At 40.7% G+C, this 72,089-nt stretch overlaps 1 protein-coding gene across 1 annotated transcript; it reads right to left on the bottom strand.

The window, feature by feature from the left end:
- Positions 1–15,415: 15,415 nt before the first annotated feature.
- Positions 15,416–43,742, bottom strand: tprg1 (tumor protein p63 regulated 1). The gene is made up of 6 exons (XM_035416355.1): positions 43,630–43,742; positions 42,433–42,681; positions 41,104–41,195; positions 36,304–36,480; positions 19,877–20,030; positions 15,416–16,648 (listed from the first exon to the last, which is right to left on the bottom strand). The coding sequence occupies exons 2-6, from the start codon at positions 42,673–42,675 to the stop codon at positions 16,454–16,456; spliced, it is 861 nt and encodes a 286-aa protein (XP_035272246.1). The 5' UTR covers positions 42,676–42,681; positions 43,630–43,742; the 3' UTR covers positions 15,416–16,453.
- Between the last annotated feature and the right edge of the window lie 28,347 nt (positions 43,743–72,089).

The raw sequence follows: 72,089 nt of genomic DNA, 5'->3' as shown, positions 1-72,089 counted from the left end.
TCAGTATTGGGCATTGTGACTTGATAGTCAGCCTCATACCAACAATGTACAGTGCTGTAAGATAGTAGCATTGCAATGAAGACTTCATATATCATACTTCATACCATCATCTTGAAATGAAACAGTTCCGTCAACTTGCTGGTTGGCGTCATTTCACATACACCAGGCAAATGTTATTGCCATAAACAGATAGCTAATTTAAAAAATGGTCACCACCCCACTTTGTTCTTTGTTTATGTACATCTCTGTTCAATACAATGCATTGCAATACTGTATATCAATGCATATTCTTAGTAATGATTTCATGAAGTCTACCCTCATAAATTATGCTTTATAATACACTGTATGTTTTACATATCATGTCATAATGCTGTTATGCCATGAACTACACAGTATATTTGTCAATATATATTTTGCTCTTTATAATACATTCATTACAGCATACAAAACAATGTGTATGTATTGTGTTACCACTTAGATCCTTAGATGCAAAATTATTCAATATATATGTGGGTTTTTTTCATAAATATTCCTTTTATGTAAGGCTTTGGTCTAGGATAAATAATCATGTTGTTATTTCATACATATTTCAGTCCTCCACCACCATTACAGGCATTTACACCACACCAAGGGTGTCGATCGAGCCTCTGTTTCAATCCACAGCGGAAACAAATAACTGTGGCCAGCATCCCGCTTAATCATTCAATTAGCAAATATCACTCAAAATTCACAAACATTCGATAAATGTTTTACCATGCTTACCACATGCGTCTTAAAAAATGCCATGGGGTTTATGATCCACTTTTTCAATAAGAGCATTTTTGCCGACTAATACCACTGAACTGCGCTGACAGTCACTGTCTCTCTCCTTTCAGGTTTTTGACAGCTGTGCTGCAGACTGTTTTATTTTATTTTATGTGTGCCTTTAAGAGGAGGCCTATTGTAATTGTTGTTTAAAGTTACAAGATGTGAAGAATAACTGAAATCTTTTGGTATACAATGTTCCAGTGGGATCCCTTGCCTTGCTTTCACTGGGGCTTTTACATCAAAGCTTTGACCTGATGTATACATTTTTTCTAGAAAATATAAAGGTTCAAGTTCAATTCAATTCAAGAATAGGCTAATAATATAATTTTCTTTTTACAATATTGGGGTAATCTTTAACTGTTCTGGCCAAATATTTCTCTATGCAGATAATGTTGTCTTGAAAAATAAATTGTAATTGCTGGACCATGCTGATGCAATGGTTTTTTTAAATCATAAAATCAGGAAGGAGTGTCAAAAACAAAACGCAAAATACTTTTGAAATTTTAGACCTTAATATTTTAAGAGGTTCTTGGAAACATAAAACCACACCTGATGTTAACAATACCAGAGATAAAAGTAGATAGGCTAATTATATAATTGAGTCAATGCCAACAAGAAAAAAAAAAAAAAAATCTCCTGACAGTATGTGACAGAACTAATTTTTGAAGCCAATTTATTTAGCAGACGCTTTTATTCAAAGCGACGTACAAAAGTGCATATCATGGTCATTAGACAACTACAAAACACAGGTTCAATAAGGTACAATACTAATTTCTTACAGCTATCCACAAAAAGCAATATTTATTTTGCTCATAAGGTTGTCCTATATTTATTAGTATGGTTATTAGTCTGCTCCTATGTCATCTGAAACATTGGTGGCGCCTTTAATTATTTTTTTAAAGGAGTCAAAAAAGTCTGTTCACAAATTTGTGGTCCTTAATGTGTCTTCTGTAATATAATTTTTAGTTGTCACCCAAGGTTTTGCTCGTCTTAGAAAGGGTCAAGCCAAAACATCAGGGGATGCCTAAGAATGTAATTAAAAGAAGCTATACATAGTATTACATATCTGTATATAGTATTTTGACTCCATTACAATTATTGTCCTCCTGACCAGCACCAGAAGATGTATATAACCTACTGAAGTATTTAGTTCAATACTGTACTATTTTTAAATGGCTCTAATCAATCATCAATGTTCCTCTGACTGAATATGCTATGTAAAATTGTATGGCGGCTAAGGGACAATCATTCCCGTCAAATTTCACAGTGAAATGTATTGCAGAAATAGAACAGTGAGTTCAACAGTGTACAATGTTTCCTGACACCATTACCATTATAATGCCTATGACGTGACGGGGAGACATCTGGCAGTAAAATCTACAACCCAATGCAATAATTGACTTCAAGATTGCCACCAATCAGAGTAGTGAAATAATTATGAACTCGTGCTGGATGCACACGGTTTGAAAGAGCTCTCTCTGATCTGGACTCTTAAAACCGAAGATTGATTACAGACAGCATGCTACGAAGACACATGCGGTTGTAAACCAAATATCTGCAACCCATTTTAATTTACCAGTGCAACAGGTAAATCGTCTTCAGTTTGTTTTCCACCCGATTCATCAGTTACATCAAAAGGAAAGGCCTGGACTTGGTAAACACTTGCGCTGGAAGAATAGGGGGAGCAGGAAGATTACCTGTGCTGTGCTGTGAGACCGGTTTGCTGGGCCCTGAGGGAGTGTGGAGATCCTCCCAGACTCTGTTCAGTGCTGTGAACTTCAAACCCGGCTCTCCTCTGCGCAAGCTCAGCTGGGCTGTCACCTTTGACCCCTTCTGTAACACCTCCAAAAAAGCCAGTGAAACATCCCACCCTGATGGGCGACCGATGGCTGACAGGGCTCCTGTGCATCATGTGCGATCTCTCTCACTCTCTCTCTCTCTCTGTCTCTCTCTCTTTCTTTCTTTTTCTCTCTCTCTGTCTCTCTCTCACACACACCCACACAAATAAACTGTATAGGTCAAAATTTAAAGTACTTCAATTATTTTCAAACTTTTTGAAAATAAGTGTTATTGTCTCCTATATTACATGATACTATGTAATATTATATACATATTTTTTTTATATTTCATTGAATTTGGAAATATATTCAGAAATAATTCTAAATTGTAAATGCAATGGAATTTTGTTATTTCTAGCCCCAATCAATTACAAAAAAAATATTTTTATTTAAACTATAAGGGAATTCAAATTAACAAAAGATTGATGACATTTATCTATTTTACTTTTCCAAATTAGTCAGCAGGATTTTAAAGGAAAACATAACCCTCATAAATCATAAAATAAATTGTTTGCTGTATTTTCCATTATTTAAGTTCAGGCTTTATCCACAGGACTCCCCATCACTGTCCATCACTTAGCCAAATGGGACTCTGCGCAATGTAACCTCTTTACCTCTTGTTTAGTAAAGTAGAGAGGAATGCATACATGGAAACTGTCTGGGACCGTCGTTCCACCTGACCCCCAGTGTCATCACACTGTCTCCCCGGTGTCATCAGGAGTCAATCAACAGTCTGTCACTTTCAAAAGAAAACAACTCATCAATCACTGCGACTCTGCTGTTCAACCGGGCGTGGTGAAATCAGACTCATCAAGGCGATCTGGGTAGGATCTCCCCCCAGCACCGACGCCGCGGGACAACCCAGAGCTGCAATGACCTCCTATTCAATCCCACGCCAAAGTGCCTCCCTGCAAACTCGCCAAGCCTTTCCCCCGGCCTGTCCGCGAGCCCCCCGCCAGCTCGGCGCGCGGAGTGAGCGGCGCGTGCGCCTCTGTAAACGGCGGTCCTGCCAGGCCGCGCGCGGCACTCGACGCTGCAGCTTCGGAATGCAAACAGCCCCGGGGCTGGAAAAGCCGCCTTGCGGAGAGGCTGCGGCCCGGCGTAGCGGTGGGCAGGCTAGCCGCTCCGGCTGACCCCCCTGCGCTCGGCCCAGGCAAGGGTGCTCCCGTGGAAGGGGGGGCCCTCCCCTGTACCGTCAACAGCCCTTTCACCGACCGCCCTCCAACAGCCAGAGGTGTAAAATCCAGGTTCATAAACGTCCTCTCCAGTATTTTTTAAATTATACAATCCTCCTGGATTTGCTAATTAGCACAGTTCTTCAGCCTGGAGGAAGAACTAATTAGTGAAATCAGTTCATGGGTGGAAGAAACACACAGCAGGACTTTCTGACACCTGGACTTCTGCCAACGGCACACAGGAGGGAAACAAGAGGGGAAGACTTTGAATATGTGTTACATAACCGTACAGCCTGCCTCCTCTTGCTAAATCCCAGCTACATCCATTCGACTGCTATAATTCAAAATAAACGAATGTCAAAATCAGTACAGTGGTGGGACGCAGTGAAGTACCGCGAAGGACCTCAATTAACACCACGCGTTTGCGCTCCAGATGTGAGGTCATTGGACGGGAGGCAGCGCCCCAGTTATGCGTGACGGCGCCTCACCCCGCATTAAGGGAGCTTACGAGCTCCCGTAAATCAGCGCGTCCAGAATTGCTTTTCTGGACGCGGATCGGGCCGGGCCGGGCCGAAATTCTAGTTCGCGCCTCATGCGAGCCCCGCGCTGTGAAAATATTTACTGTGCATTTTAAAGTGCGGCCAGCTCACGTCCACCGAAGGCTAACACCGCGGACATCTGGTGAAACCGTAGCCCCAGCTGTCAGCGGCCTGACGTCTCCTTGCTCTCCGATTTATCTCCCGCTCACGGACATCTGCTCACGACGTGCCAGCCATATCAAGGACATATTTGCGTGTTGCAAAGGGTTGCCGGGGACACGGCGGGCGACGCGGTGACAGATAGCGGCGAGCTCGAGCCAGAGGAGAACAGGGGGACGGGGGACAGCAAATTATATTTACATTGCAGGCATTTAGCAGATGCTCTTATCCAGAGCGACTTACACAACTCTTTTTTTCACATTGCATTTATACAGCTGTATATATACTGAAGCAATGTAGGTTAAGTACCTTGCTCAAGGGTACTGTGACCTTTAGGATATAAGACCAGCTCCTTACCCATTATACTACACTGCTGCCCCATTAGGGGTGACAGGGAGTGGCTGACTCACTTACTATCAAGCTAACAGAGATCAGGGTAGGAGTAAGAGAAGTTCAACCCGTATTGAACAAAGCTGAATTCATTTAACAAAAAAATGTAATAAATAAAAACACAAGGGCTAAATACATACTGTGCATACATACGTTTGTACACACAGACACCTCATACATACATACAGATGGGTGACAAATTAAAGGAACAACCAACATAAAGTGTCTTAGTAAGCTGTTGGGCTACCACGAGCCACCAGAACAGCTTCAATGCGCCTTGGCATAGATTCCCCCTCACCGGACCCCTATATCTGTGTTAGGGCCTGTACCGTTCTCTCGGGCTACGCCAAACATGCACTCGCCCACTTGTCGAAAATGTCACGAAGGATGACTCATCTGACCATATCACTTTTTTCAACATCTCTGTTGACCAGCAACGGTGGTTTTTGCACCACTGAAATGTGCATTGTCTTTGTAGTGAGGAGTGTATGTACTGCAAACTTATTATAAATATCCCTCTCTATGTGGTTGTTGATGGACTTTTAGTCTGATCACGTCCTTACATATCACATTAATGCACAAGCATCACAGTCATCAAATGTGCATTTTCGACCACAATTTCCGACCCTATTTACCGATGTCTTTCTCATAGATCTAAATGCAGATGTCACTTTAGTCACTGTTCCTATTGAAACACTAGGCAGTTGAGAAGTTTTTGTGACTGAAGCTCCTGCCATCCATGCCCCAATAATGAAGCCTCTTTCAAAGTCACTTCATCTTCAATTTTCCTCTTACCCTCTTAATCCAAAATCGAGGTGAACTGGGCCTGCTCAGAATTGTTCAACATGCCACAGAGAATGATAGGATGTTTAATGCTTAACTGAATCATGCCATACAACTATATGGAAGCATCTGCCTTCGTTATGTTTCTCCGCTCATTTGTTCAGGTTTTCCCTTTAATTTGTCACCTGTCTGTACATACAGTACACACATACATGCTGCACATGTATAAGACAATTGCCAACTGTAAAATAACACGCCATTTTTCATCCACACTTCTATTCATTGTGGCTGTGGGGTGGGGCCTCAGAACAGAATCGCCTTATAGGCCAATAGACAGTGCTCACGTGTAAACAACCCTGAGATGTATCTGTTAAATGTGAATTTAAATGATTCCTGTCTTGTATCGTCTACAGCAGTATTTAGCTTAATCAAATTTTATTTTTGCGCCATTAGATTTTTGACCGGCGCCATATTCCTTTTTCCATTTTAAATCTTGGTTTTTAAGTATCCTCAGTTTACTTTTAATAAGAATAAATAAGTAAATAAATTAGCTGCTGAAACCGCTGATCATTTTGAGCAGTTCATTCTGCTCCTGCTGAACCTTTGGAGCAGTCAAACATGAGGAAAGGCAGGCATGTACAGACTCTAAGCAGCAGCCACCTATTATATGCACCTAATGTGAAGTTAGAAATGTATGTAAAGGGATAATGGGTTGTTGTATGCACATTTATATTTATGATGAAAAGAGTGATGCATTCTAGGAATGATAATATATTACATTAGCATTACTCTCTTCATTTTTTATTTCCAGCTTTGAACTATAATATGAATATGCACCACTAAAAACAGTGTTTCACAAGGATTAAAGGGTTAAAGATTTATTCTTGTGTTCTTTTTTGTTGTTGTTGGTTTGTTTGTTCTGATATAAGCTGATTTCTAAACATAAGCTGATTTCAATGGAGTATAAAAACAAGGTCCTCACTGTCACCAAGCCTCCCACAGCACTGTTGATTGTGACTCTGGATCTTGGTAAGTATCGCCCCCTGTTGGTAGACAATAATTAATATTATGTTTAAAAAAAGAACAACTATATTTTCTGCAAAGCACAAATGAAAATAAGATAATAAAATATAAATAAATATTTAGAGAAAATGCAGATCTTGAATGCAAAACTTAAAAGCGTGTCTGCTTGTACATATGTGTGTGTGTGTGTGTGTGAGTATATATATATATATATATATATATATACACACACACACACGTATGTTCAAATATCTAGTAACCACTCTGGAATGTTTCAGCATCAGTGCCTGCTTGTTTTTATTGGAAGCTGAATAAAGAGGACGTGGAATTACTAGCCCCCGTTCCAGCCAAACATCCTAAGATTTCTTTTGCGGGAGCGCCTTTTGGCATGGATCGCTGTGGAAAAAAACGAGAGTTTGGAATGTTGCAGGGAGACAGCATCCACATGCAGCTTGGGGGCAGAGAGCTTCTCTCACTTTCTGTCCTCTCTCTCCCTCCCTCCCTCCCTCCCTTTATCTCTCTCAAACTTTTTCAGTTGCCTCTCGACAGTCTTCATTTCTGCACTGCCTACCTGAAAACTAGCAACCTCAGGGTGACCGACTAATTGTTCCTCATAGATCTAGGCAGAGACGTACTGCACACCTGATTCAGGCTCACTAGTTAAATGCAAAGTCATAAAATTAATCTACACTGCAAGCAACTGCTCCAAATGGCCAACCACTTATTTCATCTCTTTATGAGGGTGCTTGAGAAAACCCAGTCAAACCATTTCAAAGTTGACTGATTACACAACCTGCTATTGCACATGCAATCACTTCTGTTGCAAATCCTCAGTTGTGCCCGATGCTGTGTGCGTTTTAAGCACAACCTGTTGCTCAAATTGCTTTTTTTTTGCTGAGCGTTTTTTCCCTTCAGGCCCCCGAGAGCAATCGATAGCAGAGGAAAAAGCACCCAGCACAAAATGAAACAATCAATTCCTTCAAGAAAAAAAGGGTCTAATTTAGCGAGTTTGAGAAGAGCCCTTGCAGCCTTGAGGCAAATGCGCAAATCATTACTTTGATCTGACACCCTTAGGTTCTCAATATTGAGAATCTACCCACATTTCTACCAACCGCATAGCAGCAACCCAACAGGTTATGCTCCTCAGCAGGGCTCGCTAAGCTTCTTTCTGAGGGACGGAGTAGCTTGGTCTTCCCACCCCTTCTGTGCGCTGGCTCTCAGCAGGAGCATATTCTGTTTCACTGTTTATGCAGCTCTCTCGTCTAGTGCCAGCCGGTGTTCCTGAGAGAGAGCCATCACAATGGCGTCTTTATGAAGATGACTAGTGTCAACAAAGCCTGAAGCGCGAATCTGATAAGCACTGCGCAAACAAAAAGGTGGTGGTTTCACGCCCCTTCTGAATTCTGTTGCCCCTCTACCCCCAGCCCGGATTAAAAAGGTACAAGCCCCCCAGCATCAAATAATGACCCCTAGACCGGCTGACTGTGTGTGTAAATGCATGTGCAAATGTGCATGTGTGTGGTTTTCAGGGTGAATTTCTCCTGGTGTGTCACTGGAGCCTAATGCTCTAGAGTGTCAGTGTCATGCTTTGCACCTCAAAGCATGTGCCCCAGGGATGTGATGGCCTTCTCTCTTGGCCAAATCTGCTTTATTTACTTTTTAAGGGGAAAATGGATATGATTTCACTTCTAGAATAAATCCATACACAGGAAGACCTCTCTGTAGATTTAACCTTTTGCACTAGCCAGCAGTACTAGTAGTACTATCACCAGTTAAACCATAAAGGAAAGCTAGTTAAATTAGCTATAGAGCTATATAAATCAGGTACAATTTACAGAGCAGACATCAGACAGTGATACAAGCACTTAATACCAATTATGAAAAGCGAAGAATCTGTGTCAGAGACAGTCGCAATAGATTATTTCAAAATGTTTATAGAGGAACAACTATTTTCTGTTGTAAGGTAATACAGAGAAATACATAGTCTCTGAAGAAGTTTGTTAGTTTAGATTTAAACGTAACTGTGCACAAAATACAGTCAAATGCAGCACTGAGTGGTAAATTATCACTGGGAATCTCAATTAGTTGCATCCATCAGAAAGATGGGTGTTAGGTGTAGCAGATGTCCTGTTTCTTAAATTGTAATTGCTCATACAATTTGCGTTGTTCGGGTTATAGGGGTAATTATATGTTACAAATGTGGTATCATTGCAATGTTAAATTGAAAATATGTTAGCCTTAATCCAGAACATGAAAACTGCTATTCAGAAACAATGTCACCTTTCTTAATAGAGGGAGATAGAGAGCAAAATAGAGAGATAAACACCCTCAATATATCACTACAATCACACCTCAAATAATTTGCATCGTAAAGTTGTGAATTGCACTTTTTTTTAGACAGAGTACAATGGAACATTACTGTCATACATCTTTAGATGAGGCCCTAATTACACCAGACTGGGTTTAGGAATGTAGTTGTAGGATATTAAGTAGCAACAATGGTGTAGCAAAAGCTGTGAAATATTCAAGATATGGTAAATCGTTAATGTATAAAAATATCCCCCTGCGGTACCAAAATTGCAAAACTGTGCCCCTAATCCTACAAAATTGCACTTACTCCACATATTTTGCTTAACTATTTGTGCATGACATTATTTGAATAGCTTCTTCCCCTTAGCCTTCATACTTGACTTTTTTTTTCTTCTTCTTCTTCTATAGAAGTCTGGGTGGTGTCACAGTTGTAAACAAGAGGAGTCAAACTTCACAGCGAGAAGTCCGGATGAACTCTGCTGAATGCGGCGCTCAGAATTTTCCTCATAGCTATTGTTTACCACGGGCAGAATCCAGGGTGTGGTCCTCCCTCTTGCATTTCGGCATTACTGAGAGGACCGGCAAATTTGATGTTTTTCCAAGTGTCCCGTTCCACTGCGAGTTCAACGCAGCGCTCCAGACACAACAGTGACAGCTGAGGGGGTCAGACAAGGGGGGTGGGGGGGATAAATAAAAACTAAGTACAGAGTATCCTTATCAGCTTCGCATGAGACTGAACGATCTGACCCAGCCACACTCAGCTGCACAAGCAGATGGCAAGAGAGAGAGAGAGAGAGAGAGGGGGAGAGAGAGAGAGAGAGAGAGCAAAGGAGGGCAAAAAAAGAGGCCTGCAACTGCAATAAATACCTCTGGACGAGTCTCGTTGGCAACCCGCATTCCCCTGACAGGTGCTCTGTGTTTACGGTGCAAACAAGCCGTGCAGACACTGGAAAAAAAATCATGTGGTCACATGACCCGTGACCTGCTGGTGCTTTGCCGTCAACCGCCGATCGCCGCGGCTCTGGCTCTGGAGATGCGCAGATTCCACGTCACGGCGGGATTTCGAGCGCCTCCCAGAATTTGTCTAAGGTTACTTGCCCCCAAGCATCAAGGCCAGTCCCTAGAGTCAGATGGGGTCAGTCGGGGTTATGGGCATTCTGAGGACTTTTAAAGCTCCACTTTGCAAATCAAATTCCTCTCTGGGGCGATGGGACGTGCATCTCGGATCACAGCTCCACAAAATGGCCCTTTGGAGCGTAACGAAGAGATCCAGGCCCTCCCTCGTGTTCCCCAGGCTCGCAGTACCCAACGGCTACAAAGGCACAAACATATTCAGTCGGTCCAAAATTTTTTAACAGTTTGAGAGGAACAATGACGTTTTTATTTAGACAGATTCGACACAGTCTGTACCCTCAGGCAACGCTTCACCTTTTCAGACCGGCACGCTTTCCACTCTGTGCTAAGCCATGGAGATGAACGGTTCATCTCACATTCAGTAATTAAGCACACCTGAATGCACTGCAGCATTGCATGTATTCCATCAGACGGTACAGTGGGATTATCTGAGCTGGTTACAAATCAGCCTTACTATAGTTCCATTATCTTGTTAGAGCCTTCGGCCTTATTTTATAGATACCCAGGCCCTGTGCTTCTAGGTATGCTACCATGTTTTCTAACATCAAAGAAAATAATTAACTACTCTGCAAATAGCAGTTATTTTCCTTGATGTTTTTTTTTCCCCCAAGAGAAATACTTGCAATGTAAAGTTAATGAATTTAGGGGATATAGGAAAAACAATAAAAAAAGCATTGAAGGATTGAATCGAAGGAGGTCACTGCATGCAAAGTATTTGAAGAGATACATTCGCAGGTACGTTGATCAACCAGAGACAGGTCCAGTGTTGTTCTCCAAGATCATTTCATCTTCATTCCTTATCATGAAAGCGCATTACTGAATTCAAATCTTTGCCAGGTGACAGGCTAGTGAGATGTCTCAAACCACACACAAAACACATCTGGCTGCTGAACAGATTAAAGTACTTTTTGCCGTACAATATAGTTTCCATGATCAAGTTATGAGAGATAAAAATAAAAAGGAAAAATTAAAAAACGCGAATGCAAAAATAAAAAGAAAATGTGTGCATTTGTTTGCCTTTTTACTCTTTCAGTTAGCATTCATTATTTTTAGGAGCTCATTGACAGTACATGTAGGGTGAAATATAAGCACAGCAAAACAAGGAAAAGGTCTTTAACCTTTTTTTCAAGATAATAGTCTGCAGGGGTAAAACGTCCTCACTGAGCAAACCCCTACTCAGTCAAAGAGACAGTCAGAGTTAAATATGGTGAAGAGACTGGCCATAGGAGACACTGTCTGTAAGTCGCAAATCAATTCTAGACACATAAAACTGTGTTCCATATCATTAATCTGCCTTTAATGGCTCCTGTGTGACAAAGAATAATAAAAACAAGCGCAAAGTAAACTTCACGAAAAGCTCTTTGCTTTGAATAAATATTTATGTTTCTTAGTTCTGTTCCATTAACAGTATGCAGTAATCTCCTCGTATGCAGACATAACGAATCAGTCGTTAGCTAATGAGGTCATTGCGCACACCCACAATTGTGGTAACACGGTGATTTCTCCATCTTATCCCACAGAAGAAGAAAAAATTCACTTTTCCATGCCAATATAAGCAGGTTCAGTTGATCTCCCTGTACCTTCAGTATTTTCAACGCCATTAAAATACATCTTCACATAAGAACTGTAAACATGTAATTAGGCTCTTCATGGGAATAGAGCACCGAGACACTAAACTGTGCAATTATGGGGATTATGAAAGAATCGTTAAACTGAACCCATCACCAGAAACACAAAATGTAGCTAAGCGTGGTTATTTAGCATGTAGCTCATTCTTCTTGCATTATGCGGGATTCCTGCTTCACCTCAATTCAAAACATGAAAGATCTGCAGAACAAAGGGAACATTTCAACCTGCACACACGTGACACTGAATGTATAACAACAAAATTGGTGAAACTTTACAATAAGGTCACATGAATTGGCATTAACTAATGTAGTTGTTAACATGATGGTGTACAAATACAATAATTAAGCATGAAATTCAGTTAACAAATACATAAACTAATGTATCAGTTACATGATCATTTATACATTAGCAAAACTTATAATTAGTTAACCATTAACAAATATATGAACTGTTTTTTTAAAATCCCAAAATGGATTGGCATTCACTAATGCAGTTGTTAACATGAATTAATAATGTACAAATACATTAACAAAGCTGTACAGATGAACTTTTCAGTACTTAGTAGTTAATTACATTCGTCAATGCCAATTCATGTGACCTTATTGTAAAGTGTTACCACCAAATTCAAACCATGCATTCTGCTCATTTTGCTCTGACATTAAAAATTCATTCTTCACTTCAAATAAAAATGCTCAGCCAATATTTTCATATGTGAAATGCACAACTGATTTGAAGTTGTTCCTGAAAACAGTATAAGCAGACACTTTTTGGAGAAATAATGTAGCCGGATTGCACCGAGGTGTGATTGGAAGGGAGCCAAGGTTATGAGACGGTTATCGCGGTCACCCTACTTCACGCAATTTGAGAACCTTTGGCACCGAAATGCTCCAAGAGTACAGAAGACTGAGAATGTTCTGGGAGCTCTGGACTGTCTTAAATATCACATGGGCTAGGCTATTGTAGAAAGAGGAAGACAAATGGCTCAGTGTATGCATGAGGTATCACTTTCAGTTAAAACCACATCAGCAGTATTTCTGGAAAACGATTCATGATTACTGAAGCACTGTTGTATTTCTTGCATGTTGAGGAGGTTTGTATGTAAAGCACTTTTCTACAAATGCACTGCAGTGTAAATTACAAAGCAACACTTGTATATGTACCACACTGCATACTGTAGCACTACACAGTGCACACTTTCTTTCAAGACAATTTCATTCAGGTTTATAAACCTACGATCCATTAATCCAGCCAGCCTTAACAGGAGCGATATGGGGTGAATCTGCGCTCAAGGGCAAAACAGTGCTCCACCCAGGATTTGGACCACGGCCCCTTTAGTCACCGTGGGCGGAAACCTGTTGCCATAGCAATTTACTGAAAACACTGTTCAAGGGAGTCCAGAAATTAGTCAACGACTGAATGATATATGTGGTTTTTTTTACCATTGGTTAGCCATGGGAGGATACAACCTCCTGAGACCCTGCAGAAAATAAGTATTTTAATTTTTTGACACGATACAAGTGTCTTGGATAGCAAAAACGTGTTGCAGCGAAAATATTTTTTACTTTTACTTGCAGTGTAGGTTTCAACATAGTAGAATATATGATATTTGAGATTACACAGTAAAATATCCAGTGTTAATTCAACATATGGGGACCCACTGTAATCTGTTAAGAGTTGAATTAGCACTGCACATTTTACTGTGTAAGACCAGAAACTTGTGTCCCCTACAGGGGGACAAAAATGAATTGGCAGGTCTTAGAAGGATAATGTGATTTCTCTCCAGTGTGCAGATTTCTATCCGATATCATAAAGTATGTATTACATGCTAAGGAGGTACATGCGTCTTAACACTGACACAGAGCATATTCTGCATGTTGAAAAATGCACAGAACTGCGGTGTCTAGATATGAACATCCATATTTTTGACTGCCAACTGTATATATCCTTGCATACTGAGAGTTCACCTTAGACATTAATAGCTGAAAGACCTGGATTTAATATTACTGAGGCAAATTCTGACTTGTATGCAGACCTGGGTCAAATACGTATTTGTTTTATGTTCAAATACTTTTCCACGCTTTGCTGATCTTGTCTGGTGTATTGACACCAATGAAATACTCTCAAAAAGTGCAAACCCTGCCTTCTGGTCATATTGGAATGCTCAACAGAGCACAGAAAAGTATTTGAATCCAAAACAAATACGTATTTGACCCCGGTCTGCTTGTATGTATGTACATTCAGTATTGACTAAATGGGAAATTATTAGTTCTGTGCTACTCAAAGGCAGCTGAAAACAACTTTCTGTTTAAATTTTGGAAACTACAGCATCAAATTTTTAAGAACAAAAACAAAACTAGTTACGCAAATTCATGGGAGAGATGAGTGGCAAAAAATACCCTAAATGCACTGAAAATATGTACATAGGTATCTAAAACAAAATAATAATAACTTAATAATTCCAAATTAAATGTGGACGCTGTCCAGGCCTACATTATTGATTATTTCTTTACATCATCAGCAACTACTCAGCCTGCCCAGTTTTTATGACCTATCTAAATTGCAGAGTGACAGAGTGCACTTTGGAGGATGTCATAAGTTTGTCTGCGCTTCCCAATCAATAGAGGATACTGCAGCAATTAGAGAGTCAACAAATACAAGTAGGCATTCTCCAAAGCATTTGGAGAGAAGTAGTTAAAGGTTATGAAAAAAGAGATCACTTCAGGTGCACCAGGCTCTATTGATTCTGAAACAGAGTGACTGTGGAATGAATGTCATCAGTAAATAAAGCAGAAAACCAAAGCAACTTGAATTCCTGGTGCTTTGTACCTTAACACATAATTAAAAAGAGTACGAATATAAATAACCATAATTGTATAACAGTTTTAAATGAATATAATCTATTTGCCAACCTGGCAGGAATACACGCTGGACAGGCCACCAATCTATCGCAAGGCACACTCACACCATCATACCCATGGGCAATTTAGAGACCTGTCCATGTCTTTGGACAGTGGGAGGAAACTGGACAGCCTGGAGGAAACCCACACGGACACATGTGGACATGCAAACTAGGATTCAAACCTTGCTGTGAGGCGACAGTGCTACCCACTGCACCACCGTGCCGCCCAGTAATATTTTATTCTGGTAATGTTTATATAGGTCGCAATGCACCGTGTTATTCATTGCGTTTGCAGAGTATAACATGTCAATCAACCAACTACAATGCTATACTAAATTAAGCACATTGCTAAGGAAACAAACAAGACAGCTGCATACACGACAGACTGGGTGAGGAAATTTCCAGGGGCTTGCATCACTGTAATGATGCACTACAAACTATCAAACAAGTATGACAGTTTGTCTCCATGCCTCACAGACTTCCCAAGCAGCAGATGGGGACACGGTGAGGGAGTCACGAGAGACAGAAATAAAACCTGTTGTTACCAAAGTCGCAATTCATACAAGTCCTTTCTGAAAGAAGCCCTTAAATGTTCCCTTTCATCTTGCACACAATTCATTTTGAGAGGAAGCTAAAATGTAGTTCTTCAAGGTGAATCTGTATGAAATGGAAATGCCTTTGTTGCATCCCATTATGAAATAAATTACAGAGTAAGGAGACACTCTGGTCTTTGTAAGTGGGATATGACAAAAAATGTTTATTCCTGAGTGTGCTTACAATATAGGAAAATAAAGACAGTCATTTTGTCAATACCCACCACATGCTTGCTTCTTCACAGCTCTGAATTTACAATTTACAATATTCATATACAGCAATTTAAAGTTACTAAAACATCATTAAACATTATAAAATAAATGGGATAACTGCTACCAAAAATCCTCAAGCTGCAAATTTCTAATCCAAATAATTGCTCAGATTTCCTTCTGAGATTGTCCAATAATTACAATAAATCATATTGTATACAAAATAGCAAAAATCACAAATAAATTTTAAATATGTCACTCTTAATTTAAATAAATCTCCAAATACAAATGTAACCTTCAGATTCGTAGCCAGGAGTAAAACCCTTCTCCAGGATATGATTGGCAGAGCTAGCACAAACTATTTGGTACAAGCTGATTACTCAGAGACCACAATGACCTCAGACGAGACATCCCTATAGAAAATGTATACTACCCCAAAGCGCACCATGTATGCACCCACACTAGTGGGGTGATGTTACTGCAAACAGACAGCAGATAGACTGCAGTGGGGTGGGAGTGTGACAGCTCTACATCTGTAAAAAATTTTAAAAAAAGAAAGAAGCAAAACCCATATTTTGCACTGTAAACAGTAGTGCTGTTTCGGAGGCAGTAGGAGATACAGTATGTAGCTATTTAATTTCACATTGTAGTTCACATTAGGCAAATTGCAAGTGGATTGCATGCTCTATCTCCTGCTAGGAAGTTATAATAAAACAATAGTGAGTAGATATGAAATTATGAGTTCCTATAAAACAGCCTTTAGTTAGCCACAGCTATCTACGCAGCAAAGCACACACTAGCTCGTTGGCAACTGTCACCTGATGCAAATGAACGTTAGTACATATTGCACAAACCCTGGTGTACTACCCAAGTGAAGTATGGACAGTACAAGGTGTGACGCATACATGATGATATCAGAAACATTGCTGGTTTGAAGTACGCTTTAAGTTGTGCAAGGCGGGCTTTAGAAACCGATGTTGCCTCGTGCCAGGCAGTAGCCTAGCCTGTTCTGGTTTCCGATGAAGGCCATCAGGCCGACGTAGGCCTCGATGAGGATGGGCTGATTCAGGACCACCACCCCGTTGGCCTTCCCCGGGACGGGTTTCCTCTCGTGCGCCGCCCGGGCCGCCTCGAACAGCTGCTCCTGGAAGTTTTTGAGCTGAGGGGGAAAAGGCGAGACGTTCTCTCAATCCAAACACCCAAACTCATACCCAAAGACCCTTTTCGCCTCAAGCATGGAATCCACACAATGGCAAAGGACTAGCGAGATAACATTTTTGTCTTCCCAGATGACTGGTCTCACGATCCAGGAGGATAAGAGTCCTCTCGTAGCATATGACCCGGTACGTGTGAAGCATTCCTGCTCTACAGGTAAGCTCAGAGGACCCTGGTAGGGCTGAAGTGGTGAGCCTGTGCAGAGTCTGGGCTTGGACAAATACCCTGTCAGCTGGGGTATTTGGGGCTGCATGAAATCTGAGCATGCTCAGAGATGTAAGCCAGAATTCACCACTGACATTACAGTGAACTGGCACACTGTTAGATTTCACCACTGACATTACAGTGAACTGACACTGTTAGATTTCACCATTGACATTACACTGAACTGACACTGTTAGATTTCACCACTGACATTACAGTGAACTGACACTGTTAGATTTCACCACTGACATTACAGTGAACTGACTTAATTCCAAAAGCAACACTGTCATACTGTTATGCATTTGCCATTTCAATTTCAAGTACAGCTGTAAAACAAAGTGGGCTTTCTCCACATCACGATGTTGTGCTTACTGCTTTCGCATTGTACTGCTATTGAGCCAAATTAGCCATGGCAATGGCATGCTTTTAAGAGGAGCGGCAGATGATGAAGCTGCCAAAACCTCATTAAAATGCCTCATAAACATTTCACACTAGAGCGCAGGTGGGCTTGGCTCCTATGTTTTCCACCAAGTTAGTATTCTTTAATCAAAATTACTGTTTGGGATCAAGGTTTAAATGGGATGTTATGTTTGTTTTGAATCTCACCACAAAAAAAAAAAAAGAATCACAGCTCAGATGTCCCTGTTTCCAACAACCCAATTAGGTTTGCATGTACTAACCACTATCTTGTGATGTCACACTATTAAAGGGTAAATATGTTTTCACCCCTCACCTACTGAGAGATAGCTTCACCTTAGCTCACCTACTGATAGGTGAGGTGAAGCTGCCTCATTCACCTACTTTGAGTAGTAGGTTCTCAGATGACTGAAACTGACCCAATTGCCCCTCCCCCTCACTTGTCAATCACCACCCTCCACCCACCACCACTGTATAAACACTCATGTATGCACACACACATTCACCCATATTCACACACACACACACACACACACACAAGCATATACTGTATGCTGACAAGGTAATCGGTAATGATTGAGGACTTCTGATAATCCTTAATGATTCTCTGTGTAGCTTAAAATTTTATAGGCAATTACTTTTTTATCAAGGTTATTTATTATCTTTTTAAAAATGTTTTAATCCTCTGTACTCTGTGTCTTATCCTGATTTCCCTGTAAAGTGACCTTGGGTGTCCTGAAATGTGCTTAATAAATAAAATGTATTATTGTCATTATTATTAGCCATCCATCCATCCATTATCTATACCCACTTATCCTGGGCAGGGTCGTGGGGGTGCTGGAGCCTATCTCAGTGTGCATTGGGCGAGAGGCAGGAATACACCCTGGACAGGCTGCCAAACTATGGCAGGGCACACACACCATTATTATTATTAGTGTTATTGTTATTGTTATTGTTATTGTTGTTATCATTATTATTATTATTATTATTATTATTATTATTATTATTAATAATCATAATAATAATAATAATAATAATCGCTACTTGAGTAAAGAGATTAACGTAGATTAACGACAGAAAGAAGTGCAAATGGACGTAAGGTTAACCCACAGCCAAGCAGACTGTCATCATATGATAATGTACAACACAACACAATATAAGTAGTTGGATATAGAGGGATGGTGTAGTCAGTGGAGTTCGTATCAGAAGTCAAATGTGCTGTTAAACCTACGCTTTGGTGCGCAATAAGAGGGTCCCATCAAATCTCTAGGTCTAGTGCAGTGACAGGCTTGAATTTTACATCAGATCCTGACAAGGTCAAACACAGTTGGCTGCGGTGTGGGCCAAGGTGGAAAGGTTAGACTCGGCAGTGCCCTTGTGCAATGATGTCTGGTTGAATGTGCGCCTGAGGTCGACCTGTGCAAACTGCACAGTTTGTGCAGCCCTCTGGCATAACACTGAAAAAACTCATAGCAAGTATTTTAGTCCTGTAATAAGACTTAAAAGCTTAAAAGCTCTCAAGTAGAAAATTTTGCTTGTTTTAAGATGAGTAAATGAGTAAAACTGTCTCACCTCATTGGCAATCTTATAAGATGTAAAAAATAACATTCATTTTTGATATAACCATGAACATATATAGACAAAAATATATAAAGGAAGAAATGAAAAGAAAAAGTAATTTAATCTGTCCATTACTTAACATTGAGTTTATTGTTATTTCAGAAAATCTATTGTATTTCTTATTTTCATTTGTTATACATTATTGAGTCGTTTCAAAAATATGAACCACATCCATCTAGTTGTTTTTAATATTGTGAGATGTCAGATTACACCACATAATAGGCTTTTTATGACTTAATCTGATCATCAGTTTATCGCAAAAACTGTTTACAGATCCTCATTTCTCCACCCGTTACATGTTCTGGCAAGAGTCTTTTACTCCATTTCTCCATTTGGTAGTTTGTGTTCAGCAATGGCGGTGTGTTGAGTGGTGGAGGATAAACTGACTGTATGTCCGTAAACCTCGCCCAATGTTGATGGAGGCTGTCCGCGTACACTGCTTGAACCCAGAAAACCCATCTGAGTGATGCTACAAATTCTCACGCGCCTCATGCGATCAGAGATTGGCCATAAATGATCACATTCTTTTCTCCCTAAATCCGCAGTCACAACAAACTATGGCACTGCTAATTGTGCCACTGGGAAGCAACTACTGTTATGAATTACATTTAACATATTTCCTTTTTATGCAAGCTTATGAAATCACCCAGCCCCACGTATATAAATTTCTTTTTGGTTTCTGTGCCAGGCTACTAGTATTGAGAGAGAGAGAGAGAGAGAGAGAGAGAGAGAGAAAGATAAAGTTAAAGAAAGAAAGAGAGAGTGAGAGAGAGAGAGAACGAAAACACCCATTACATATAAACTGCCTTAAATCTCTCACATTAAGTAAATGAGGTAAACATCGACAGTGCGCACAGCACAGGGGTTTTGGAAAAGAAACACAGCGGCGGCCTAAAGTAGCTGATGTTCCGTTCACGTTTTCTGTACCGACCTCACAGAGTTCAGCAAACTTGTCGTCGATGGCCCTCACGGGGTGGTAGGTGAACGTGAAGTAGGGGTAGTCCACGGAGAAGGGGTTCCAGCGAGAGGAGAAGGCCGGCTCTCTCTGCCTGTCCCAGTGCACGCGCAGTCCCTCTCCCTGTCTCCTGCGGAGCCAAAAGGAGCGAGCAGACGGTGAATTTTCTGACTTGAATGTTCGCTGGCCGTTCACTCCTTTCCACTAGCGGCCATTTCCCATTTCATGCTATCTCACTAATCAAACGCGACCTGAATTTACAGCATACTACCCGCCATAATATTTTGTACATAATTACAGCCATTTTTACAGCAAACGTAGCTTTCCAGGCCCATAAAGGGAATACATAAAATGAAAAACCCTAAAAACAAAATAAATCAAGTGCTCTAAAGATGCAGTATGCACATAAAATCATTAAGTCGGACAGAAGTAGTATGTCTAAGTACAATTTAAGTTTCTGAACAGTTACAGGAAGACAACAATAACATTATTCATAAAAATTCAAAGAAGATTGATGTAAATACAGTATAACCAGAAAGAGTCAATACAGCATCTATTGACGGCATTTGTATACATTGCTTGATATTCAGCTTGTCTGGCTCAAAGGGATTTATATCCTTCTATAGAAATTGTAAACCTTTTGTTGCTGGATTAGGACCATTTCACAAGCCTACAGCTGTGGGTCCATCATCCAATCACAGCTTTGGCATTCTTTCCTCTCACCACCAACTTAATTTTCATGTAAACACACTGTCATGTGACAATACATTTAAAAAATATATCGTGAATAAAAACAGACAAAACAGGTGCACTTGAATGAGAGCCTCGATATAAATATCTATCAGAGCCAGTTGGATAAACAGTACAGGGATTTCTTATGGCCTGACTGAATCCACACAAGTACTGATTGCGGCCAGGGGTCCCCGCAATGCACAAATGCACACGGATAGCCTCATTCAAGGCGGGCGGAATACACCACGCCTCATTCGCTCACTTGCGACTCCTGTGGCCAATCAGGTGCCTGTGATCTGCCTGAGTCAGCAGGCCCAGCTGCACGATCCTTTGGTGGCACAGTTGTGGCACCTATAGTACACTAAGCTGGCAGACTGCAGTGTAAAACAGAAGCAGCCAGCTACGCTACGTGCTCTCCAGAACTGATGTAGAGCTTTGCGAAGATTGAACAGACTCGTAGATACAATTGCCCATTCAAATTTTTGGTACAACCCTTCGCAAAGGGTCACACAGTTGAACATTTAAAATGGGCAGAATGAAGCTGAATACAGCACCGGGAAGAAAGTAGGCCTATGTGTGCATGGACAAAAGAGAGAGCAAAGCTAATTCAACAGGATCAGAACAGAGGTTTGCGTGAAAAATGTGTTTGCACTGCTCAAAGTGTGTTAACATCCACGCCTACAACAGACATTTCATTTTTGATCACCAGGGGCCAGGAAATGTCTGAGAAAAACAAAACTGAGCTTAGATTAGAAGCGTAAAAAGGGGACAAAATCTTGATTCATGAGGTACGTTTGCAGTCTAATGTGACTGCTGTGCTGTTTACGCATACCGTGCATATGCATATGCATACCGTGACAAGACAAGATAAAATGCCACATAAAATGAAAATGACAAAACATATTTTTTTAAAAGCCTCTGACACACCCTAGCTATAACATTTAAGAAACAGTAGCCTATGTAAAATTATGTAGCTGTATCTATTGTTAAAGTTGAGATAAATTGAATACCCTATGGGCAATATACAGTTTTGAGAAAATGGCTATTAAAGGGACCTTTAAACGTTAGTAGCCAATGAATTCGAAGAGTTCTGCTTGTCTTTCGTCCATCCTCACAGTGACAGCAAAGGAAATATGGCTTTTTAATGATATATGATTCAACCAGGTCAGTTTTTCAATCGCAGAGGCATTTAATCATAAAAGATGCTACCATAGGCTCATTTTATGCTTTGTGTACTTGACGATGGTGTTATATTATCATATAAATTATCTATTTATAATGATTATTTACCTTTAGTTTGTTCATTTTATGAAACTATAGAATTATATAGAGTTATAGAAGCAAAATATCAAAAAATATCAAAATTGACATATGGAACAAAAATCATTGTTTTTGACGAAAAAGAAGAAAAAAACTGGACTGGAAGGGAAAAAAAACCTGGACTGGAAAAAAACTGGACTGGAAGAAAAAAAACCTGGACTGGAAGAAAAAAAAATTCGACTGGATGAAAAAAAAAACCTGGACTGAAAAAAAAAACTAGACTGGAAGAAAAAAATACGAAGCCCCCAAAATACAAAGGTTTTTTTTTTTTTGAGCTACTTTTGCATTCCTTCGCAATGCTTTGCATTACCTCGCAGCGTTTGACATTCACAACAGTTACACGTAGGCTACCTTTCCGTGCAACTCTGGTAATTCATCTTGCCCTGGCTCTACATTTTGGACGGCCTAGTGGCATGCGCCCTTTTGTAATGTCTTATGTTGATAAAAACAGAATGTCATCGCTTGCAGAGATTTGTTAACGTCGCTTTGTTAAGGGTGTTATTGGAAATGATACAACGGCTTTGCTCAATACTCGATTCTGATTGGTCCAAGGGTGGGCATTATTTCTCAGTAAAGAGACACCTCGGCCTTTTAACAGTTCTAAAATCAATGCGCTACAAATCCAGCATTGTAAAGCAGTTTAAACAGCAACTTTTCACTTTTGAATTGTTACATCCCCTCCCATTTTCAATGTCCAATTTCACAATTGATGGCAACATTGAATCACATTTCTAGTTACTGTCGCTAGCTTTATAACGCATCCCGCAAATTGGAATCGTCCCTTATTTTGACAATAGAATAGGCATTGCACATTTAACTCACGGCTACGGGATGCATTTTCATTCGTATTTTTGTGAACGATTGCATTTATAGTAAACGCTGTTTTGAAGACAATTCAATAGTCAGCTAGCTAACTAGCTAGCTAGCCAGCCGGGACAGCAAGCATGCCATGAGACCATTCTGACCTAAAACCATGAATTTTAATATAGGCTAGATAACAAGTTAGTCTGAAGCTACTGTAGCGAGCTAATATTTCATCAGGAAGCTGCTCGTAGGCAGTTTGGAACTCAATAGGAACAAAAGTGGAAATAAGACAATTCGCAGCAGTGAACAGCAGAGAAGCCCCCCTGTACAGCACCGCTGGTTCGCTCAGGGTAACACATATAAAACGAAACTAAATGCAACAAACACAATTCAGTTAGCGCAAGAACACATATTTACACACGATAAATTCACTTTTTACACGTATTTACAATTTACAGTCCCACACGAACTTACCATAGTCCACGCGTCGTGCATTCTGGGAGCTGCCGACACAGCCTGCCGGAACAGCCCCCGGACGTCACACTATCATAAAGCTAGCTGGCATTCAAAACCCGCTTCAGAGGGTTTTCCAATAACGGGACAGCCCGTCGTGGTTTATTCCTTAGATGTATGACGGGGGTGGTGATGCGGCCGAGGTCGCTTAACCAGCCCCGAAGTAGCCTACATTATTTTCCAATAACGGGACATCCTGGAGGGGTTCATTCCACTTATACAACGGGTTAGCCTACCAACAATGACTATATATGGTTACTTTTATATTTATTGATTTTTATAGATTTAATCAGCTGAAAGTGAAATATTCTTCCGCGGGCGTTTGGGCATATTATTTTTCCGTTGTCAAGCAAAACTCTGGTGTTCTATTTGGACCATCGTTATGCAAAAACTCTGGCCGGTAGTTCTATTTGCACCGTTGTTAAGCAAAAACCTCTGGTCGTTAATTCTATCAAGAAAAATTGTTCCTTCTCGTTTTATACCATACAATTAGTTTATACCATGTATACCATACATTTTTTGTCATTACATTATTTAATAAAACTGCATGAAATCATAAGTCAATCAAATTCATCTCCCTAGCACTGTCTTGCTTTTTAAATGGTATGGTCGCACAGTGTAGACATAACGTCTTTCTAAGACCCTCCGAAACAGATTTTGAATGGCAGCTAGCTTTATGATAGGTTCACCGTCACGAGGCAGCTGCTATGTGCCGGAGTTCCAGATACTCTCTCTCTGCCCGTGTAATGTTAGATAGAGGCTATGAGAACTCGACATGGAGCTGACGTTTTTTCCCCCCCCGAATCCGAATAATAACGAGCAACTTCAGGTAGAAGAAATATCTGTTTCCGTGGCATTATTCGTGCTTTCCCGAATACAGTATTCAGATTCGGATAAATCCCTATCTGCTAGATGGGCCTCCCTGACTTAAACGGGTGCATCTTAATGTGCCAGCGTGTCAGAACCCTATGCTTCACACGTAGACTTGTGTTCGGTGGGGTTAAAGGCAATTTCCAGTTTGCCCAGCATACTCTTTTTCTCTTTCTTTTGCCATCTTAGTTCAGTATGCAGTAATGAATAAGGCCCCCTGGGCACATATTTTTTTACAATATACTGAAACCTCAGTAGACTTTGAGCCTGACAGGATGAGAGAGCTCTTAAACCCACTGCATTCAACTAACTGAAATTACATTGGCACCCGTCCATTACATAGAAATTTCACACAATGCACTATTTTCAGTATGTCCATCAATCAGTGCTTAGTGCTCACCGTGCAGTTTTGAACCCTGTTGGCAAGGCACAAAAGTCTGCCGGTAACCCTGTGTGCCTTCCCATAATGCACCTGTGGGCGGATGGCTTGTTATAACTTTTAAAACCAGACTGTATTTTAATTGTTTCATGGTGGTCTCAGTGACATACTGTCGGTAGAGAAGCTGCTGGGTAATATGTTTTTTGTTTTTGTTTGTACTTTGTTTGCCATGCACATGACTTGAGTCAACAAGATGAATTGTTCAGATCCTAGGGGCTTGATTCAGTGATCCCTATAATTTATGAACTGGATCCACTAACAAGCCCCTCCAAAAGCCCACTCAGATTGCTCCAAAGAAGAAGAGATGAATTTGTGCTTTTACACACATGCATGTATAAACCAAGTGCACATACATGCACACATGTACACACAGGCACACACATAGTGAACAAAAATGTCTTATGGTTCCTTAATAAAAAATTTTATTTACAAGAGTCCTCACAACCCAAAAACAGCTGTCTCTCTCTTACAATTAATTTAAATGACAACCCATTAAAAACTGCTAGTAGCATTCATAATAAAACATTCAAATTTAACACATGGTATCAGCTACTAAAAAACTGCAGCTCTAGGGCAGGTCATGGACTATTTTTTCTCAATGCCAAACAATCTCGATTTTGAAGCAACAGGTTGAGTCATGAACAAAAGCTCTTTATTTCCAATCCAGGTCAATGAATCAATTCCGAGCAAGGGCCAAGTGTTCCCTGCTTTCTGGAACAGAAATACCCCCATACATGGCCAGGTTTCGACACACCCTATCCGCCAACTAAACATTCTAAACATCTACTCTCTTGGGGCTCATAAAGAAATAAAACTGTACAAGCATTGAAAAAGAAGTTTTAAGTGTTTTAGTCTTTTAATAAGACTTCAAATCTTCGTCTTTCCTCTCAAGAAGAAAATATTAGCGTGTTTTCAGTTACTGGTCGCTTTGACAAGTGAAATCTTCTTACCCCGTTGGCAAATCTTGAACAGTCAAACTGTCTCACCTCACTGACAATATTATTGACTTCAGCAAAAAAAGCAATTAAAATAAGACTTTAAGTCTAAATATACGACTAAAATACTTTTATCACTCACTATTTTGCTGATAGTGACTTATTTTTTTCTTTTTTGCAGTATATGACAGCGTTGCCTTCTTTAGGTGGACCGAGACCAGGCAATCTCTATGACCCTGTCCTTCTTACCTTTGCTGAGTGCCCTTACGGACTCTTAGGGCAAACGGCTCAACAAGGCGTGTAAGAGCAATAAAGTCAGAGTGAGATTTTTTTTTCAGGTGTTGCGAGAGGCATGTAAGAGGATATGTGACTTTGCCATCATGTGTAAAATATGCGAGCGCGGCTCACTTTATCTTGCCACGAAGGTATGAGAAGATAGATTGTCAAGCAGAACAGACAGTTAACCGTATCCGCGGAAGAATGATCCTTGAGCTCTGGGTGATAGTCACGTCACTGGGGAACGCTCCTGAAGGGGAATGACCCCTCAGGTGACCAGCCATTAACATACTAAAATAACATTTTGGGGGAAAAAAAACACCCAGGCTAATTTATGGGATGAATTCGCTGGTATGGAGAACAGTTTGCTGGAAGTTCATCAGGCAACAGTAACTTAAGAGCTGGGATGAATAAAAACAAAACTATGCCATTTTCTGGCAAGTAATTTTTCACATATTCATGGTTCATTCCTGTCATTTATCATCACTGGCCATGCTTATCATTTCCTGAAAGAAAACATTTTTGGCATTAACGTGCACCACGTGCCAAGATTTTATTGGGGCTGCTGTGGTATTACAAAATCTTTATGGATACTTATGATTGAATATTGATGATCACTCAAACTAGAAACAGTGGGTAGATTTGCTGTGCAAGGATTGTTTAAAATGAACATATTATACTGATTTAGATTAATCCTTCTTTGAACTTTTTTCAATTGCTGAAGTTTAGTGCAAATGGTCACATTGCATATTATGTTTATCTCTCACTAGGTGTATACACTTATACTGGGGACTAAATCTCTATCAACAGCAGTCAAGAAACATTATTTGCCAAGGCTGTTGTCAAGATCAAACTCTGTTAGGACTAACATCCATGATATACTTCACAAACATGTACTGAGCAAATAAATTTTAACTTTTCTGAGGGACATGTTTAACTCCACTGTGTCCTACCAGGAACTTAATTATATTTGTTGCTCAAAATCCTCTGAAACACGATGAAAATGACACTGCATGATGTTGGAATTGAAGCTGGATTAAACCGACTCTTTTGTGAAATCATTTCCAACAGCCCTTAGTCCTCTGTCTTTGTCAAACCGCTGAGTGCATGATTGCTGCCTCTTCGGCACGTCACGAACAACAGCATTCCCTCTCCAGATGAATACGACACCTTGGGCTATGAAATAGCTGCTCATCTATATATCACTCCCCCACCCGGGGAAGGGCTGCGCTTATAATGCAATTCTTCGCTTCGCCGTTTACACAAATGCACTCAGCGCGACAATGGCCCCCGAACATCGGCGCGAGCCAACCGAAACTAAATGTCACGCCGAGGACAGGGCTGAAAAAATAACCTCCGACGCACAAAAAAAACGAATCGTAGGACAGCTACCAGCTTTCAAAACTGATCTGCCATCCTCCCCCCTACCCCCCCCCCCCACCCACCTCAAAAAAAAAGAGAGCGAGGTAGGAGGGGACTGTACACACTTCCTTTTGTCAGAGCGCAGAGCGATTCCCATTGTATCAAAACCCACAAAATTCCAAGCATAAGCTATCACAGCAAAGGAACCAGCCCGGACAGGCAGGCCAGAGCAGGGTTTTAAACACACCCTGAAAGCTCCGATGGTGTTTAGGGGGCCGGAGCTCAAGACTTTCACTCTCGGAGAGACGGAGGCAGAAAGGCAGGGAGGAGGGAAATGAACCAGTAAATCGAAGAACCTGCATCATCTTTGCTTACTGTCACGGTGCTTGACAGCGTCATCCGCGGTGTGGAACAGAAATACACCCACGCATAGAAATGCCACCATGGTTGAAGTTTGCCGTTGGAGCCAACGCATTTGCCCCCTGCTTTGCCCCCCCCCCATCTATCCCACCCTCAAAAACCATCCCACATAGCCCTGTCAGAAGCAGAAAAAAAGACTGCTTCATACTATTTTTAGTTAAGCTTTGGGTTGGAAAACAGAAATTCCTCTACCCTCCCTCAAAAGGCTGAGGATTTGTAAGTCAACACAGCAGATAAATATCAACAGCCTCCTTCAGCTGTCATGGCACATTGTCTGTGCGCCAATAAAAAAAATCTCCCGATTGCTCAATAGTGCCCGCTAGTCAACACCACAGCCCCCCCCCCCCCCCCCCGCCCCCCCAACACCCACCGCCCACAACCCTCACCGCTAAGCAGGAACTCCTGTACTGCTGCGTCCCGTACATAAACACTGTGGAGGGGGTGATGTTGCGGGAACACATCAGGAAGAGAAGAGGAAAAATGTATCTAGCGGGTGTGGCCCAGCACCGATGCGTCTGGGGACGGTCAGACTCCAGAATTTCTAAATGGATGAAAGGGAAGGTTTTCATGGTCAGTGACGTTACGGGGTGCTCTTGAAAATCGTGCGTTTCTCTCTCACGCGAAACAATACGGAATCATGTCACACATTTTAAAAGCCGAGGGCTCTTTTCCCTCCTTGTCGATGTTGAGGTTTGGTTAAGCAGCGTTAAGACAGAAATAGGCAGCATAGCATTCATAGCGCAATCCTCCTTTAAAAACAAAAACAAGATTAGGTTCCCACTTTGAGATGGTTTTAGAAAACCTGCTCGACTTGTTGCGGCGACTGTTTAATTGTTGTCGCACACTAACCGTAACTGTTGAAATGGACTGCCATGTAGCAAAACAGGTAAAACAAAAGAGGAGAAAAAAATTCCTCTGAAAAACTAGTTCTGCTAAGGCAGCTAAACTTTTAGCAAGTCCTCATATGAGCATTTGTGTAATCTTTGCACTTTACAAAGATATGTTTTTGATATTTTCATGGTTCAGAAGATATCAAGAGCAAATCTGTGAACACAAAAAAAGAAATAACACATCTTATCTACATCAACATGCTTCTCAATTAGCTTGGTTTGTGTACGACTGCACAACAGTTCAGGGAATATAACAGCATATAAAAAGAAGCGATCAAGGTTGCTGCCATTTAAAGGAAAAATCTCTTTCTTTTTTGCACCTTAACAAGCTTTAATGCTCTGTGGGGCGGACTGTGAGGCTTTGATGTGCGTTGAAGTACGGAGAAGGAGGTTGGGCAGCTCAGGATTGCGCCTGTGGCGGTAAGCCTCCAGCGCAGTCCCACGCGGCAAAGCAGGTGTGTTCACTGAATCACGCACCTCGCTGCCACCCACCCCCCCTCCCCGAACCCCCCCCCGGTGTTCCATGTAACACACCTTTCACAAGAGTCATATACTGATCGCAATTTTCACTTCAACAGCACGAGAGCCTGCATTTTTATTTCTTATTACACAATTTCTTATCTTGGACGCATACCAATTATCAACTGTATACCAATCAGCCACAGCAGGAAAAAAGCCGGGCAACAATGATGTTGCCTAGCACAAACTGCATGAGATGTACAAATGGGAAACAGCCCCCTCTGCTGTTCAAAATGCAGCCGTTTCTTGTTGCAATAATGTCTTTTGAATGAAAACAACACTGTGTAACTGCAAAGCCTCGTTTCACAATTCACACTGCAACATTATGTTCATGTGTGACACCTTAGGGGGCACATTTTGACCTGAGACTGCAGCTCAACAGCTGCTCAAGCGTGCACTGGGTTAAATCTGAAAAACATCCTGACAGGATTATTAATGGCTGCTGGTTCAAACACACAGATGCACAAATAAAACAGGACTGTGAACTATATTCACCTTAGTTTGGTAGCAAATGGTATCCACTTCGCTGTTCTAAACCACAGAAAACTGCAGTGGCTTCGACTACCTCAGTGACCACAATAATTGTTATTGGAGGGAATTCATTGTTCAAGGTTTAATGAACAGATTATTATCGACTAAATGAATCAAATGATGACATCACTGCCACTTGCAGTAGTGATTATAGTAAACCATGTGATGAAAGAGAAATAATCATTAAAGTTCAGTAATGTTCATGGCACAATCAACACACTGCAGCCTACTCAATTTCTTTCATATTTACCTAGGAGATGGATTGGAGATTGGAGGTTATTCCTGGTACTGACTGCTGAGGCAATTTACGGAGCACTTTGCTTGCCTCCATTTTGAGACATTTGACATGTTGATTCTATCACAATTTAATGAACATCTCTTCACACCTCACTTAGAGGAGATTCGTGAGGGATGTCTTCAAATATCTGCAACACGCACTTTTCCCTAAAAAGAAGACATTTCAATAATGTGCTGTGCAGCTCAGTAATTACCATGTCTAGACGGTTTGCAGGAAAGATGTTTTCAGAAAACCAGATGAACACTTATTATGCCACAATGACAGACGTAAGCCTTGAGAAACATCAGGGCGGAATCACAACAGTCATCCAACATTCCCACAACGTTTGCAGAATGTTATGAGCAACGTGCTGGGATGTGAGCACGGCGCAATTCATTACGCGGGCCAGCGACGGCGCCCTGGAGTCACGCAGCACTGAGACGGACTGCTGCAAGCTCTGCCGTTAATTAATGGCGCACGACTTTCTCTACGGGGCTACGAGGCCAGAAGGACATTCGAGTGACACCCCCGAAGGCTTTTTCGGGATTCTCGCCTGGAAGACGGAAGACAGTGAGGCGCCCACGTCTGAAAAAAAAAAAAAAAACACGGCGAACTACCGTTCGCGTTCGCGGGAAGCCAAGCCCGTCTTGCGCGGGTGAGTTAGCTGCCCGTCGACGTGGTCTTAGCCGCAACAGCATCCTGAGGACATTCCGCGAAAAGTACTCCGGCGTGCGTGGAACTGCGCTCCCTCCGTCACCCCTGACTAATCAGCCTTTCAGCAGAAACGGACCCTGACTCATTGCAGTATCTGGAAATGACTCATGCTCAGCGTGAGTGCGTGCGTAGAGAGGCAATTCAGGAGAGGAGACATTCTGCGCCGTGGTACTGTAAGAAGGCCACAAGCACCATGTAAATATGTGTGCATGTATGTGAATTCTGACGCAGGGTATGATCAGATTGCTCGTAAGCATTTTTCGACCCGGCTTTTTCTGGGACTAAGACAGACGTCTTAAGCCGCGTTTCCACCAAAATTACCCGGAACTTTCAGTCCCAGGAACTGCTTTACCAGGAACTAAAAGGTTCCTTCAGCCAATGGCTGTCTGCGTTTCCACCGGGGTCTAAAGTCCCGCGAAGATTAGGCAAATTAGCCCACTGACGTATGGAAAAGCGACGTTGTCCTCGGTCCATCTGTCATATGATTTCTTCTGTAACACCATACTACCACCGAAGTAGCCTACATTATTTTCTAATAACCGGGACAGCCCGGAGGGGTTTATTCCACTTATATACAACGGGTTGCCAACAATGACTATATATGGTTACTTTTGTATTTATTGATTTTTATCGATTTAATCACATGGAATTGAAATATTCTTCTGCAGCCGTTTGGGCATATTTTACCGTTGTCAAGCAAAACTGTCGTTGGTAGTTGAACTTGGACCGTTATGCAACAAATAGGATATAACAGACCAATAGTCAGATTGTAACTGTTTTATATATCCTCTCAAACACATTCATTATGTTTTCATGCGAACATTCGCTTTCATGTCTTGACATCCGAAGCGACAGAATGCATTCACATTTCCAATATAACTGGCAACAACAGCAGAAAACATGCACACGTTGTAAACAATTTGCTGTTTGATTACTTTCTCATCGTCAATTCTATATAGGCTAATCGCAAAATGACAAGAATAGAACGAAAACTCGGACTTGCGTGAAATTTTAAATTAGTAGTGGTACAGCCACCGTTTGTTTTCCTTCGGAGTTACTGCTAGCCGAGCAGCGAAGTGTGCCCTCCAGATGCGAACCATGCACCATAAATTAGTCCATAGTCTTCCTGGTCTTTTTGTGAAATTGAAGAATGGCAGAGTAAAATTACGGCAGTCTGAAAAAGCTAAAGGTACTATTACTAGAATTAACCTGTTATTTTACCATGACAAAAAGTGCGGAAGGTGATTTCCAGTTTGCTTTTACTGTATCACCAATGTGAATTACGCAGAACTACCGCATACCTCACATAACTGTATCAAACGTTTTGATTCAATTACAATGGGCTAACAAAGAAAATCCGGAAGAAAATATTCAGCAACCGAATTAATCCGTTTGAATGTTTTAGTACGTAATATGCTGTCCCAGCACGAATGCTTAGCATTTTATAAAACGAATACTAAAGCAAGAAAAGAACAGAAGAGCACACGTTATAATTCCAAGACGTTGGCAGGCTATAACCAAAACTAGGCTACTGCGCTGCATAACATACAAGTTTGATTTGAAGTTATTATGAAAATAAATCGGGTTGCGCCGGCATATTTTCAAACATGGCGGGTAATGGCGGAAAATAAATACAACACAAGTGCTGCGAGTACTCGACCAATCAGAAATGTTCAGCGCTGCAAGCTCCACCCAAAAGGTTCCTGTACTTTCGGAAAGTACTACCCCCCGAGCAGGAACGTTTTGGGGGGTAAAACAAAGCCCCCAGAACTAAATTTAGACCCTAGTTCCTGCGGTGGAAACGCACTGAGTTCCTCAAAAGGTTCCTAGTTCCGGGGTATAGTTCCTGCGGTGGAAACGCGGCTATAGTTTTTTTATTTTATCACTTATTCATTATTGCAACAGTGTGATGGAAAAGAACAGTGTTATAAAAGGAGAACAACATCCTGTTCCTGATCATACAGACTGCCTAAGAATGACAACCTATATTGTACGACAGCGGTTCTCAACAGGGGGACCGGGGCCCAAAAGGGGACCTCAGGGAGTAGTCAGGGGGAAGGGACTCTAAGCGAGGGGCCTTGAGTATCCTAGAATATTTTCATGGGCACGGGGCCCCTGAGGGCAAAAGGTTTGAGAACTGCTTCTGTACAACTTATACATGTCCGGTACTATGTGCTCCCACTTATTTGTGTCCGTTTATATAACTACATATTTTCACCAGTCTTGTTATTTTAGTGTTTTATTTATTTATTTATTTATTTATTTATTTTTATCAACCTGCCCAGGGGCTAAGGTTGAAAATGAATCTTATGACTAAATCTGCCACATTTCTAATAATGCACAGTGTCCCTGTTAAATATCAATTAGATTTAACTACGCTGAAGGAACAATATGGAGCAAATGCAAAGTGGAAATCTCCATCTGTGATCTTTTCACAGAGCATCGCTCGCTATCCCTACATTCTAATTAATTTAATTTAAATTCTCTATGTTTCCTAGTGTGGCAGGACCCACTCCCATTTCTGCATTTACAATCTAAGTCAGTTGCACGCAAACTACCCTTAACTGCTAAGCCAGAGAGTGGAAGGATGATTTTGAAGACTTTTAATTTCTGTGCGAAGTAAAGATCACCATAGCCAAAAACAACAAATGCAGCACTTTCCAGCATTCGCATTTCAGAAATCATGACTATTCTAAATTACAGGTGAAGAAACTGAAGCAGCTGTGCATTTGCACAGCACAAATACGCCCATAAACAGAACACTTAAGAAAGCAGGACATCTCATATCCCTGCTCATTTCAACTCAGATTTGTCCTGCTGTGGTTAAGTAGACCGTGCCTTCTGTCAGCATTAAACAGTGAGAAGGTTGTGAAATATAACAGAGTTTGACCTGAATAAGCTTGCAAAGACAAAAGGGAAAAAAGCAGCTTTCCTATTCTCACACTTTTTATATTATGTTTTTTGTAAGTTTGTGGGCTTCAACAGTGTTATGCATTGTTGTGTCTAGCACCGCAAGATGATCGCAATAAGTCACCAAAAATGGTCGCTCTCGTCTTTTTAGGGGCAGCTGGATTGGTGTGCACATGTCTCATCAACAATCAGGGGTCTGTATCGCAAAGCAGGATTATTGAGTTGGATAACTGCACTGAGTAAAATCCAGAATCCTCCAACATCTGGAACATGGACAGAAATAAAAATAGCCATGCCAGGTTTTACTCAGTGCAGTTGTCCAGCTAACTGAGTAGCCCTGCTTTGTGATACAGACCCAAACTAGGCCAGATCCTATAGGTAAAAGTCAACACCTTCTCACTTCAGCAGAATGGGTATTTAGAAAGCATAGAGAAACATTGACACCACGTGGCAAGGTAACAACAGTAACTCTAAATTATTCATCCACTCAACTACTGCCTTCTTACACAGGTGATTAACAACCAAACAAGACTCTAAAGAGTGAATATGCATGGGATGGTATTAACTTACCGCACCTGTGTAAATTAAATATTGCTTTGTCCTTGTGCTCCTGAATATTTTCACTTCTAAAAGAACCCTAATATTTTATTTTTTTTATAGAGCAACTTGGGAGGAATACTGGTGTAGAATTTGCTTAATACATGCACATAAGCACTGTGGTTCATTTTATTATGTATCAACTTCAAGAAAGCATAAATTACAAAATCTCCAAATAGACAAATGACATGAGAAATGATAACTAAGCTAAGATGAAACACTGAACTTCTTTTCTGAAAACTGCCCTATGTGCTGATGCAGTGGGATGAATTAACCTTGAATGAAACTGAAATAAGTCATATAGTAAGATGAAGGGAAACTGGAAAATGAACTCTGATAGCTTGGGAGCTGGCCTAGAAGCTTTGCCTTCAGACAAACTTCTTTTAAGCAGGCTGAACGTGTAGGCTATGTAGCACTCAAGGGTGGTTTTCAGAGACGTTTTATTTATAATTGAATGTAATGCGGGGAGATAAAACCTCCATTGGAGGAGGCTTTCTTCCCTCTCAGAACGCTTCACGGTGCATTACGTTTTATTCATCAAATTAGTTTTACTTGGTTTGGGGTCCCCTGCGCCATCTTTAAAGGTTCGGATAAAAGGACTACATCAATTCCCGCTACTAATCAGTCGTACCAGAGCACAAGCACCGCTGCTATTTTAGCGACAGCCCCCCTGTAGGAGCTTTCCGCCGTCTCCCGACAGAATCCTTGGAATTGTTCTCTCTCCCCGCCAACCAATTTTGTGGGCATCATTACCTGAAACCTCCAAATAGCATCTGTAGATCTTTTTTTTTCAGCGAAAGGTTCATTACGTACATTCACTGGTCACGGTGTTTGCCGGGTGTATTGGTTCTGTATGTGTAGGTGATATTACACCCTCAAAACAGATGCGTTAAAAACAAAACGTTAGCCTACGAGTCATGTTTTAACACGCCTCCATGTCTAGTTAAGGCAACACTTTAATCGTAATAACACAAAAATAAGAACAGAAAAAAGTCTGTTGGAGATTAACACACTCTTTTTGAGAGTGTACATTTGGGAAAAACAAAATTTGCCTATATTTTAAAATTCATTCTTCAAAAGTAATCGGCACATTTCAAACGCCGCATTTCTATTGAAATTCGTGCAAGAAATGTACTCATTTACCGAAGCTCATTAGGAACACTTCTCATGACCTCCCTGTCAAACCAACAATTGAGACTTCAGCAGTTGTTCTTATCTGTATCTGTAGTTGCCTTTGATTTGAACCTGCTTCTAGTTACTCCGTGCTTACATCGGTATTCAACAGATACACGGTGGGGGCTTGATGGATTTTTCTCTTTTTTTTTCTTGATTTGTTTGTACTCCATATCATACTTGAACTGTACGGAGTTAAATTGATTTATGCAGCCTAAAACATTAGCTAAAATTACTTAGCTTACCAGCTAACCAGTTTATTACTTCACAAGCTTCATACACACACCAAAGGATAAACTAAATAAAAATGCTGGAATATTATTGAAAAATAAAAAATACACCAGGCAGTTCACTGTATTTTTGACGTTCATGGGTTGAATGTAACATGTCTTATTTTACATGGCAACAAAAACAGTGAATCCTACGACCTATATCCTTTGCCAGCAGTCATACCGTCATATACCCGTTCCTACCAAACTGCTGCTGCTAAGCAGGGCTGGGCCAGGTCAGTACTAGGGAAAGTTATTACAGAACGTGATTTTGGTGGGCCAGTAGAGGGCAGTGTTTCTTCTGAACCAAACAAACCCCAATGCCCCCAGTCAGTGATGAGGGCTCTGTGCTGTCTTTTGGATGAGATGTTAAACAGAGACACTTGCCAATCACCCTGTGACATTATTTTTTTCCTTTTTGTTCAGGCCAACTTAAATGAATAAGGATTACTAGTAACGTATTAAATTGTTTTTGCACCTGGTAGTGATTATGAGGCTATCCATCTGATGAAGGCCTCTGTGAATTCTGTACGTACATACAAAAATCTTACACACACAAGCGCACAAACAAATGCTAGCACATACATGCACGCACCCACGCATGCACGCACGCACACACACACACACACACACATACACACACACACGCACGCATGCACACACACACCTAAGTTTGCGAGTAAATCATTCTACCAGGTAAAAGCATGCAAGGACACGGTGCAAACCCGCTGGCCTCGTTGTAATGTGTGAAGTAACAGTGCTGTCCACAGCACCTCAGCTCACTGAAACAAAGACAACAGGAAGCTCAGAAGAGGGCCTTGAGCACCAGGCCCCAGCGACGGCGGTACTCACGACAGCAGCGATCTCGGCGGGAAGCTGAAGACCCCGTGAACGATGCGATCCACGTAATTCAGCGGGATCTTCTGGATCTGCTCGCACTGCAGCATCATGAAGTCGTACTTGCAGATGAGCAGAGTGTTCTCTGTGATCAGCACCACCCGCTCGCGCTCGTTGTTCCAGTGGTCCAGCCTGCGGAGGCACAGTCTGCATTAGTGTTCCACCATAACTGCCACCAAACCAGCTAACAACAACCCCCACTTACAATGACACCTGGATGGCGAAGCGAGGATGACTTTGCCACAGAATCTCAGCAATACTGTGAGGACACTATGTATTTACTGGGCTCCGCTCTGACACAAATCCATGCACAGACTAATGTGAGAAAGCGAAACACATATAAATGCTGGTTTTTTAAGTAAGAGAAGCATTATTGACACCATGTGGAAAGGCAACAACAGTAATTCTATTTTATTTATTACAATTTTTTTCAGAATCTGGAATATTTTTAATGATATGATATCCACTTAATTTATTAAATGTTAAGGAATTTCTGTTGACTGCATTAAATCTAATTTCATTCATTAAAAATACACATTTTAATGATTTTTGTTCAGGGACATGCAATTTTTCAACAGTTTTGCATGTGTTCTACAACCCTCATGCAAACACAGCATGATAGAACTTCCCCAGTTATTATTAATAAAGTTGAAACCCATGATTCCATAGTTACTGCTAGCATCTTACATCAGAAAAGCAAATATGCCTTGACCTTGTATTGAACGACTAAGTCGTCATATTTTTTAAACCATTTCAGAAGTTTATTTATTTATGTATTTATTTATATATTTAACTGAAATCAATGGAACGGTTGACGAAAGCTGCCTTCAGCAGGGTGGAAAATATCTGTTCTGAATCTTTCAGGCAGGGATACTATAAAACTTATTTACCCCTGCATTTACACCCAGCCCTGCTTAATTAAACACTCTCACTGTAGTGCTCCACCCTCTGTTATTTGTCTAACACTAACTTACTTCTCAGCCTATACAAACCTAGGTGGGGCTGGAATTAACTTCATCAAGAGCTTGTGAGGTAACAAAGTTCAGATAGTCCCTACAAGGAATGCTCACATGAATCTTCACCTTTTCTTCTATTACAGTTTATAGCTCTGAACTAATGGCTCATTGAATTACAAGTAAAAGTGGTGTGATCCTTTTGACTTCATACTATGCTTAGGTTCTAATGCATAAGCTACGACACACAAGTTGTACCTTATGCATTATAAAACAAATAACTGTACACTGGTCTTCACACAGGAAGCAGTGTAGGCAGTATATCCTGGTGACACACATCTAAACTAGTTTTCACTGGAAAGTCATTTTAATTCAGACAAAAAGAAGGTATACATATTTCCCTGTGGTCACATCAGCACGCACCCAAATACTATTAGCCATTTTTACCAATTAACCAACTTTGAATATAGTGACAATACATTCAGAATAAATTACTTTATGTAACTTTAAATTATATAACAATAAATTACTAAATTATAAATATAAATTATTAGAAATTGACAGTTGTAAATTTGAGAAGTGGAATATTCCATGGTTATTCAATCTAAGAACACCCATGATGTAGGAAAAACATATCTAGGGGAAAAAAAACTGCATTTCAACAGACAGCAGGAAATAAAGCCATTAAGACTGACATTGTTAGACAGTGTATGACAAAGTACTCATCATGCCCCCCTACTCCGCTGTTTCAAGTGCTAGGTAAGACATAATTTTCAGCTACCTGATAACTGCAGAAATATTGCTCTCGATTGTTATACATAATTCCACAATTCTCAAGTATTCAGAGTGCATGGTAGTATGTAAATATCGTCAAATATGTACATGCTGTGAGAGCTTCAAAATTTCAAGTATTGCCTTTGGCAATCTTCATACAAAATACATGCAAGTCTCCCCAGGTCCCCAATGTTGCACTAACAAAAAGAAGAATCCACCAAGTTTATTACTAACGCATAAGCCATCGTGCATTAGAATGACTTTTTGAAATCAAAGCAAAAACATGCATTTTGAAAACTCCCTGAACCCCACGGCCTCACTTAATGTTTCAAACCCATTGCTGCACAGACGTGCACAGTCTTAAGACAACCCCAGGTTATAAAAATTAACTTGTTGCGGGATACACAGAAACACATGACGCATTCACATTTGATGAAAAAGGGAATGTGGCTTTCCTATCTGTGCCCAAGTCCTTTAATCCTACCGGTAATGAGTGGCCTAATTCAGGGCTGCCCAACCCTGCTCCTGGAGATATGATGTCCTTTAGGATTTCACTCCTACCCTAACACCTCATTCAACAGCTAGAGATCTTGTTGGGCTGCTAATTAATAGACCAAATTAGGGCTGGAGTGAAAACCTACAGGATGGTATATCTCCAGGAACAGGGTTGGGCAGCCCTGATCTAAGCGATGCTAATTGATTAATTGATGCCTTTAGGGCCTGTATCCATACATGTGCTGTTGGTGTCCCCGTGCCCTGCCTGCTTGCACACCGCTAATAAATGTTTGGATGGATGGATATGCTCTCAGTTGGTGGTGTCTTTATTCATGGATTAGCAACCCGAGAGCACGTCGTCTGCTTCGAGTCAAGGCCTTGACAGCTGCAATAAGCCTGCAGGCCTCACTAAGCAACCACAATAGGTTGAATGGCCAGGTTGAACTACCTGTGACAGGGCCAACAGAATGAGTTAACCTTGACTGAGCAGGAGGGCCTCAGGGACAGACGTGTCAGAAGAAGGCACTGGCTGCAGGAGAGGCAGCGCATAGGGGGACATGGTACCACAGGCTTGTGGGTCTCGCAGGGCTCAGAATCATGTGACCTTCCCTACACAGACAGCCGATACTCGGGGCAACCTGGGTAGGTCGTTCAGTATCTGAGGCTGCTGCGACCAACGCGTAATGACCACAGGCCTGCAGATGACCACTTCCGTGTTATGTACTAAATACAGCAAACTCTAATCAGCTCTAAATGCCGCGCATCCGAAACAGCCCATTTGAGCTGTACTGCCACATTTCACATCGCTTCGGCGAGGCAAAGTTCAAGAGTGGCGGCAAATGACTGCAGGGCTGCGGGTTCATTTCCCAGTGGGAGACGACTGTGGCGGCCCAAAAAAAAAAAAATAAAGAGAGTGGAGTGTGAAAACAGAGAAGACGAAAAATACGCCTCTGGAATTGAATTGGTTCCATTTGTTTTGACTGAACCAAAGCTCCAGCATCACCATTCAGGCTATTAATTCACTGAGAGTCAGGAAGCATTTAGTCACCAGATCCTTTCACTCCAAAAGGCAGAGTTTAAATGCATAACTGCATGGCAGCGGTGGGTGATGCTCTGTGCGTGGGACAGAGCTGAAAAACAAAATATATTATTAATCATCACATCACGAGGCCCTTAAGCTGTTTCTTGAAAGCCTGCCTCAAACTGATAGGAGCTGACAGCTCTGAGTGCATTTGGTAAATGTCCTCCGGTCATATCATTTTGCTCTCTGTTTATTTCAGCTTAATTATTTCCCACACATTTACAGAGCACAGCGCAGCACAATGGACACAGATTGTCTGCAAGTTCCTAGCATGGACGGATTAGTTATCAAAGATAGCATTTACTATTTTGATTTTCATTGCTATCCATGTAAATTCATTTTCAGGATAAAGAGTGCTCTGTAGCTCTCTGAGTCCAAGCAATCAGTGGTGTCTAACCATTGAAATGGTAGCGTCTCCAAAATTTACATACATTGCAATGGAATATGTATCTCTGTACCTGGGATTTAATCCAAAGGACAGTACTACTTTACAGGACATAACTCAGAATTCTCACCTAATGGGAACTCCTAATGATTCTGGAACCAGAGGAGGATCATAGCCCAAGAATGCTGCAGAACACCCACTGTGCTAGCTTTAGCCTTACTGCAAGCCATGTGACAAGTAAGCAATCAAAAGACGGTATGCACTTGTACTCTACTGTGATTTAAAGGGGCAAGCCTTTAGCAGCAGCTCTACACTCCTTGTGGTTGAAAGACTCATATCTCTAGGTTTTTATTCAGGTAGGGATGGATCTAGAAATTATTTGTGCAGGGGAAAATATGAGAAAGGGACCCCCTGTGTGCACGCAAACACACACAGCTCTAGGGGCCCCCTGGACCTGCAAGTGCCCGGGAAAGCCTTCCCTGTTGTACCCCATAGCTCCGCCCCTGTATTCAGGTTCAACTTAGGCAACACGTACTTTACACCCTCTACCCAAACCACTGACCACACATGTGTTCAAAGGAAGTCACTGCTCCTCGTGATAACAAGCAATATTTCAAAAGAACAACTTCTTCAGTACAGTAAAATACAAGACAACATTCCAGCCAAGGAGGTTTATAATATTATACACCCTAACCTGACTGATGAAATACAACTAATCAATACCACTCTGCCACCAGATAAACTCTGCTTACATCATTTCTCTGTGTATGTGTATGTTTAGAATGCTGGTGCACCCCTGTAGCTGGTGAACTGAAAAGCCAAGTGGTTCTTGGCAGCACCACCCCCCCCCCCCCCCCCCCCCCCACATACCCAATCACATCCATATAGCATCTAAAGAAGACTATTTTCAAACCTTGTCCTTCATTATCATAACAAAAAGTGATGACAAAGGCCAACAGACACAACACTGTGCCTGTTGTCTGCTTTCACATCAAGCCTTTTGATGTCATGTGTGTGGTGTGTGACCTCTCCAGTGAAGGAAAGGGGGGGAAAAACAGAAAACTCACTCGGCCAGAAGCCAGACGCTCAGAACATTGCCGTTTTCTTCCTGATCGGACAGACGTTTCAGATCTTCTATGGCGTGATCCAAAGTTCCTGGCTGTGGAGGGGAAGAAGCTTTCAGTCTAGCATTAAGAAGGTTTCAGCATGCACATTATTTTTAATTAAGCATGTCCTGGAAGTTGCCAAGATGGCGTTGGCCTAAAATCATGTTTGGTTGCACTGCCTCAGATTTAAACCAGAGTGACGTGGGGTCACTTTTTTTCTTTCTTGAAGAAGGGGAGGTGAGAAAAACTCTGGTAATGTCCTAGTTTTCTACATCACCGCCCAACAGCTGTCAGAAGAGCTGTAATTACACAGAACGCTTTTTGATGTCCTGTTAGCACTACACCGGGTCGGCCTTGGTGCCAGGGACATTACCGTCTTTACCGTGACAATTTTAATGCTCGTTCTGCTTTTCTTTCAGGGCACATTTTCACGCGTTCCTGCATTAACACGACTTCCTTCAGAAACGCTTCCTCGTCTGCAACGGAGCTGATGTCACATCAAGATTAAGTATCCCCCTGCTGATGTCATTCGGCAGTTCTGTCATTACGGCTCTCTGCAGACATATAAATTTGCTCAAATTCAACTGACAGCAGAGTGATATGTCAATAAATTACAGGATGGACTAATTAAGTTAGTGTCACAGTGTTGCAGCAAAGTGGCTCTCTTGGAGGCTGATTAAGCACAATCATATTTACTGCAGGCATGAGGCCAAGCGATGAGGTATTTAATCTTGACTGTCTTACTACAGCTTAAAAACAGAAATGTCTTCTGAGTTACCACACAACATTAAATTACTCCGAGCTACAAGACTGAATAGGATCATTTTTACTACCGTGTACAATTCATGCTGCTGAACACATGGTTGAAAGCATAGTCCCGCGTGACTAGTCCCATATGAAAACGTAGTCATAGCATAGTCATAGTGTACATAGGGATGAACATTTAATATTTTATATAATATATTTATATATTACATGCTACCTTATATATTTTGTTTTTTGTAATTCAAGCATGGCTAAAATTCAGCTGAGGCAATGACTGAACATTTCTGTACAAGCTACTGGTAGGATTTCTATGACAACACTATGACAGGTTAGTTTTAGTATTTACTTTTGTTTGTGACACTAATTGTGGTTTGTTTGGTTAACCACACTTGCTGACTATTAAAGGGCCTTTTGTGCCTGATGTGCATTATTTAAGCTGATACTGTGCCAGAAATCCCACCTGCTGGCTTATTGTTATATCAAAAACGATGACTTGGAAAGGCAGTCTGATGTGAGCGGCATTACCCGGAGCACAAAGTATCTCCTGAGCTTGAACTGGTCGAGGGTAGTTTTCCATCGGCTGCCTCCGGCCTCAGGACCGGGCGCAGACGGCGGCGGCACCTTCTCTGCTGGCTTGGACGGCTCACCGACAGGCTCCTCCTGTGTGAGAGGCAGCTGAGCTGCACTCTGTGGCTCGGGGTCAGAGGACTCCGCGCTTTGCTCTGCCAGCTCCACTGCCTTGAATGCACCGTCTTCTCCCTCGGACATCCTGCTCTGAGATATTTCACCAGGAAAAAATGCTAAATTATTCTGATCTATAATTATTAGACTTTGCAAATATCTAATTTCAGTAAGATTTTTATTTTCTGTAACATCTTTACAAGTACCATAAAATTAGCACTGTCAGACTCCACTGTCAGAGACCATTTTGAAAAAAAAAAGTTCTTAACTTGGGTTATTCCCTGTTCAAAGGCTTACAAAATGACAGTTCCTTCTTTAAATAACTATTAAACAATGAGTCAATACTTTTGTATGTATAAGCTATATATAAATAGTATAATTTTGAATCTTAGTTTTGAAAAATGTTACAATGACCAATGAAACAAAATTAACACTTAGGCTAGAACTATGGTGAAGATATGACTGCACGCGCAACTGCAGCAGCCCCAAACGCTGCTCGATGCTCCAAAAATCAAGCTCTGTTTTGCCAGTAGATTTCCGCATGAACTGGAAGACCTGTGATCGCAATGTTCTTTTTGTATTTTATATGTCGTATTGTAATCTAACAGTATTTGCGTACTAATAATTTTACAACGACCTGGGGCAAAACCTGCGAATTTCCGTGTTTCACTGCTGTTCGAAGATATACATTATTGGGCTACACTTCCATGGAAAATAAAAAGAACATTATTAGCCTGACAACCGTGACGAAGGCTAGAGAAGTAATATGATCGGCATCCTGTTACTCAGCCTTGAAGGTGCAAGTTTGGAACTGCGCCTTCTTCTAAAAACTAGAAAACGTATGTTATTAAATGTCAATGCATCAACAGGACTGCTCTCTTAGTGACTTGAAATTTCCGCAAGTTCCGGGGTACTCATAAAATGAAACTCAGCATTTGGAACCAACCACAAAGAACAAGGAAATTCCATAAAGTTGCTCAAAAATCCAATCTATAGTTGCCTCGTTGATAACTCATCCTCCAAATGTAAAAAAATACTTACCAGTATGTTTATGATTTTACAAATCGAAAGAACGCAGACAGTCTTCAAGAGGCGGCAGGTGGATGAAGCACGTGATTCGCTTCGAAGTAGTTTCCATCCTGTGCAGTTTGTTTAGTGGGTGCGTTGGCATACCATAGTGACAAACACGACACGGAAAACGACCGCATTCTTTTGTTTCAAACCTGGTTAGAAGACGGTTAAGGGATTTACGCTTGTGTGTGTGTATAGATTGTGATGGGGTGAAGGAAGTTACTTGAAGTCTTGGGGGAAACCAAGAATGGTACTATAGCAATCTGTACAGTAACGAGCTCTTATTTATACACCTCAACGAAGTAGGATTCAAACATGATTTAGGATTTTTGGCAGTAGCCAGCCGGGCTATTAATCTAGCCAAAATGTCCTGTGACCCAGCTGAAATGTTACTTGCCCTATTTTTAACTCCACGGCAGCAGGCTATACGAAAGAAAGCATCTGCACAAAAAGTAACATATTTACTTTAATTAACTATTCCGACATCAGGATTAGGCCAATTACAGTTTAAACAATGTAAAGATTACATTTACCCATTCTGGAAGTTAATAAATTAATTCAATCAACAGCTGCCACAATAAAACATGACCCCACTGCAACTTACAGTACATACAGTACACTTTCCATTTGGTTATTGCTCTGCTGTAAGTAGTCCATCTAAAAAAAATTAAAAAAAAACATTTTAAACATACAAAAATAAGCTAGACAATAATAATAGGATGATTGCTCCACCTCTTCTTTACCTCCTAATAATGATATTTTCATGGTGTTGATGACGCACTCAGCAACTGTACTGAAGAGTGGAATTCATATAAATCATTTTCACTCAGTTTGAAACAATTCTGTTGCCTAGGGGAATGGAGGCTTGCTGGCTAAATTTGAGCAGGGAGAAATAATACCCAGAACGATTCAAGGAAAGTATAGGCTTGTTTATTTGTTCGCTGATGGGAATCTGCTGCAACTGTGGCAAACATCAATCACTTCTTTTTTAAAATAAAACTGAACACAATTAATCTCTCACTACAATTAATTCAAGATTAATTAAGTTGTGCTTCACACTTAAATAAAAAAGTGAGTTGCCAACATGTGAAAGAAAAAACAACATTAAAAGCCATTACAATATAAAGAAATCAAATCAATACACCCACATGAAAAGTTGTGAGTGCTGAACAAAAGTATGGTTTTGTTATCAGAACAATTGTAACACTGGCACTGATCAAAATAATAATCGAAAGATCAGATCAATCAATGACCATTGAATGAAACTTCTAAATGTGCAAATATACAAAGGGAAAAAACAAAAGTTTATAAGTAAACCACTAGCCCAACTTTTCACATCAGAACAAATGTTCCTAAAATAACTTAGTGACCGAGATAGGAAACACATACTTGGAAAAATTCGTTTTCATTTATTATAATTATTTGAATTCAGATTTGGTTCATCCAAACCATGTTCTCAGATTGGTTTGCACATATCAACAGTTCATGTCCAATGAGTGCTAAATATCCTCCTTTTAATTAAGTATTTTAATTTTTTTGACATATTACAAGTGCCTTGGATGACAAAACATGTTGCAGTGATTATTTGCAGGTGCATGATTATTTTTATTGAATGTAGTAGTGTAGCGTTCAGCATAGTATAATATATGATTCTTGGGATTTAGACTCATGTCCCCTACACAGGACAACAATTAATTGTCAGCTCTTACGAGAATGTGAGAATAAATAATGAATATTTTCAAATGTTTGTATATTTTACTTCTCAGTATGAATATTAGTTTGGTGGACATTCTAGACATAGCTCGTGTACACAGTTTTCTGTGAATATTTACGCCATGGGAGGAAAAAAATGTGCCTTACAACCATTTTGGGTTTTGCTTGGGTTGAACAGGATCTAAAACCTATTATATGATAGCATGCGTAAACAATTCAGAACTGAAGAAAAAAGGCAGCCCACATTGGCAAGCAGGCAAGCCCCAAGCAAGGGATGATGCAGTGAAACCCATGTAACTACTGTATGGCCACACCACTGCTACTGGGCTGCAATGCATCATGATCCACCCTTGGTATTCTTTTATTCTGATTTATCAAAGAGTCGTATTCAGTGTGCTTTTTGGAAAAGAATGTGCTGATGTTACTACTGCTAATTATGCAATAATTAGAACTAAATTCTGGTCTCTCCATCATCCCCAAGCTCCTGGTTTCGTTGGCCGGTTCTCATTTCTCACCTCAAACTACATCAGTGGTTGATCATGTCTTGTGAATAGGGCCATTGGACCTGCCTCTCAACTTTAAGTCTAGCTCCATTTTTTGTCCATATCTCAGTACATTGCCACCGTCTGGGACTGGAATATCACTACCATATCAAATAGCAGCAATTTCCAAGTATGTCTTCTTACAAAGATGTAACCTACTTAATGCTGTTTACAATAAATGGAAATAGTGTACTGATTCACAATTTCATTATTCTCAGCATGGCAACCACAAAAATATATTTACCCCATGGACTAAAATTGGTTTTCACACCAGCTTCCTTACAGTTGCAACCTGACCTCGCTAGAATGGAAACAGCTAATACGCTTTGGCTTATGTAAGAAAGAGCATGCTTGCAGTGTATACACATTCAGGCTGTTCGCCTTTTAGACTTGATTTTTAGATTTGCCATGTCTACCTAACAATACCAGTAGCCTTCTCAGTACACGTATTCTTTCGAACAATTTTGTGTAGGAGGTGTCCTTGATTCTTCAGAGTCTTGACAAAGAATTGAAAGCAGGAACATAAAAAGCCTTCCAATTTCAGATAATCTGTTCTGATGTGACATGCTCTAAAACATTCCACCATGCGATTCTTTGTGAAGGCATTCTTTATATATATATATATATATATATATATATATATATATATTCGCTTATAATCCTGTTCCATCAAAAGAACATTAATGTTGCGTAAAACTGGCTTTCAGTGCTAGCCAGGCTTTATGCAACTCCAATGTGTCACAATCCAATTCAGTATTTCCAGAAGCAGCTCTCCGGCATTAGCAAGTATAGCTACAATCTCTAGAGACCTTGGAGGATGGCAAATTCTTGGTTCTCATCCAGGTGTCATATCGTTGCCACTCGTTCCTTTAAAAGCCTCATTAATGATGTATAATTGTGAAGGAGCCTTCCTAAACTAGAAAAGCTCTATTGCATGGAATCGCAGCAGATGGTATTACCAAAAATCTCAAGGCAGTCTCCAGTCATGAAATTCTAAATTGAGTTATGTGGTCATGCATTGAAGTGACAATGTATTAATAAATTTCAGCTTAATCAATTTACAGTGTATTATTTGCTAGTGTATTATTTTAGTGAATTTCACATGATAAGCAAAACCCACTAAAACTAAAGGTAGATAAAGCGACAATCATATTTAAGTGCACGCCATGTGGCAAGGTGCTTGCCTCAGGAACAGCAAGACAAAGGCAGAGACACATATGAAAAGGTTTTTTCACATCTTTGCAGAAAAAAAGCCAGTGAATCTGCCCTTCTGAGTGACTGGGAAAGGTCAATGGGAGGTAAGGGTAGCAAAGGGGTGGGGCTATGAGGAGGAGGAGGAGCAGCTGCGCGGTGCTCAAAGAGATGGGACAGCCGGCTGGCGAGAGGATGCTGTATGGAGAGGTCTGGTTGGGAGTGTATGGTGTAGTGACCGAAGACAGGAAGGGGCATTAACATCTTGGCATGCCAGTTTGAGTAATTTAAATGGAACACGGGCAGCCACTGAAGGCCAGTGAAGGGTGTTCAAAGGTGGCGTGTATTTAGGCAAGCTGAAGACCAGGCCAGAGTATTCTAGACCAGATATAGATAGATAAACATAATTTATTTTGTTGCATCTGGGCCATGTAATCAACTTTTACCTAACTAGGAACTTAGAACCTCTAAGCTTTTTTGCCGTGCTGCTAAGCCTTGGAGTTATTTTTATAAACCTTATTAGTGCAAAAGACCTTGATCCAGTTGAAGAATTTTATATACGTGCAGTAGAAGAATATTACCTGCCATCTCTGATTATTTAAACGAACAGTAGCTTTGGATTACCTACTGTAGCCTCACTTGAGAGTATGTAGGCCAACAGAGGCCCTTAAATCAAATGAGCCCACTGGAGGAAGATAAATCAAACACTTTTTTCCCTGGTACAGAGTGCTGTTTACAGCCAGGATTTGTTCTTCAGATCATATTCACGTGTTGTTGAAATCAAAGACACCCCAATTGATGTGCCACTCTCCGGCAACGCCTGAACAGTGGGCCGAAACCTTTCGGAAAAAAGGGAAATCAATGAAAGCGCGCGTTCGATACGTGCGTGCCCTCCAGCAAGAGAAAACACGGCCGCCTTCTTTCCCTCCGCCAGGAGAAGGGGATATTCTTTCACCCTGTTGCACACCAATATTTGTTTACTCAAATCACTAGGAAGCCCAGCGTAGCCGTGCTGAAACCTGGAGCGGTGCTGCCGGTGGTATCATGGCCTGCTAACCCAAGAGCTTCATTACCTGTGGACTGCGAGCACCCCTGCTCACGCGGGCCTACCAGGCCCCAGCAGATTCTTACACGCTTGACCTAGGAATAACACAAAGGGCAACACCGATCCAGGCCAACAGCACTCATTGACTTGTCAGAGCTTGACGAGGCGGAAGGCTCAGCCTTCGAAAGTACTCGTGCAAGCCCAGCCACCAACTGTGGTTATGGTGATTGTACAGTACAGTGCTCTCTGGACGGCTGAAACATGACACCAGGAACAAGGGAAAAAAATCTCTCCTTTGGTCCACTTTAGCACTTCACAGGTGTGTTTAAATGTCGTTACTTAGCAACAGAGTGCATCAGCGTGTAATTGCTTACAGTTAATGTTCATGTTTCTCACCGAGTTCTTGCATGTGTGCGCATGCAATAATCAGAGCTTTTATCAATCAAGAAATTCGAATGTATATAGTGCTCTTTACAAACTGTCTGTCATAGGGTAATTCACACAGCACACAACATGAAACATACACATCTAAATGGAATGTAAGGGTACAAGAAGATCTTATGGTAAAGTGGAACGGAAAGAGAATCACACAGACCTAGAATAGTGTACTTAAAGAAATACAAAGTAAATACATAATACGGTGCTGTTAAAATCTGTTCAAAGATGTTATTAAAACACACTCACTGTAAAGAGACAAAATGCTTGATTAATCAAGCTCAGCAGGCAACAGGTATATTCATTCTGTAGTACATGTTGTTCATTCTCCTGCAGATGGAGACAGTGTTTCCCACTGATAATGTCTTGGATATCTTGTCCATGAGCCTGAAATAACATGGTTAAGACTGAACATGACCACCAGGCATGCAAGAATACAGTAAATAAAAAAATTATATGTGCTTTGTCCTTTATATATGATGGCTTGAACTAGGTCTGTCAACTGAATATTACACTGGACATCCCAGAATCTCAATGCTTAACAGGTGACAAGTTGTATGTGCCCGTAATATTTTAGGCTCTCAACCATAAACACATTCTAGACAAACAGATGAAGGCCTTGAACGTGGGAAATCCCATCCTTTATTAATTTTATTCTTTCTTTTTATAATTTTTTTTTAGCCAAAATAAGTCTCAGCATTTTTTAGCACTTAACCGTCGACCCCTGAAGAACTGAAAAACACCTGGTTTTGGGACAGCTGAAACCGACTCTGTTCTCACTGAACGTGTGCTGCGTGTGGCAGTCCTCCTCAAACCACCGGACAGCCACCGGACAGCACTGCAGCAGAGTAGCGGGATATCGCCACGTGTGTGCAAACGGGTTATGCCGCTCCACAGTGGATCAGCATGCGATGACCACGCTGAGCTGATAGCATCAGAGAGCGCTCCGCCACAGACTGGCTGGAACATAGTCTTCCAGACGGGCGCTGATGCCAGCTCTTCTTTTTTTTGAGCATCACCATGGTGATTCAGAGTGACGACGTCCACTGACTGCGCAAATGCCCTGGAGCGTAAAGAATGGTCCACAGGTTTTAAAAGCTTAACAGACCGCTTTCCATTGACAATAACAGGTAAGCGAATGTGTGATCTCTATGACTGATGTCAATACCTTTAATAAAACATGAAACCTCTATGTTCCTTGCACCAAACATGACAGCCTAACATGTTTAGTAGTGATTAAGTGAAGCATGCAAGAATTATTTTCCTGTAAAGTGTATATAACTAGACAAAAATATCATTAAAATTGTCATAAAATGATAACGCCAGCAAAACTGATACTGAAAGGTCCAGTCTGTGACTCTTTAGGTCAAACTAAATTTAATACAACAACTCAAGATCCACTTCCTTTTTGTTCTTCTCATTTTTCCTCTATGGTTAAAATTAATAAAAGCATGAACTGTAAAATGAGGCAGCGATAACACAGTAGAATATAACAGCTGCCAGCCTCAAGAATTCACATTGGGCTTTCATTATCCTTAAGTGGATATTTCATTTGAGATAAGAAAATCTGAGTTCTTTATTTTTTGCTCTGCTACTCCAAATTCTCTATTTTATACGCAGAAAACCATCAGGGTTAACTTTGAAACCAAGAATTTAAATCCCCAGCTCTGCCACCAGGTGGCAGCGTTAACCCACAGTTAGCATCCCCGTTCGCACACGGAGTCTTTGGAGGTTGCCGCTGGAAACCTGAACATGTCCATCAAGTTGGATGAAGAACATTTCGTACGTCGTTGTCATATTGGCCATCGGTAGAGTGGGAGCACATTTCCATTGACATTTCTACAATCCCAATAATGCGGAGGTCAACACGCTCTCTTTCACATCATCCATTTCCAGTGCGCTAGAGGAGTGGCTGTCAAGCAGGATTTTAGACACAGTAAATCAATACTGGCGCAGGATGTAAATTAGGGGGATGAGAGTCATTCATTGGCAGCCCACTTGTTTTTGACTTGTTTGTGATTTGTTTTGGACCACCTGCCCGCCCCTCCCCCCCCATATGCCGTTAAATTGCCTTGTCCTCTGCCTTACAGCCTACCCTGACCACAACGACATTCTGCGAAACCAAACTCCCAGGCTTTTCCAAGTCCCATTTCACGAGCACAGCAGCGATGGCTTCTGTGGGGCACTGACCTTATTAGTCCTTTCAGGACGTTGAAACTCTGCTCACACTCCCTATAATCCGTCTCAAGTTTGTTTCGGCTTCATGGCCCTCGCCCTCTCTCTTTATTGCTTACCCCCGTAGGCTATAACTTCAGCAGTTTTTCTTTGCTCTGGAAATGTCTGCGCTAACCCATCGTGGAAGTCGAACTCCCACAGCAGCCTTGCCTTTTCAAAGGGGGGCTAAAGCCCCTGATTATTCACATGCTTCTTTCACGTGTTTTCCTCGAGATGAACGAGGGAAATGAATGGCACCATCAGTCGCAATGTGGTTTCATTAATTCCTGTGGCAAAAATGCCTTTCGTCTGAAGTCTGGATAAGTGCTTCAAGAGAGTGAGTGGGGCTGGGCAATTGTTAGAAAGCTGTGGTGGAGATATAGCATCAGCCATCCATTTAATATGAATTCTCGGTTTCAATTCCGAGAATGTGTGTGTGAGTGTACGTGTGTGTGCTTTTATTCTTTTATTTTGTGAAGAAATATCTTGCAAGTGCACAGTGGAGTGGTATTCCCCTTTGTTCCCTTTGTCTCAAATGTCCACTGGCTCTGTTATCAAATTAAATGCCATGATATCAAAGTTTTATGAAATGTTAATCACCCAGTGAAATAAACTGAGTACTTGTACTTCTGTATCATTAAGGAGGGCTATAACATTAAGCGATGTGGATTTTAAACAAGAAGTGAGGTTACATCTGTAGGCCTACACTCTGATCTGGGAATGGTGTTAGCCAGGTCTGGTACTTTTGCCCATATTAATAATAAAAATTATATATTGTAAATTAAGAGCATCTGCTAAATAAACGTAATGTAATTTAAGCATTTTAAAGATACAATTAAACCGTTAAAAACCTTTTACTGTATACGGGCACTCTTGTATGACTGCTGTATATGAGCTTACATTTCGTGAATACACTGTGTGCACCTGCAGCACACATTTGAAACAGACTGGGCCTATAAGCCTCTGAACACTGCCAGCAACTTCCTGCTTGGAAATTTAACCGCTCCAGTGTGCCTCCTTTTCTTGAAAGCCAAACTCAAAAATGAGTCAAATCAACAATGACATTAAAATACAGATGCTAACACTATGTGCCAGGGGGACGCTGCGAAGCCGCATGAAGTCGAATCGCGTGAAAATGTATGTGGCGCAGGACACATCTGAGAGCCGCAACGATCGTGCTGCAAGCACCGGGACCAGACCGCGAAAAATGGCCAAGCTTCAAAGCGTGAGCCTGCGCTTCCGCAGCTTTCTCCAGTTAATTCTCCGAATGGTGCGGACCCACGGAGTTATCCGAGGACATTGCGAACTCGGCTGCCGGTACGTGCGTCTGTACGCAGAGCGATGCCTATCGGATTGCACTGCTTTTTACGCTCCGTCAGTTTTTCCCTTTCTGCTCTAGCTAACCTCTGTTTGTTTGGGCACTAAACCTACTGTTTGATTTAACAAGCACACTTACCATATGAGCTGTTGGAGTGCTAGCCTCCCATTAGCTATGAAAAACACAAATAAAATTGGCTCAACTTCATCTATTACCTATTGCTCTATATTCCACAGATACACACACACGTGCGCACACGCGTGCACTGGCACACCCGCAACCTTCAAAATATTTAATCAAGTATAAAAATACATGTTCCTTGTGGACTGATAGGCACTGTAATTGGAGGTTCTGACATTTACAAAGGTAATACATGCATGCAAAATAAGTTTGGGAACTTCTACTGAAAGCAAGCTTCCTTTGTTGAAATTCAAGCAAAAGGAAGCCCTTAGTAAGTTGTTTTCTACCATACACAAGTGAATTGCCATTCACCAAACTCCCTCTCTCACCATCTCAAATAGCTTGAAATAGTATATAAAATGACATGCTCCAAGATTCCTTAAAGAACTCATTAAAGTTATTCACGAGGTCAACTCGTATGATAAAGAGATCACTTGAGAACACTGGCCCTTTCAGACCCACCAAGCAAGTAAGCAGGCAAATCACATTCATCTGGATTTTCTTCTCTACAAGAGGGTATTAAAGTTGGAAACCAAATTAATTGTTCACTGGATTCTCCGGCAAATTGAACAGGTCAATCCCAGTGTGTTTACACATTACAGTTGCTGATGTTTCATGCGGAATCTGGGCAGTTGTCTGTGCAAATTGTGAGCGATAAATGCTAAAAATAGCCCCCTGACCTACTTTCGTATAGGGCTCATAGGCATTGTTTAAAATCATGTTATACACAAGACCTGTTATTATGTTACTGTTAAGAAAATACGATTTAAAATGTGAAAATTTCAGCCTTACACTCACTACTCTCTGGCCCCGAGGTACAAATCTGCTGGATAGGAGGTCACGGATGGGCCTTCTGCCTTTTATTTTAACTTGATGCATAGTCATTTGGAGGCAATCTAGGTGGGAATGGAGTGGAGGACATGATACAGGCCATTAGGTGAGAGATACAAGACAGAGAGATATTGGTTTGACTGGCATGCCAAATAATGTTAGTAAACTAATCAGGATATACAGAATAATTGGTAATACACCGCCACTCCCACCTTCTCACCTTTCCGACTTTAATATATATAGTGTATGAGACCACAGGCACAATGTGCCCTTGAAAATAATGTCTGAAGAGACATAAATTATTAAAGCTGTCCTGTTGGATCTGCATGCATGATTATAAACTATCTATTTCTTATCTGGTGTGGTATGGGGCCTATTCATTTTTAATAAAGGAGTTGTTTTTGCTGTGTCAGGCTCCCTTGGGGCTCTATCAGAAAGCACCTGTGAAGTGCCCCGTGGCATGCTGGGACAACTGTACAGATCCTGCCTCAGGTCCTGGCTGCTCCTAGCCGATGTCTTCCAAAGTGAAAACAAAGCTTCTTTGATCTTTCCCTGGCCTCTGTGTGTGTTCATCTTGACAACTAATTTATTATAGTGTGGGAACACCATATTCCCCACAGATACGAGTGACAAAAGATTTTGGGACAGAGGTGAGATTTCTAGAAAAACAGCACAGTACAGGTAGCTTAAGGGAAACATAGATGGCCTGTATTTAAGTTTGTTAGCTACGAAGGAACTCTGCATTGAACTACCATCAGACTTTTTACATTTAGAATTTTAATGATCAGCCACACCAGACAACAGATGAGTGCTGGATTCACTAAATTGGGAAAACATGTACCATTTAAAAACAGTCTATCTACATCTTGCTATCCCTTGGGATTTTAGTAGAAGTTATGCTCATAGCACCGCTTATGATGATTATTGGTTTGATGTGTCACTAGTTGCCTTCATTCAAAGCAATTACTACATAATTCCAGTATTCAGACTGATTAAATATCCCCATATGTTAACAGATTAATCAGCACAAGTTTATAAGTCTCTTTAAGTGAGAAATGAAGCTGTGCGCCGCATTGAGTACCTCTTTTTGATCTTTATTTCACATTTCCACGATAGCATTTTAAGCCATCTGGTTTGTATCCTTTGGGGAAAAACTTGATGAACATGCTAGAATTTGTGAAATTCAAGTCTTATTTATTGCCAGCAAGCCAACCAGAGACACATACCAAGCTCCTTTCATTTTAAGGCAAACCTCACAGGACTTCAAATCTAAAATTAAAGTTCCATACTGTGACTGTCCTTCCATTAGTGAAGAAACAAACAGGTGGACAAACAACTCTTCTTTCAGAATTTTCTATAGTCTTGCTCTGTATTTGCTATTTGCATGCCTTATAAAGCTGTTGGTAAAAAGCAGAGCACAAAACTAATATTATAGCACACAAGGGAGGAACCAGAGGCTTAGAGGGACAGGCCCAGAATCAATCCCTCATACGGTGCAGGCGACATTGTAAAAAGTGCTTAAGGAGTCTGTAACAGGCAGATCAAATGTCCCCTACATGCACCACAGGGGAGGGCAGGCCAGTGGGAGGTCAGCATTTTAATCCAAGCCGTGAGGTAGAAAGATCAATCCTGATAACATCGCCCGAGCAGCCAATCGCCCAAAGGTCCAGTCTCATTCCACATCCCCCTTGAACCTTTAAGTGCTTTAATGAAGTGGAGGATAGTAGCATTGTGCCTTGCACAAACTGAATTCTGGACTTGTCCATACACACACTCACACACACATATATACAATTTTAGGATGGCTCAGTTCATTTAAACTTTACCATGTTTTCCATATATCTTCTATATTTGAGCAAATCTGGTGTTGTAAGGTAAAATCAGACAAAAAAATTGGATAGTCGGACTGAAGTCAGTGTTTCTAACGCGTTTGGATTTTTTGCCATTTAGATTTTTTTTTTCTCTTATTGATTGTAACACTTACTACTAAATATTTACCTGTTACTCATTAAACTTGTTTAATGGACCATCAGTGGTACAACAACGTCTTAGCTGGAACCCAAATCTGATTCTGGCATTCAAAGGGTGTACATGTAGCCCACACAAAAAAAAAAAAAAAAAACACTTAGCACTTCAGCGATAGGTGCTGAGTGTGAAAACGTTTGCATTATGAGGCTGCTGGGGGTGAGAGCTGTAGAACTGTGCCGTGATGCATGGAACGTTCACCGAGGAACAAATTTTCTTTTTTTTTTCCATTCCACCACTCTAAGCCCTCTTCTTGCAACTCTCCTTTGAAACCACAGCATTTTTTTCATTTATTTCCCGATGAAAAGAAAACAGCTTACCTGTCGTTCATAGAATAAAAGGGACTATGTCTGGGGTTAGGGGCAAAATCAAATGACCAAATTAAATCAACAGGGTCTTTACAATATTAAAATCATCATGTTGTGACTGCTGCGATTGTGGGCGTGTAAAATCCCTTTCACAGCTAAAGCAAATCAGACTCACAATGGCCTTGCTCAATGCAGCTTGACCTGTCCAATCAGAAGACAAAGAAAAGGAAATTGGCTTACACAGTCCAGCTTCACTTTAAATATGAGTAAGACCGTTGGTTATTCTCAAACAAGAAAAAGGAAATTCCCTGGCTAAACACAATTGCAAGCTGTGAAGGGATTCAGGCGGTGTCATGTTTTGATACACAGTACATCCTGGAATGAGGACAGATACACATTTTCTTCGTAAAAAATGCAAAAAAAAAAAAAAAAAAAAAGCAATTTTAGATCGATCATTAATCAGTTGTGAACAGATGTTAAGTATTTAGTCGTGGTTTTATCACATGCATACAGTACATCGCAAGTCTATGCTTAAACCACTATATTTCTTATACAAATAAAGCCCCAAAATACTGACAAAAAGTTTTCAATGCAGCACCACTGGAATCTGTGTGGGAGTTACAATTGCCTGTTTGGCCAGCGCAGGTGATTGTATTGTGCAATAAAGATCAGCTGAGTTTGGCCAATCAGAACTTCAAATCTTTGGAATGCAACACCTAATACTGTAAGGCAATGTTCCAAGTGCTAGTTTCAAAGCACAAATTAAACAGTTGTTGCAACTGCTGACAGTTTATTGAAACACCATGGAATAGCCCAACAGGGTTTACTCTGGGTTTTAAATGGTGGTGAAATGTTTTACTTGTTCTTAATGTTTTGTGTAATATATGAATATATTTGCCAGATGATGATGCATTTTACTGCTCTGCTGTTTTAAATTCTGGTTCCCATCTCAGGAACCACACATGCAAATCAGCTGTATTGACAATGTCAGTGTCATTGTCCATAAATAAAAAAGTAAAAATAAGACCACGTGCAATAGGCCTGGGGTTACAGGGAAGCAACAATCAAAAGATATTCATATTTATTTTAAAAATATGAATTCAGACAGCTTAATCATATTCTACTGAATTAAATCTGAGGCAACCATCTCTGGTAATCCGAACCAACACTCACCTTCTACAAATGTTTTATATTTCTTGCATGGCACCCGCAGATGATGTTTTGAAATTCTGGACAGCTGTCTTAGTATTCCCTGCGAGAAGAGACAAAGTGTTCTTTAAAGTGATATACTTCATTGGAAAAAGTAGCCTGTTCCCATGGAAACAAAAATATTTCTTAATGAAGACAAACAGGAGATCTCTGAACCTCCGCCCACACATGTGCTTGAAAAACACAACCTTTCACAAACCCACCAATGCAGAACCTTACTGTAGTTTGTGTGCTAATAGGTAGAAAGAATGTACTACTTAATAGGCCACTGCATTATATATTCATATTAACATTTAAAAAGCTTAAAATAAACCTGAAGGCCAAAATATTTTCCCTTGCCATTGTGTTTTGACAAATGTAACAGATTTTTTTCAAAACCAATTTTCAGGACGGTTGCTGAGCCCTAGAACTACAAATTGCAAAGTGTCTGTGTCCACAATTTCCCTTTAACCACAATACTGCTGTCGTATCTTCTGAATAGCATAATTTAGTCATTTTATTTTTGCTTAAACAAAAATACTAATAACACTGCAGCCAATCAGATACATCCCCATTCTAAAATTCAATGTCACAGAGAATCAAATTGATTAAAACTGCAAATAACGATTCATTTCCAATGACAGAGTTATAATACCTATAAAACATGTTCAGTATATCATAAAATACATCCATAAAATCCTGTAAGCAGTTATTATGTGAATCTAGTAATGGGCCCCATATACGCCTACAGATTCTCAAGAACATCATTGCAAAAGAGCATTTCATGGGAAGAAAAAAAAAACTTCTGGTATCATCAAAAGCTTCTAGGACAGAAATGATTAAAATTGTTCAAGCTTTGAAGAAATGTTATTGCATGCTTAACAAACAGTCACACCACTTGTAAGTTGTTGTAAAGGCTTTTAAAAAATTGACACTTCAAACAATATTACATGTTCTCCATTTACACAGCAGCTAAAAATTCAGGAGACCCATCCTATCAAAACAGATATTCTAATCCAGTAAATAAGCAACTTCCCATGCTGGCATGCGTAATTGAGATATGTGTGCATAGACCGTAGGGAGGACCATTGGTTGTTATCCTCTTATCCCTTATATAACAAGCAATGCCTAAAGCATACTAATTGAGAGGGTGAAAGACCCATTGCTTTTGATAGCTTGGCCTTTGTGCATACATTATCTCAGTTTACAGCACAGTCATCACAAAATGTGTTGTCAGGCCGTAGGCTTACAAATTACAAGCTACTGCAACATGACAGCCGAGAGAAGAGAATTTGAAAATGCGATGAAAAATGCTAATGTGAATGGCTAGAGAAGTAAACATTCCCAAAAATTCTTTACATAGAATATCCTTTATATAATCTAAATATTATTTTACACACCATTTGAAATCATTCTAAATTTATATTAAATAGGTCAATGTGATGGTAGGGTTTTTGGCACAGAATAATAAAAAAATAAACAAAGAATAAAATAAAAGAATGCCTTTCTCCCATATTGGCGAGAATATCCAAAAGATTAAGTTAGTATATTTGACAGTAACCAAAAAGCCAATAGAAAAACACAAAATGCACAAAACTTTTGAGGAAAAATCCAAAGCTCCCCTCTGGCAAGTGGAGCAGCAGAATGGAGAAGAGCTATAACCAGAGGGGGGGTGGGGGGTGGGGGGGGTGAGCGATTGCGCTTGCGAGGGAAAAACTGAGTTCCTCGACTCATTTGATTTGGCAGAGCCGGCATCCATTTTATGGATGTCACAGCGTGACCCCATCTACTGCCAAGAACATGCTGTACTCTGGACCCTTCCCAAAGAGAACTGCTCAGGGACAATGCCAAGTCTGAGAATCTACTTTGTGGCAGAGGTCCCGCAAGGCAAGTTCAAATACCCCCCCGAACACCGTCGGCATTCTGCCAACTGACGAGTCACGCTCGCCTGCGTGCTGAGGCCTGGAGGAACTTTAACATTTTTTTTCCCATTTTTCGAAAAGTTGCTCCTGAAGAATTTGAGCCATCGCAATCATTTGCTCCCCCATTTAATAGCACCCACCCCACCCCCACCCTTCGCCCCAGCCCCAAATATGATGCCTCGTCTCCACCCTTTATTCACAGGCACTTGAACATTTACTAGACAGCACATTCCTTGTTCTCAAAGGTCAAATAACTCTGCTCTGGCAGCTTTCTCTAAGGTATGCCTTAAACGATTTAGCAATCCAACTCAAAAATGTGGGACCCAAAACAGAAACATGCGCAAATCTCATTCACATGCAGAATCTCTTCAGTGACACATGGTGGAAATGTATGCGCTCTGATATTCTACATCCAAGGCAAAGTGTTGCTTGAAAGAATTCTACTCTTTGCTGTGATCTGTGCCAGAATTTATTTCTGGGAGGCAGAGGGGACAAAGTATTTACAAGAACTTTCTCCATCGCCTCAAATAATTTGTTGTGGTAACAAAACCACTTGTATTTCCAAATTTGTCTTTGCATCCAACAATATATTGTCAGATGCACTTGTAGGAAGCTATAGCCATTTTTTGCAGGTTCCTAGAAAACAGAATTATCTTTTTATTGAAAGAAGACAAATATTCACAGCCTAGCCAGCCTGCAGTCCTTGATGTCACTCAAATAGCACACACTGAAATATCACTTTACCTGCCGGTTGCCTCGTTGAAATTGGAGTTATATGCAGATTTAATATATTTCAATATCTGAGCATGAGACCTCAGGCGGCTCGGAGCAGAGACATACTGTAACTGGGGGAGGGGGGGGTCGAATCCCCCAAAATGCTTGAAATATGCAAACTTCATCTGTTTCAATCCATCGTTTCAGAATTTTGATCCCCCCTACTCCCCAAACTAGGAGCTACGTTTTTGTCATACTTGTGGCTATCTTGGTAGGTTGGTTGCTGTGTTGGCATTACTATTGTTGTTAAGTTTATATGTGTTCTAATGCTAAGCTGTTAAAGGTACAGTTAGCAATTACCAATATGATTATGTGCAATTATCCAAATCACCAACTGTCAGAGATTTGTATAGTCAAAAACAGTGAGGCAGCCACCATGAGCCTTAAAAGTGTACTATGGAGGATATTTTAGTCGGTGTTTACAATCAAAGAGGTCTCCTCCTTCATCTTAAGCCCTTCCCACTCACCCTTGCATACCCGACCAGGTTACAGACACACACATTCACTAGAAACTATGGGTAAATTTCTCCCATTAATTACCCGGACCAGCCATTAGGCTACATTGTCTGGTCGGGACCATGAACAGGACATGTACAAATAATTTGAAAACAGGACAAAGATAGTGGTAAGGTTCCTTATAGGTCCAACAGAAAACAAGTCAACTCTGAGTTGCTTTTCATCCCCTTGGTGAACTTCAATTGACACCACCGAGGAAAAGCAATTATGAGCCCTGTTGGATTTTCTTTTTGCTTCGCTGTATCTCGGCCATTGCAGTGGCTAGCTAGCTAGAGGAACAAACACTCTGAAATATGACCCCAAATAACTGAAGCCACATCTACCCCTCCCTACACAGAAGAGCGGCACACCCAGAGACAGCCCGAACACATATTAGAATAACAAATACAGGTAGGTAACAAAGGTGCACAAATTCAGCAAAAGTGCATAAAGCTGGAGATTGCCAGTGCACCATAACCAGGCTTAGTTTAAAAAAGTAAAAAAAAATCCTGCATAGTATGCCTTTAATTTTCTAGAATATAAAATTCATATTCTACTTAATGTCCACATGTGCACCATTCATGTGCATCCATTAATTCATATTGGTGTGATTCTGTTATATTTCTGAAAATATTTTATATATTTCTGCTATGTAAAATATAAAACATTATGAACATGTGCCATAATACACTTGATATCGCATGATTTTGGACAGCCCTTCCACTAAAATGTCAAGGCAAATGCTATTGATTTATTCATGAATTTGATAAGCTGCAGTAGTCAGACCATTATATCTGTTTAATAAAGGCTCTAATAATACACACATTGCGAGCGACTGTTTGTTAAACGCATTTTACTTCTTGTCTGTGATATGATATTATTACCAGAATTCTGTAACTATGATGTTTACATCATTTAAAGCTAAGAACGCTGAGCTAAAAATAGGAAAATATAAAAATATGCATGTGTTTGGATTATAATGATACACATTTCATGAATTAGATGTAATCTATTTCTTGTTCAGATATAGACATAATTTCTAACATGCCACAAGCTGTCTGAGGAGGTACTGTCAATTTTAATTTACCCATGACAGTTCAAAATATATATCAGGTGTAAAACAAATTTAGTATTTCATAGCTAATCCTCGATGGGTTTCATTAATGCTCTGAAATTGTCTAAATTCTTCAACTCAGCTGTCATCATCAATAAGCTTTTACGATATTAAAACAAATCCTTTATGTAGTTGTTGAATTGTTTGTATAAAGCATACTTAATGCTTAAAAACAAACAATTCAACAACTACATTAAGGATTTGTTTATATATATATATATATATGTGTGTGTGTGTGTGTGTGTGTGTGTGTTCTCTAGCTACACTTCACCATTAAGGACTGAACCTCCATTTCAAAAGCATGTACTCAGAGGTGAAACCACAGTTTTCATTATTACAATATTTTATTTGTATCCAGGAACATAGTTTAAAAATTAGTTCAAAATTAAATGGACTAGTAGCCTACTACAAGACAGATGAATATCCATTCCTTCTTCTTCACAACACATAACTGTATTACATTCAGAAATTGGCCTGGGAAATGCTAAATAATTACATCTGATATGAAAGGAAACAAAAACACATGCATATTCCTTGGTTTTTGTTATGTCTGAGACGGTTGCTTACAGGAGAAAAAAGTTAGGGAGTAAACGTGGGATATGGAAACTCAACGTTTTCAAGATTCCGTTTCCTTTTTTCTCCTCTCTCAAATTTTCTGCAAAGTTTCACAGACTTTGCAGCAGGCCCCTTTCTTCCAAATCCACAAAGCTCCACACGGTCCTAACCTTGGATTGACTTCTCGGAATCGCTTGCATCCAGATATTTGGCTGCTGTGCCTACAGATCCACTTCAACCAAATAAATTCCGCAGTAGACACTGGCTACGGGGAGCGGAGGAGGTGCATTATGGGGGGCCCAATAAAACACATGTAATCATTTTCATCGTGTGTGAAATTATGCTATCAAGGTACATCAAACAGCCAACACATTAGACGCCTTGTTTAAATCCCATCTCAATCTATTTTTCACTAGATAATTCTAGGAAGGAGGAACTGACCTATACCCAGATAAACGCATTGTTATTTCAACCGACATCCTGATTTCCGTGCCGTTTCGAAATGGTTTCGAGTCACCGCGTCCGCCCGGCTTTAATTGTTAATGATTTCTTCAAGTGCAAATTGGGCTGTCAAGAGGACTGAACGTTCCAAGATGTCGCGTGGAAGTGAATCCAAGGCTTCTACGTTCGCGCTCGGTGTCGGCTCAAAAGCAACCAGAGCGCAAGAGCGGTGCACGAGAGAGGGACCAGCAGCCCCTCGCTGCCATGCAACCCAAACTGCACGACACTCATCCAGCTGACTGGAGGCTGTGCGGGGCCAAATAAGCTGCATCCTCAGAGCCATGGAGCATGCAGGCACGCATGAGCAGCACGGGATGTGTGCGACAAACACGGAAACTGTGACACCCCTCTGCAGAGGCCATTAAAGTTTTAATGCGTGTGTGTGTGTGCGGAGGGGAGAGTCCATTTGACCTGGACCAGGGGCAAAAATGAAATCCATTAAATATCTGAACAACTATGGTTACCATTTTGTTTTTTTTATGTTTTTTTTACGTGGATCTCGTTCAGATGACACATAAATGCAAATAACATCTGGGACTTGCTTACGTTACATGTGAGACAAGGGAAAAAACCAACCAAGCCAATGGAAGATCAAGTTCTGGGAAGTTGTCGGTTCTCATTATGATGACTAACAATTTAAAATACGTTACCAATGCACACACACAATGAAAGCACTCCCCTGGAAGGTCAGGCTGAATTATTTTTTTTTTTGAACACATACTGTAGAAGGACTCACCAGGTATGTTTGTTCATATTCTGCTAAAGCTGGCACAGTGGGGGGAAAAAAAACAGGAATAAGCCAAATGTTCCTTATAAATCATTAACATATAACAAGAAAATATGACATTTTCCTCAGAAAGGAAATAGTAGTGAACCATAATGAAGTCTACAGAGACAAACAAGTTATTTTTGAATAACCAAAAGCAGAGGATGTTCCAGTCTAACGAGGCTCTCCCTTTATTTGTGTGATAGTATATCTTTGTGATGAAGCATGTCGAGGCTACATTACAGTTGGCCAACCTTCATTAGAATTAGATTTTCCGATCGATGTTAATGATATCATCTAGGTTTAAGTACAAAAATGTAAATAGGCTTGTCACAAGGAGTTACAATTTAACTCTAGGGTTCAAGCTGTATGTACAATGATAAACTATGTTGCTTAGTTCCCGATTGCCCATGTGTTTCATGTAAGTTCATGTATTCAGGGAATAGGCCAATGTATTCTTGGTTGGGACTTAGGGATGAATTTTTGTGGGTCATGTGAATATGCATTAAAATGAGGAAATGTTAAACAGATATTAATAATCATTGTTAAATATTTTAGATTATTGTAGCCCTTAAATACAGAATACCATTATAATAGCATACATTTTAAATAGCCCATTCAATTCTCTCACCATGTGGGGGGTGATATTTTGTTACATAACTTAGAGCTTAACATGTAGATGATACTAATATTAAACTTCTGATAATTCAAATAAATGTAATGCATATAATAATAATAATAATAATAATAATAATAATAACAATTATTATTATTATTATTATTATTATTATTATTATATGTGCAGATATTAGCATGCTAATCATGTGGACATTTTTCTCAGTAAGGGTATATAATTTGTTCATCAGCAGTAGGAAAACTGGGTTCTCTAGTAAACGCATACCAGAGGCAAAATTATGCAGATTTTAAATTTTTTAATTACATTCATTTTTGAAATTGAGTGGATAGAAAAGGTCATATATGGATGTGTTTGGTACTAAAAAATGAAACAAAAGACTCATTAAATGAAGATTCTGCCTGTCTTCCTTACCCTTATCGTAGGCAGCACCCATAACCAATGGTATTAGGAAATGGTTTTTATCTACTTTTTAAGGAAAACACTAAAATTTTAAACAGCTGTTGGTTTCAGTGTCTTCTTCATGTTATCTGAACCTCTACCTCTGGTGATGGGAGGCTTCAGGAATCCAATAATTTAAAAATTGGGTTTTTGTTGCTGTCTTTAAAAACAGTCTGATCACATAACTGCAACCAACATACTGTATACACAGCTAAATCATGATGTATTTTTATCGGTAGACTAAGCTGGTTTGAATTCACAGTGGTTTAATACTGTTTATATATGTTTTCTGCCCTAGAGGTACTTTACATAGTTTCCGTATTGAACTAAAGCCCCCAACTTGAAAATATGCTGGTTAGAATCACATAATGTGATTCCTAGCAGCACTCAGCCCACTGGAGAGAGATTGCTTATTTTGTTGGAAAGTGGACCCAGCAGAACCCAAAAATAGAAGAGACACAGCCAATGTCAGCACACCAGTGAAATTATACCTCCATTCCTAAATGTTAGGAACTTTAGGATAGTTATACAGTGAGCCATTAAAAATGTCTTTGCATCGAATGGATCGCAAATAATTCAGTGTATTAGCATTAGCAAGTTTAATTATGGCAGAATTACCTATTTTAACTGGAACATAAATATTTTGTAAAAGAGGGAAATATCATCTGTACAGCACTGCCTTATATTTCTGTGAATTTACTCGAGTGCCATAGATCTACCTTAACTAGACTTCTACCTGCCCAGAGTGCATCTGCAACAGAATTCACAAATCCAGATCTTTAGGAGTGGCCTGGCAATCCTGCGTCTCTGTTGTGCTCTGGTTTCACATTAGCCTCAGTATCTGCATTCTGAGTGCAAATAGATGAGCATTTGAATTCCGTGAGCATATGTGAAAGGGCTTCTACTGAGTGGAATTTGAATTTATATCCAATTTAGAAAAAGCACTAACAGGCAGAGCATGAATAAATGGTGGAACGAGCTGGAGACTCCTCTGCTGTGAAACCAGTTGCTTGCTTTCATATATACGACTAAGTGTAAGCAGTAAGGTAAGGAGCAGCATCCAATTTGAGATTTTCAGGGAAGCAGGTCCTTTAACAGAGATTCAGACAGACACCACAGTAACGGAATGGGACTAAAAAATCCATATTGAAAATTAATTTCTGATATACGGAGCAATCACAAATGGCAGTACACAATATTAGGCTGTTCTCTCTAAACGTACTTCAAAAGCAGGAACTTTCTCAGAAAATGTGGCAAATGGAAGTCTATAATCATCCCAGAATAAAACTCTTTAAAGTAATATTTCTCCAGATGTTTTAAAATCATTCCAACAGCTCTGTGATCAAAGCAAGAAAAGATAGCGATCTACAGTTCGACTCGCTGTCACTCCTCTGGACCTAATAAGCACGTCACCTTTAAAATTTTCAAATGCTCTAAAATACAAACAAATGAAAGCACTGAGGTTGCTAGGAAACTGTTGCACGGGTTACTTATGGTGCATGACGCTAACGTGAACTTTTAGCACAGAGCAGACTCATGCAAGTTAAATTAAGTGAGAGAAAGCACATTCTAGTTTGGGGCATGCAGGGAATGAACCAGTTGCCACTTATTGAGGAGACCTACGACACTGAGGCCAAGATTCGATCGGTATTTTTAGCTTGGACTCAGAATTAAATGCACATGTTTTTGTTTGTTCACAAACATAGTTTGGTGGGTTCTGTGGGTTCTGCATTTGTGAATAAAAGACAGCTTCACATTTGTAAGCCTCAATTAGGAGCAGATGTGATCAGGCCCTTAGGCAGAATAAGTATTCAGGTTCTGCTCCTATTGAAGGGTCACCATTGCAGAGGGTCTCCATAATATTGTCAGAGAGACTACTCCAGCAACGTTTTCAAGAGTTAAAAAAATAAAAATAAAAAAACTCTTAGCTGAAACACTGGCCATATTGTTTAGAATCACAGGTACACCAAAAACATGATATAATCCATATCCTTATGGGAAAACTGTCCAAGTAGGACAGCTCTCTTTGATATAAAAGTTCTAACCCCCTGCTAATACCAAGCCTTCCACCTCTTAATCATTTTCATACAGAAGCACACAAAGAGAGCTCACAATGCCAGCAAAAACAATGAAAGAGCGGAAGGTATAACATGAGAGGGGGCATTCACTTTCTCTCTTTCTCCCTTTAGCAAATACAATGCACTGTCATGTGATATTGCCTTTCTCTGAGAGACAGAAATAAAATGTTTGTGAGCTAGTTGTAGGTCAAGAAACCTGAGTTTGATTGACAAACACTTGATTAGCCGTGGCTTTAAATCAGACTTTGTCCGTACAATAGCTGACACACACAAGATTGACAGATACACTGCTACAGTGCTCGCGGTGGCAAAGAGATTGTCATTCACACAGAAAAGGGAATACCTTTCTGGGAACAGTTCAGGTACTCATCCAAAGAGACCTTAGGCCATACGGCAGGTTTGCGGTTATTCTTACTGAAGCAATGGACGCTGTGGCAATTCTTTCTGATGACATTTGACGTGTTCATCGTACTTTCCTGTATGTTTTCCATATCGCCTGTGTTTTATTGCCACCTGCACTGTGCAGTCCACTTATATTACACAAAACAATCCGTGCATTCAATTAATGCAATTCCACTAGGAGGCAGGGGCATGGTGTTCTAAATCGCACTACAGCATTTGAAATGGACCTGTCTAGCTAATATGTAACTGTGCATTCCAAACTTGAAGAAAAACAGGAGTACCAGTAAAAACAAAAAAATAAAAAATAAAAATACTCTGAGCCCGTTGCCCTTTCCTTAAATTGTTCTATGTGGAGTGATTGTCAAAATGGCTAGTTTTAAAACCTAAATGGAACATAATGAAACTGCCACAGCTAATCCCAAGCTTCTGAATGGCCCCCAACCAGATGAAAACGGTCTGCTTTACACTTCATAAATGGGTTTGAAAACGTTTCTGCTTTCTCAAAGTGACAGCTCACCCTGCCACCTGTGCTTTGTTGAATTCAGCAGCAGTGGGTGATCTCTAAAGGGGCTGGTGCTCAGGGCAGGAAATGCCTCCATTGCGGCTCAAGGAAGATCTTACAGCAAAGCAATGAACGCTGCCTAAATTCAACTGTGCGTCAGGAGAATAAGACCCCAACAAAACAGAGTGCCATAGTGTAGCTTACATACATTGGTACAAAAGATGAGTGTGATTATGGGTTACGGCACAGAAAACCAACTAATGGCAGAGATGCGACTTGTCAAGCCCAGGGCAGAGGTAAGGCCAGCAGCTCAAGGTGACACATAACAGATAAGGGCTAGAGAACAGATAAGACTTTTGGATTACTGCTCATGATCAACGGCCGCACTGCACTTGAGTGAACAACCTGATTGGACTGTTTTGTACCTTGTAATCTCAATGTGAATAGGCAATCAGGAGCATCCCCAGTAAAGGTTAGCCCCAGACCAATCCTAGCACTGCTTGGCCGGCCTCTGAAGGACAGTAACTCTCGCTGCTGACTCCAGAAGTTCAAGCAATCCTCCAGGCTGCAATCGCAAAGGATTTGAGCAAATGCAAATTGGGCTGTAAACAAGATGGAGCCAAACACCTGACTGATTAAAAGAAGAAAAAAAAACCTTTCCCCCTGGTCGTTTTAAAGACTCCCAGAACTGTGTCCGACTCTACGCCTCCCAGGCCGGGTTAGGCTTTGCCGCGTCAGCAGGAGTGAGCGCCGCACCGCGCGTCACGGGGTGCGGGTTCGGGACCCTGTCCAAACGACCGTCGGGATACAGGGGCTGGGAGCGGGTTCGCCGGCGCGCGTCCTACGCCTCTTTTCCCCGGGCCCTTCTTCGACCCACTGTTTGCAGGACGTTTGCAGGACGACGTCGAGAGTAAAGAGGGTCGAGCGTTATACTGTCGTTTTACTCCGGAGGTCACGGCGGAGCTGGCGGGAGACGACGCCGGATCCACACCCGCCAGTTGGAGGCACAGCTCCGTCTGATCCTCCCGTGTACCGGCGCGGATCAGAATGGATAAACTGAGCAGTCAAATTGTGGGAAGGGGGAAGGAGCGGGGATGGGGGTGGGGGTGGGGGTGGGGGACGGGTGTTAGGAGAGTGTAGCATGTCCTCTGGTAAAATACTCATAAAAATCGTCATGCAAACTACAGGCATAAAGGCATTATCAGGTATCTGTGCAACGATAATAGGATAATAGATGATTAAGCAGAGAGATCTGCACCAATTAACAAACGTCGGCAGTCAAAAGAGCCGAAACGTCTCGAAACGGAAACGTGTTGACAGATTCCGCCAGAGGTTCTCTTTTTTTTCTTTGCGGATCTCTAATGTGTTGCGCTCCTGATATAATCTTATGATAAGGCTTCTTGCCATTCAAGACCTGGCACTTGGATTTGCATGCTGTCAGAGAATCCGTATCGCGTTACACGGAAGGAATCAAAATCCCCACAATGCTCCATTAAATCAAAGGCGGCGGCAGCCAGCCACAGCCATGTGTGCAGCGGCTAGCCCGTCAGGCTCCGGCTCCTAATCCCAGAGCTACCCCTGGGGTGAAATCAAAGGCCTTTCTCTTATTTTCACACCGATAAGACTGAGGGTGCCTGTGTAGTTCAAACAGAGGACAAAACCCTCACCGTGGTTCAGAGTAACGCGATTTACTCCTCATGCTGGTCCGTCACATTTCTGTTGCATAGGGACAGCATCCTTTTGCTTTTTGACCTTTTCTCCCAAAGTAAATGCCTGAGCTGGCCAAATAAGACCATAACCACTGCACGGATGGTTCTCTAAAGTACTTTATTTTGTACTTTAAGGGACTGTTTGTAAATTTTCACAAAAATTCCAAAATAGGTAATCTAATGCTGTAGTACACCACAACCATTTTCTAAAAACACCTTTTCATTTTCATCTGCAGTCACTGAACAGTTTTAAAAATTCACTAGAGAAATGGCAAAACAAGAAGAGAAAATTGAAAGATTTCAAACTGCTGAGATTTAACACAGTGGTTATAAATAAAAACTCAGATGAGAAAAAGATCCTATTGTTGATTGCAAGTTTTTTGTACCTTAATCCATATTTTAACTGAGTGGAAAAATATACAGAAACCACTCAATTATTTATGTCAGCAGGGAGGGAATTCCACTACATAATAGCTTTGATGGAGAACGCAGGTCATGCAAATTTAGCTTGGCTTGGGGCACTGCAACCACCAATTGTTCAGAATCTTGTGGTCCTGCTGTTGCATTCAGAGTTAAGCTAAACACAACCTTCAATTCTAATCAATTTTACTGGTATAACATTTTTTTTTACAGAGACACCATCACACCTACACTTTACAGAAATAAGAGTAAATTATGCAAGACCAAACCTGAACACCCAAAAATTCAGCAAGTGAGGTAAAAAAATAACTCCCCAGCGGGAAGAAAAAACACAGTGGGTATGGGGGGAAGAAATCTCGAGATTTACAAGCCTCCGAGGAAGAGAACCATGTAGCAGTGTAGTGAAAAATGAAGGGAAGTAAGACACTTTCTTGTCCAGCAGAGAAAAAATCGAGGATTGCCGACTGGACAACAGGACAGAGTATGAGACAAGAAAAGCAGCTCGGATACAGCAGATGCCAGGGGAGCAGCGCACATTATTACACTCGGACTGACTGAACCCACACGGGCGCAGACGGCCTTGACTGGCGCTTTCCGCCAGGGCGAAGAAAAACTGAGAGGTGAACGAGAACCGAGAGATGTTTTCAGACCTGCGTGAGGGCATTAGGTTTGTTACAGGAGGGAGTGTGTTCCCACAGAAGAAAATGTACAAAACAACACAAATTTCACTGGGCCGGAAAACGAAATCGATTGCATCCGTATCTGCGAGCAGAAGTTCAGACGATGACTGGGTCCAAAAACAGGCACTCAGGCAGAGGCAGATTCAGACTTTCACATAGTGATGGCCAGACTGAACAGGGACTGGACAACAATAGGCACTGCAGTATGCTAAAAAATGTGATATTTTGACTTGTCCTTGGCAACAGGTATTGCACAAGTCACATGAGGTAAAAGGACCTCTAACAGTTTTTGTAACACTCAACCAGTTAAAGGGGAATTGCACTTTTGCACTCAGACATATAACACTTCTGCTTCTCATGACTGATATTGTCCTTCTAATGAATGTGTCGCCCTTCATTTTTCAATTAGTTATTTCATTTTAAATGTCTAACGTTAGAAACAAAGACCTATATTTTTTAGCATAAGTCCACATAGTAGTATGGTTTCCGGTTTTTTCTTCTTCGATTTCGACATTCAACATTCTTCGATTTCGACATCAACATTCTGTTTGTGGTGTAAAATAATGGTATACCAAAGGGGGCAGGTTATTTTATCTTTTACTTTGAAAGGTTGTCATCTGTGGAAACCATACAGGAACGCACTGGAATGAATTAAAGTCAAGGAGGGAACGTATTTGTTTTCTGACCAAAGGTGCAGCATAACATACATTTGATTTTAAGAGTAACAAACAGAACTCACAGGCAAGCCTGGGAGCTTTATCAGGAGCCAGTAGCCAGGAGCCATGTGGATGATGAGGAAGAATTGAACAAACTCAGAGTAGCTTGGGGGAAAGGGCCAAGAAATGATTTAAAATAGAATGGAAATAACATGAGAGTGGTGATAGATAGGGGTCAAATCTGTTCCATGATGACCTGGGGTAAGGAACCCAGCTGACTCTCCTTGCCATTTGGGATACTTCCCCTAAATTCCTCTAGTAGTGCTGGTGCTGTGGGGCTTTCTTGGATTGGGCATACCAAGACCTTCAGGTGGTTTTTATTGCTGGTTATATAACAAACCAGCCATTGCAAATGCGCTATTAAAAAACAATAATCTCAAGAGATGGGACTTACCGAACATTGAGGAATTTGCTGTATGAAGAGTTGGTAGTTGATATTTTTACTACAGACCACAGATATCAGATGCCTCTTTAGCTGCCTTTTGCTAAAAGAAAAACAACTTAACACTCTCCAGGCTTTGAGGAACAAAGGACACATAAAATACTGCTGATTTATGTATCCAGAAAAAAAAAGATTGTTTTTGTTACCAGAAGTGCCTCAGGCTGTGCTTGCACAACAACAGCCTGAAATACCTGGAACGCACAAGATTTCCTTAGAAGAGATCTGGAGACACAATTCAACTGAATTTGTGGGAAATTTCTCAAGAAATTCTAAATGAATCGCTGGCCTTTTGCCACTAACAGATGTTCTGATGCACCCCTCTCTTGTCAGACTACGTTTATTTTGTTTTCAAAGCAGGAGGTCAGATTTAAGCGTTGCTGAAAAGCATTAGCAGTACAAAAGAGTAAATGGGCATCATAACATGCTGAAGTGCTGCCAAATGTAAGGAGAAAACACCTCACAAGTTTACGGTCAAAGGAATTACTGTTCAGGAAACTATACCAGCCAAGGTTGTGGACAATTCCATTACAGTTCTATCAATCCAGAAAGAAAGTCAATCTAAATTCAATTCATGAATTGAAAATGCCCGTAATGTTCTACTGAAGAATTTATAATACATGAATAGAATTTCAATTCATTTCTTGAACTGAACGAATTGACCACAACACTTACTGCTATAGTATCCATACTTCCCCTTCAATAATCAAGTTAAAGAGGGAACAAGCTGCAGTAAAATACTGCTTAAACGGGAACTGCATTCTCTTAACTCTTGAATAACACAAAAGACAAGTGCAGATCTGTATTGCCAGTCATGTGTATAGATGAAGCCCAGGAAAAGGGATTGTGGGAAGACAAATCCGGTTGGTTATTCTTGCCTCTTCTAAGAGTTAACCAGTGATTAAACATATCCCCGAGGCTTCAGTTGATGTTGAAACCAGAAAGCCACGGAAGGGCTAGTTTTCTGGGACAATATTCCTAAAAAAATATATTTGGTTAACAGAGTCCTCAAAACACATTTTCAGCAGAAGAATTAATAAATAAAATGGGAGTAATATAAAACAACAATTTATATTTAATTTAACATGAAATATGGAATACTTGTTCTGTGTCAGGGATCCTGTGCTGTATTGAGGAACACAACTGTGATTATTATTTATGTAAAGGAATCACTCAGGAGAAGTGTGGACCAGACGCTCAGAATATACTATACAATCCTTTAGAAAAAGGTGATGTGAAAATTGATCCAATTTGAAATTTGTCTGAGCCTTTTGCAGTAGCATGTACACCAC

The sequence above is a fragment of the Anguilla anguilla genome, chromosome 4, assembly GCF_013347855.1.
Source record: "Anguilla anguilla isolate fAngAng1 chromosome 4, fAngAng1.pri, whole genome shotgun sequence".
In the NCBI taxonomy this organism is placed as follows: Eukaryota; Metazoa; Chordata; class Actinopteri; order Anguilliformes; family Anguillidae; genus Anguilla; species Anguilla anguilla.
This window is presented reverse-complemented; position numbering and strand designations above follow the sequence as displayed.

What these genes read in the sequence shown, in the direction of transcription:
- tprg1 (XM_035416355.1), bottom strand. Translation starts at nt 42,675, where the DNA reads ATGTCCGAGGGAGAAGACGGTGCATTCAAGGCAGTGGAGCTGGCAGAG. An exon ending in GGAGATACTTTGTGCTCCGG is followed by an intron (nt 41,196 to 42,432) that starts GTAATGCCGCTC and finishes TCCCCTCCACAG; the next exon opens with CCAGGAACTTTGGATCACGC. An exon ending in AGCGTCTGGCTTCTGGCCGA is followed by an intron (nt 36,481 to 41,103) that starts GTGAGTTTTCTG and finishes GTGCCTCCGCAG; the next exon opens with GCTGGACCACTGGAACAACG.